The sequence below is a fragment of the Pelobates fuscus genome, chromosome 5 (genome assembly GCF_036172605.1).
Source record: "Pelobates fuscus isolate aPelFus1 chromosome 5, aPelFus1.pri, whole genome shotgun sequence".
Taxonomy (NCBI): Eukaryota; Metazoa; Chordata; class Amphibia; order Anura; family Pelobatidae; genus Pelobates; species Pelobates fuscus.
In genome coordinates this window covers 17,171,747-17,232,694 of record NC_086321.1, presented here as the reverse complement: position 1 = coordinate 17,232,694, position 60,948 = coordinate 17,171,747, and the positions used below count along the sequence as shown (strand labels likewise).

Sequence of the window (60,948 nt, the reverse complement as noted above, 5' to 3'; positions counted from 1 at the left end):
GGACGATGGAGTGCTTAATAATATTCTATTAGGTATGTCCAAACCCCCTCCCCCCAAAAAACTACGCCACATCATATATTTTATTTTAAAATGGTACATACCGAATAGAACTGAGCATTCCCACCTCACATATGTCCTTTCTTATTTTGCTAATTTAATTTTGAGGGTTATGGCACAAGTGAGTAGGAGGAGGGTATTTTTTTTCCACGTTTAAGGAAAATTGACGCACGGTATGATGCGTTTATGCAGATAACGCTAAATTTGTTACCATAAATCAAGAGACAAACTCCGTAAACCAGCAGTTTGGTGATCATGTATCCAATACAGCCTCACCTTCCAGCTCCCTCCTGACAGCGGTGAAGCCAGACATGCTGCTCTATAACATAAAGGTGCTTTAATCCACAGAATTAGTGGCTGGTGGACATGTTTATGACACCATTTTCTATGATTGCAGGAGCTAAGGTGTCACAGTGTCTATAAAAAAATAAAAATAAGAGAAATCTAGTCACAGTAAGACACCAGTCTCCCTTTTATTAGGATTATCCCAACTAGCAAAAAAAAAAACGTAATCTCAAAAAATATTAAGGCATATTAACTGTTTATTAAAAATACAAAACACACAACAATGAGTTAAATGACAGAATTGCATTATGATGTTGCGACACCATTTACATTAGATTTAATAGCATGGGCTCAGGATACACAGAACACATTAACACTTAGCAATATAACTCCGGATTACGGAAAATCTAGGCAACAAGTTTATTTTCAGGCATTTTATTGACCAGGGAATCGGGCTTCAAAGCACTTATGTTTCTGTTAGCGTGATGTCAGTTTCTGGCTAATGCGCAATCCACACTTAAAGGACTGCTTAATGAAATCTTCAATTCAAAATAACACTTCCATCTGTGAATGGCTCAGTGTAACTAAGGCACAAATGTCTCCTCTAAATGTCTTCCATGATGGACAGCTGGCCCCTTGGCTGGATTAAAAAGGTGACTGTTGGTAAGAATGCCAATCGTCTGAGCTGTCGTATGGCTGTGTACAGAACGCATGTTACAATGCCAGGAGAGTGTGTCCTGGCTGACGCATCATACAATGGGTAAACACAAAACATTTAAAAGGGCTGCTTCTGCTATACAGCTTCCTGTTTTCAGACTACATGCATCTGTATGGCTATTAGTAAACATTCCTTATTAATGTGATGTTCATCACACATGCTTACTAAAACAGAGATCATTTTTCACTGGGGTGAAGAAAAAACAAAAAGAAAAAAACAAATGTGACAAACAAGTATACACATAATATTTAAAACTGTTACAAAATATTTCATATAAAAAATTAGACATTTTAAATATTAAAACACAAGAATAAAAATATATAAAAATAACAATGTCACTCAAACAGAATACAGCTACTGCACACTATTAAGCAAGTCAATCTGTTTTACATTCCACATGTCTGAAGACAAGTAATGCAAGTATTTCAGGAAGTATTTACAATGAATTGGACTACAAGGCACATTAGTCAACAACCTTTATAGTGTGGATGCTGGTGGGATTAGCAGTGCTTCTTCCGCTGGTGGAGCTGGCACTTTGCACTGAGGGCCGTGGGTATTTTGCAGCAGTCGCTTGGGAGATAGTTTGCTTTAATAAAGAGAAAAAAAATGATAAGGGTTCATCTTAATGTAACATGAACAAAATGCTTTACCGATATTGGGCTTGTTTCCATCTTCCAGGTTTCAGGTAGTAATCGTTAAAATAGCTGTAGCTATAGTTAGTAGGAAACACAAGTTACACTCAATACATCCCATATTAAAAAAAAAAAAAAAATTAAATCTAAAAACATTTAAGCAACAAAAAACAACCTATATGCATCATGAATGTAGTTTTCAATAATTACCAGTGCAAGTTTACAAGTCAGGTAGATGAAAACGATAAAGGCAGCCTTATCAGATGATTTCAGGTGAAGCGCGCATGCACTGAGCAAACGTTTTAGAATTAGAAGAGCTACTAAAACAATAAAATGGAAAAGGCACCTATTTCCTAATTTACTTGCAATCTGCAAAATGGTAAATGCCAAGTTGTAGAAGGACTGGATGGAGGCAGACATGAATAATGTGCAGAAGTGAAAAGAGGTATCGACCATGAAAACATGGCTGTATTAACTGCAGACATCTACTGGCTGCCGATTTTAACAATGCTTAGAAGGAACACTATAGTGTCATGTATTCCTGACACTATAGGTGTAAAGCAAGGTTTAGCTGACCCCTGTTGGAGGAGTAAAGGGGAGTTAACTTGTCTTTATTACAGAACTGTGCAGGTCTCGTAGCGGCTGGACCCTCCCTCACCTGCTCTGCCTCCTTGGCTGAGATCATCAACTTTGAACCAATCCAGTGCTTTCCCATGAGGAATATTCAGTGCTTTAATGCAGAGTGTGGAGACACTGAACATTGTGCAGCACTGACCCATGAAGCACCTCTAGTGGCCTTCCGAGCGACTGCCACTGGAGGTGTCCATAAGGAGCAATGTAAACACCGCTTTCTCTCTAAAAACAAACCGTGTTTACATTGAAAATCCGACACCAGAACAACTACATTAAGCTGTAGCTCTTCTGGTGACCATAGTACAAAGGAACACAATTGGCATCAAAATCACCTCAATGGGTTACTTACCATTTAATGGAGATGATCGATCCCCGAAACTTTGCAGCGCAACCACCAATGACAATATGGTAGAGGAGCTATGATTCCACCTTGCACCATACCAAGGATTGGGGCAGTGATTGGTTGAAAGTGCTCAGCTGACGTTCTCAGCCAATCACTATGCACTACCCACGGTATGCATGAACAAAGTGTGAACACAATATTTAACATTTAGGAGTATCTGCTAATTGCTAGGCAAAGCGATTATCCTTTCTAGATTTTTCACAGTGTTCTGCAGTATTATCTGTGCCAACTCAAGTCATTGCTTTTTTTTTTTTTTTATAATTCTTTATTTAGGTTGTGCATGAGTTAACAAGCAGATTTGCACTGCCACGATAGCTAGTGTAGTCATTGCTTTTATATATTAAATTTCAAACATTTTAATTCCCTTTCCATTATAACCTTGTTTTTATATGAAGATATTCTATATAAAGCCTGGCTTGTGTGAGTATATATATCTACAAATCCTGGGTGTTCATACACCCAAAGCCTTATTCTTTTCCTTATTCTATCTAGCCAGGATTACTAAATGAACTGGCCCCACCAGGAGTGGGTGGGTAGTAGGGTCTACAGTGCTAAAAAGAATAAAAAGTAAAGACATTTGTCACTTTTTTTCCATCACAGTCAAATGATTACATGGAGGCCCTGGGACATTGTCTGCCGTCAAGCGGTTAACCATTAGTGGGTGAGGGATTTACTCCCTAAATCCATTCTAACCTGCTTTGAATCCTTGCTAAGCACATAGTAAGTTCCCTGCTTTATGCTTGTTATGTTCCAGTAATGTTCAACGGATGTTACAATATTCTGTATTTTATTTCTCTGAGATGCTCTCATCAAGACATTGTATTTTAATATGGCATCGATAGGAGCCACGTTGCGAAACATAGAATCCTAATTTAAATTTAATTTCATATCCAAGATTCAGCCATGTGTTAAGCCAGCAAGGTTTGGCATGAAGGCCTGGTATGACTGGAAGACACCAAATGCAGAAGTGGTCAAGTCCTTTTGTGGTTGTGGTGTATCTTTTTCGAGTGGACCTAGAGGCTTCAGTTTTGTTATTTCATGTTTTGAGTACATTGTGAAGGGCATACCTGAGTTACTGGATGATGTTTTTCAACTACAACAGAGGCCATGGGTGGGGAAACAGCCATAGACATCACACTACTTCCGGTCTTGCTAATCTTCTGTGCCAGATCTGACCGAGCTGTGACACGCGCCGTTATTGTCCTTCCAGCTTTCTGCTGACCCGAGGTAACGACCCTTGCTGGGGGCTAATAATATTAAACAAAAATCTCTAAAATTAGGTGGAAGAAGGTGTACCATTTCCGCAATTTGCATACCTCATAAAATTAATGTAAAAAAATAAAACATAAGCCATTTAAAACTTTTAACTCTGGAACTAAACAGCTCAGTTATTTCAGCCACTTGCTTGTCCTCCACTAGAAACAACAGGAGAGGTCCCCTTGCTATCACAAGGAAATGTTCCGCTTGCATAAAAAGGGCATACAGATGAACACCAACAACAAAATTATTGTGAGAAGTAGGATGAAGTGTAAATGTAGGAGGAAAAGCGTGTTTTCCTCCTGATTTAGTGTTCTTTAAACCAGTTATATATTTTAATACTGTGTACAGTTTTCATGTTTGTAAAAGTCACAAGATGGAAGTTATTTATAGATCGAAAAACAGAAAGTTTAATTAATAATGACATGTCCCAATGAATACATACCAGCTTTTGTGTTGATAATATACTGGATCCGGACGCTGTGGCAGACATTACAACTGGGGTGCATCCATCTTCCTTTGAATGGGAAGCACCTAATGGGACATAGTGGTGCCTATACTGGAAGGAAACAAAAACAAAAGAAATAAAAATGCCTGAAAATATCCAGGCGTGTTTCCCTAACCATTTTAAATAAAATGTGCTAAACAAATGGTCTCGGCAGCATTAACTCTTCGAGTTCGAGAGGTATTAACAAAAGCATTGCTGGTTTCTGGCATAGGGCAGTAAATATTGGTAAAACCAGCCAAACACCGGCTTATGAAATGCTTTCAATATACTCATTAGAACTCAAGGTTAGTAAAATTGTCAAAATAGGCCAAAACAAGGGGCGTTTCAGAAGATTGTTTGAGGCAGACCATTTGTTCAGACGATTGCTGATTTACTCTCAGTTAGTGAATTTCTGTGGCATCTGGCTAGTAGCAGTGATTTAACGTTCAGATCCAGACTGCACAACAAATCATGCCTGGAGACACGGTTTCATTGTCCAAGCAATCCTTGGGAATATTAATTTATTTATGTAACATTGTAGTACACTTGAAACCCAAACACATGTGACATCCGAGGCAACCCCATACCAGTCGCTTTGACAAACTGTGCGGTTTCTGGTGAGTGTACCATGGACTCACTAGACTAGGAGTGTCAGGAAATGATTAACACCTGGGTAGTAGCGTAGGACTGAAGATTTAGGTATATATTTTTTCTTTCTTAATTTTACTAATAAATAATGACTTGCCCTCTGTCCATCTTCGAGGTCTCAAATATTCTACTTTTCAAAAAAAGGCAGATGTTTAAGCATGTGTACAAAATGTGATAAGACAGTCTCTCTGGGAAGAGGATTCTATATATGCATTGTCCATGTCCACCACAAAATGCACGTCACTCTAGAATTAGAATTGAAGAGAGGAGATTTCACCTACTGCTGAGGCATGGTTTCGTTACAGGAAAAACAATAACTTTAAATTTATCGACATTACTTCTTATAAGCCACTTGGCGATTCAGTCCCATAATGTACCAAATCACTGTTTATTGAAGTAATATTGTGCTCACACTTTATTACTGCACCTAGCTTTGTGACATCTGCACGCACGGACACAGAATTGTCAATGTCTATTGCAGGATTATTACTCAACAGGTTGAAGAACCATGGACCCAGAACAGCCCCTTTAATCCCTGTAGTTGCTTGAACACAACTACTCACCACAGACAAAACCTGCATTTGCCAGTCATCCACAGCACACAGTATATTTCCTGCAGATATATAGATAATACACAAACGAGATGTGCTATGGATGTTGATATTAGGCATCTCCAATCTTCTACATTTACATATTTCTATATCTACATAACTAGAATCCTTATGCGGCAGAATAAACACTGTGTACAAATCAGGTCTGCTGACCTGTCTGACATATATAGTTTTGCTGTTAGTACATAGCTCTTACAATTTTCTCTGATGGAGGAGGGTGGAATGACAAAGGTGGGTCGTGCTGGGATGAAGCCATGTGAGCCGATGTTGTGGCCGGATGCTGCAATGTAACTGAAGGGCTAGAGCCAAATTCCTCTCTCCTCAGTATAGGATCTGCAAAATATAATGAAATCAGTATTTCATTAAAACACAGGACGCCCTGATCTGTTCATTTTCTAATATTCCATCTGACTAGAAGATAGAAGCAAATCGCAGTCATTTCAGAAAGTCATTCACAGACTGTTTTAAAGTGATCTTTCAATATGAAATACTCTCCCAGAAAATATAGGAGGGTTTTTTTTTTTTTAAACAATAGTGAAGAACTTAATTTACAAAGAGTTACTAGGCATTTAGCACTGGCAATTCTATTTATAAACAAAGATTCATTGAGGTGTCACTGGTCTGAAAATCTGTGTTTTTTACAGACTCAATACATTTTGTATTCTGTATTATGTTGACCCCTAGTGGCCACATGAGATCTGCAAGCTGACTGAAGTCCAGGCAAAATAATTCTGGTGGAAAATAAAATATCTGTGTTACAGCGTGGTAACGGAGGAATAAAAAGACGAATGCGCACAGGGCAATGTTTTAGTTAGCATGGGAGGTAAGTCAGAAAGATTTTAATAAACTTGTCGACCAGTTAATTATTAGAGGACCTCTCACGGGCGGCTCCTTTCCTATGGAATAGTCCGCCTACCGCCATCAGACTCTCCCCTAGTCTTCAATCATTTAAGAAGGGCCTTAAAAACCCATCTCTTCAGGAAAGCTTATGGCCTCCCAGAGTAACCTCTACCTCACATACCTTTCTCTTGCTCTCTCCTATAAGGCAGTGCTTTACTCTCTCCTCCAGCTCTGCTTCACTCCCACCTTATTTGATTGATATTTCCTGTCCCAACGTGTCTTATACCCCACCTCCTAAAGACTCTAAGCTCGTTTGAGCAGGGTCCTCTTCAACCTATCGTTCCTGTAAGTTTTCTTGTAATTGTCCTATTTGTAGTTAAATACCCCTCTCATATTATTGTAAAGCGCTACGGAATCTGTTGGCGCTATTTAAATGGCAATAATAATAATAATAAATCCATATCCGAATTAGCTTTAAGCAAACTCAAAAATGAACAACAATGTCAGAAAACTGACGTCTTATTTCAGTATTGAAATACAAGAAATTGTGCCATGGCGCTAACTAAAACAACTGTATCCAGAATCTAGAAAGAAGCTCAGTCCTGTCTCTGTATTAATGCTGACCTTGCATCGAGAGACAGAGAATGTGAGAGTGTCTGTGCCAGCATAACTGCACATTAAAAGGAGAACTCCAACGTAAAAACTTGTATTTCTATCAGAGCTACTTATTAAAGGGACACTAGTGTCACCAGAACCCCTACAGCTTAATATATATATATATATATTTATTATTATATCTCTCTTATGTAATGTTAATATAGCCTGTAGATTTTTCAGTGTAAAACACTGCCTAGTGTGTTTACATTGCTGGCTAGTATCACCTCTAGTGACAGTCACTCAAATGGCAACTTTTCACTGCAATCTAAGGGGGATATCTAAACAGCCACTCCATGACTATAATGCTAGGAATACAAACTATCCCTAACACAGTAGTGTTCTTTGAACTGCTTAGATGTAGGCACTTAACTAAACTTTTATCCTTGGCTAAGCTGGTCTCTCGGAAATCGTTGCTCCTCCTCTTGGTTAGATCATTAATGATGCTCTCAGCCAATCCAGTGTTTCGCTACAGAGAAGCATTGCAGAATGTACTCCGCAACCATTGGCACTCTGCACGATTCAGTATCTCCTTATAGTGAAACATTATCACAGTACATCTCTAAGGGGAGCCTTTGGTGTCTTCAAGGAGAAAAGGACACCAAACACTGACCATGTAAAGATTGCAGGACCGTACTACGAAGCACCTCTAGTGACCATATGAATGAGAGCCATTAAAGGTTGCCTTGGAGACAAATGTAAACACTACCGTTCCAAAGAAAAGGCAGTGGTTACAATTGTGGGACAAGTGTCACTTTAAACCAAATCCACTACTTTAAGCTGTAGTGGTTCTGGTGCTTAGAGTGTCCCTTTAATTAAAGTAGAAAATAAACTGGCTTCGTGCTGTGTCTTTTTTATGACAGATGCAATAACTTGCAGTACAAACCATGATCCATTTGGCTTTCTTTTCCTTGAAACATGCACATTGCCTCCATGTTCAATGCGCAGACGCCACGCATGAAAGCTTTCTTCATCGAACCCTCAAACTGCTCCCGCTCTCCATTAAGTCTCTGCACTTCTGCTCTGGCATCTTCTAGGGAAAGGTTTAGCTAAAAGTGATATTAATGTAAGTAAAACAAGAATTAACAGAGAAGAAAGCATCAAAAAATATTTTTATGCTCAGAAAAACTGAAGACCTTTATAGGGGTGTGTTCAGGACGATAAAAAACAGCCCACTGAGGTTTTCTTTTCTTAATCTGTATTTATATTCACTGAAATACAATGTTTAAAGGAACACAAAACTCAAGCTTGCTTTCAATAGAAATCTGTAATTTTATAAATAAACCCAGTTAAACCTCCCTGGCTGTCAGTCAGACAGCAGGCCTGTTTAATCTACTATGCAGTTTGTTTATAATAAAAATAAAAAAGTAGTGGCCTAGACTTCTATGTGTACATGTAGCTAAGGACCAGTTTCATTAGGCTAATTAGAAATATGTATATTACCTGTGTTATCCTGGATTCGTAATCGTTAGACAGATCCACACAAACTTCTTCTGCTCGTGCTCGACAAGCTTTTTCAACTTTATCCTTCCAGTTAGATCCACCAACAGAACGCCAAGCCCTCCACATGTTCTTCATTAGAGTGTTCTTAAAGTGTCTATCAGCCATACTACATGCATATTCCTGCAATAAGAAATTGTTATTATTAATGAAACATACAAATTAAAAGGTCACTTTAAGTACCATAATAACGTAATCTTACGGAAGTGATTATGGTGTAAATATCCTGTCTCTGCAGCCTCTCTTTTTAAAAGATGGTTGTCCCTGGACAAAAGATGGTTGTCCCTGGACTCCGGCTCTCTGTTGTGTTGGGGGCAACATGGGCAGAGGAGGCAGCTGGAGCTTCTGCAGAAAGGACAAGGACCTCATCCCCCTTGGCACTACTAGGGTTCACAAGACTCCCCACCGGTACCTGAAGCTGTGTTCTCTCAGGAGTTTGCTGATGGGCAGGAACCTGCACCTGGCCAGCAGGACTGAGAGGGGTAAGTCCGCGTAGACTGTAATCCTGCAGTTGTCTACCTGTACGCTGGGGTAATTTCTGGAACAGACCATAATGGCCGATTTTACTGCTTTGTCCCAGGTTACCGCAATGATGTCTCTGGGTGCATCCGCTGGGGTGCCTTCCTTATTCTGAAGACTGACACGAAGTGCGGAGAGTTTCCTGCTTCTCTGACCCGCATTGCCAGTGTCACCTTGTGGGTGAAATCCAGTAGTGATTCTGGGCTCACTGGACATTTTTCCAGCAGTGTCTTGCCTCCAGCGATGCTACCATACGGGAGAGGCTTTGGACCTGTTGTGTGAGGGCTACTACTTGGGAGTCCAGTCACTTTCCTCTCTGGATTCCACTTCCCAATCTGCTGCCGCAGCACACCAGTTTCAGTCTGCACCCTCCTTCCCCCCAGGTCTGCCTTCCATACTGCTCTTTGATTCTGGAGAAGTTATTTTTGATGTCCCCCTTCGTAGAGGGAGAAGTGTCTGAGTCCGAGTCTGCCCGTAGGTATAATAAACTGGCGGTTTGTGGCGATCTCTCGTCGTCCATGGAGTCGCTTGTGCCATGTGGCCTCCCCGGCGCCATTTGTTTTCGGGCCTGCAATCGGGCGAAGGATAGTCGGATGTTGGGTGATGTACACTCTCTGGGCGAGCGTTTTTTTTTATGTTAGCGCCCCATTGCACTTTGGGGGTATTAAGGAGTCTGTGGGTTCTTTTTTGAGGTTCTGTTTGCGGCAATAAGGCCTCTTTTTCGGTGTGTGGAGCCGGAGCACCACACATATACGTCTGCTCTGTGTCTCAGCTAGCCACGCTCCCTTGCCGATTTGTTATTTGTGTAGCCTCACAGTGTCTATAATACTATGTTACATGGAAGGAGTTAACCAATGAATCATGATAAAAACAAAATACATTTTACAGCAAAGTATTAATTGTGACTCAGGGTGCTGGTTTAAGTTTGTAATTACGTGTTATTGTACATTGTCTGACTGAGCTGTGCTGCTAATCTGTTCAGAAAACAAATTAGAGATTTCTTCTGTGCAAAACATTTATTTATAGACTGATGTAGAATAGATTAATGCAAAAATGTATTTCATTCCATCTGGGATTTAACTGTGGAGCCGTATTCGATAAGGTAAATCCAGGGTTAATCGATTCATTCGGTTGTGGATTAAAATGAATGTGATGTTTGATGGATCATTTCTAATAAGTAACAACATGCCTTGATAGACTGTGGGTCCAGCATACCCTGCTTTCAGACTTTACCTCTTGTCTGGCATCTGAATGCTGAAGTCTCCAGTGAGTGAATGTTCGCATTAATTCAAGCTTCTGTTTTTGCTTCTCTAAAGCACGTGTTAAGTTAGAAATCACCTTTTAATGTAAAGAAACACAATATTAGAATAATAAGGAACAGCCATAATAGTTATTATACGTAGTTAGTTTTTAAACTGTGAATGCCATAATACTGTTTACTTTGCTGCAATAATATACACATTTGTATTCAGTGATGTCTACCAACTAAAACAGTACCCCCAATGTACAGGTTTTATGGTGTTTTGGGAAGTTACAGGGTCAAATATAGCACGTTTCATTTTTCCGTTTATACATATTGAAATTAAAATGTAACGTTCATATTTGTTAGTGAATATTGCAAAAAACAAATATGAACGCTAATTTTTGTGACTAAGTGGCTACTAAAAAAAAAAAAAAAAAAACTGAACATACCCCATTTGCAATACCTTGGGTTGTGTACTTTTGAAAATGTGGGGTACATACGATCTCAAAGGCAATGTAACCAATCTGGCGAATGTCAATGTGAAAAAAACTAAAATGCAAGCCTTATATTTGACCCTGTAATTTTTGAAAACACTATAAAACCTGTACATGGGTTCACACACACAACTGTTATACTCTGGAGACTTCGCTGAACACAAATATTAGTGTTTCAAATCAGCAAAACGTATCACAACAATATTGTCAGAGAAAGTACCGTTTGTGTGTGAAAACTGCAAAAAATTGCACTTTTACTGATGTTATAATTGTTGTGATACACTTTACGATTTTGAAACACTAATATTTGTGTTCAGTGAAGACTCCGGAGTATAACATTACCCGTCATGTGCAGGTTTTATTGTGTCTTATAAAGTTACAGGGCTAAATATAGGGTTTGCGAACTAAATTCTCTGGACTTTCTGCATGGGTTGTTAGGCATGTCCCTCTAATAGAAATCAATAAAAAAATTACCAATTTATTTAAAAATATTACATAAATATATATGTAGACTCCAGGCACTGCACAAGCTGGCTATTCTAACTACATGATCGAGAGGACCCCGCAAATCACATGGCCCAGCAGTGCTGGATTGACTGGAGGGGGACTGTCTGGGCTCTCAGGCAGTCCCCAGGATTGTAGCCACTGGCGATGAATTGGCGCAGACCGGTAAGTCCCCTGGACAGCGAAGATGTTCTATGCCGCGTGGTTATGAAGCTTTGACTAACACTTTAACCCCTTAAGAACGCCCATAGAAGGGGTTAAAGTGTTAGTCTAAGCTTCATAACCACTACAGCCCTGGCCCGATTTCTTGGTAATTGGGCAAATTATTTTGCAACTTTTTGCCCTTTTACCTGTGTCTCGCTGTGTGCTGAGGGTCCTCAAGTGGGCAGTAACTACATCAATCTTCTGCAGCTCCTGCCAATCACTTTCAGCCAAAGGGGTTAAACTTTGTATCAGCAACATTTCATACTGAACCATTGCACATACAAACCCGATGCACCATGACCAATTCAAATCAGTAACGTAGTCATGGTATATTTTTAGATTAATGCTCCCCTGCCCCATAAAACTAAATAAATATAATAAATAAATTCATTTTTTCTTAAATAGGACAAGCCGCCCTCACTAATGAGCACTGAAGACATAATTAAGCATGCGCAGCAATTGCCATGATCCGCCAATATAATGCAATGTGCACCCCCTCCCCAGTATTAGTCTGATTCTCCTGGTGGCTCTCTGGCTAAAAGCCACTAGAAGTATATGGGCTGCAAAAATCAAACCGTGCAGTTGCTGAGAAACAAGGCTTCGGGGGCAGCATCCATGAACCAAAATCATTTCACCACGATTAGGTGATTTGGTGCTTAGACCGCCCCTTTAAGCTTTCCCTTTAAAGAATAATCTCATGTATTTGAGCAAATTGATTTGAAAAAAATATAAATAAATAAATAAGGTAAATGACTATACTAAAAGATAATTATAGATTGCATGAAAACGGCTCAGCGTTAATCAATCGGCCCAGCAGCCTTCCTACTGAAAACAGCGTTAACTGTGCCCACGCAGACAGCGGGAGCAATATGCAAATCCCATGGACTAATCTATTATGGAAATGTATCATAATTCCTCCACTTAACCCATTACATATGACAAATAGGGTTGTATGTTATGTGGGAACGGAGCTAATTTAGTGTACAGTAAATTATTTTAATTCATGCATTTATATATTACACTATAACCTTGTAAAGTTTTTATTGCCATGAGAACATGATCACACTATGTGATATCAAAAAAGCAAGAACTTAAACTACATCATAACAAGTGAAATAATGACCGGTCCGGAGCCAGTGCACCCTTAATAACGAGGTCTGCGCCCATTATTATACACGAGATCACTGATAATGTGTAGCGGACTCCGGGTAACCCGACTGGTTACCTCCGCTATTTTCCCCTCTCGGCCAACAGGAACCTGTTGTGTGATTACGCTCTTATCCCTCCAGTAACTAGACGAGACATAGTTCTGGGAGTCCTCTGGATTATTCAGACAAAACACACTCAATTTATACACAGCATGGGGTCTCCATACAGAAACATAGCAAGCCACTCCCTAGTGTCCCTGTGTCTGGGAGATAATTGAGTCTAAAAGGTAACTCAATTATCTCTTGTTACAGGGAAACATACAGAATATTCATACCCCTCCATTCATATCCCCCAAAAGTATCCCCAATATTAACAGAAACCCCTGGATAGCCCTGATCTGAGCGGCTAACCTGGCCAAATAACGCTCATATCTGTTCAGTAGAATAGAATCGCCACCAGGGTGAAGTTCTGATCGTTCTGGGGTTCCTGTGGGAACACCGTACAAGATATTCCCTTGCTTTCATGGAGAGAATGCTACCCCCAGTCGGTAGTTCATATCTCCTGAACGCTGTTCGTATAGCTGGTCGGGAAGTAGGACGGTATGCAGTACAATCTTTACTGGGGTTCGTGCGAGTGCAAAGCCGAAAAGAGTTCCAGCGGGACTCCCAGACCTGACATATCCCATATTTACTGGAGTAGACCATTTGTTGTGGCTATGCACACTGCATGCATCACATGGTTTCAGATCTCTTCCCAGACATGACATATCCCATATTTACTGGAGTAGACCATGTGTAAACTGAGAGCAGCCATGCAATTTTGGGGATAAAATACTGATCCAATAAATCCTTGCTTGGCAATGGTTTATAGGATAAAACTCTCTTCCGGGTGTGGGAGAGGTCTGCCAGTTGCACTGAAAATTTTAAAGAAAGTACTTTATTTTTACATTTTTTATTCAACACAAGGAATTATCTTTATAGAGCATAAAATAAATACATAAATGAATTACCACATATATTGCTTTTATATATTTTATTGTAAAATGTTACAGTTAAGATTACTGGCCCAATAAACTGTGCTTTAGAGGATTAAAGGGATTAAGTGCAGCTTAATAAATATCACGCTATAGCTAAACAAACCATCTCTAACATCAGCTGTGCATTTGTGTTAGAAACCGGTGTTCTTTCTGTTCTTGGCCCACCAGATGCCAACACTATCGTTCTGGCTTCAAGATCCCCTTTACCAAAAGCCTACCCCATCCATCTCCTTGTGACAAAGTAATTAAGGAGCGGAACGTCTACATTATTAAAAAAAAAATATATATATATATATATATATATATATATATATTTATATATTTATACAGGGTTTGGCCAAGAGAAATCGCCGTTAATGGGACACTCAAAAAACTAGAACCACAATTACTACCTTAAACGTAGTGGTTTTGGAACAAAAAAAACAGATCCCAGCCCCCTTCATGATGCAATGTCCTACTGTACAAGATAAACAGTGCATGTGAGGAGGATATATGAAACAAAACAAATAAAAAGGAAAACAATACAAAAAAATAAGAGCAAAACACAACCATAAGTACAAAGTGCATTGAAACGAGTGGGAGGCTGTAGTGTCCCCTTAATAATATAAACCCACTAACTGGAACCTAATCTACACTATTCAGGCATTGCACCCTAAGTTTAGTATCAAATAGATTGATATACACTTTAGTTCTTATAGGGGACCAGGGATTTCCCCCATCTCCATGAAGACAGTCCTTGTCTAAACATGCCAGCTGAATCAAGAAGAACCCCCATTAGAGGACATCCAAAACATGAACCCCTTAAGGACACATGATGGAAATATTCCGTCATGATTCCCTTTTATTCCAGAAGTTGTGTCTGTAGCGGAGAGCTGATTTCCCACAGCTGAACTACACTAATATATTAAGAGGATGCAGGAACAAGTAATAAATCCAAGCGAATATCCAGCACAGTCAGCAATAAAATCCAATAGTATCCCATCACCTTTTCCAATCACTGGACGACACACAGTATCAGAAGTAGAACTGAAGTTTAATGGCAACATTCCTGCTTTTATGAGATTTTCCCATTCACCATAATTAGTACAGTAACCAATCCCATAGATGTTACCTCCCACACATCTCCTCCCCTTAGATTAACAGTTAGCACAATTATACAATGCATACGTTTCCCCACTTCTTAGATGTACCCCAAATATGTGAGTTATGGGAAGGTAAAGATTTGACCGACTGCATGGGTAAGGTAGCCCAAAATAGTTCCATGAGATCTGGCCCTGTGGTCGGTCTCAGTTCGTGCCCTAAAAGTCCCGAAAGGCTATACCATCCATAGTTAAGTCGGTAACCGGATGAATCCCCTAGTTCGTGGGATTCATCTTACGGAACTACGGTTTCCATCAGTATTTTCTGAAGCCCTGGAGGTCTTAGCGGTGTTCGTTTAGTCAAGTGTCCGTTTTGAGTTCCAGAAACTCGACGACCAAACACCGCTGTTCGCGGGTTTAAGATGGCCGCCGCCACGTGTTCGGCTGCCGAAATGGCGGCCACCCAGGGAATGTAGCAGCGTGTTCGTACGTTCAAGGGAATTTAAAAATCATTCAGAGAGGTAAATTACATCCATTCTTCACATCATGGTGGTCCGTTTGTTCGTATGGTGAATTTAGTCGTTCACATGCAAGCTGGTATATCCTTATACCGAACAAAGTATGGCCACATAAAGTTGTATGTAATTCTGTATACTCCAGGCACAGGAAAAACTCTGAAGTGCCAACAATAAAAATCAATAGATGGGACAGACAAAGGGGTTCTGCTACAGTGTCCTTAAGGGGTTAATATCAATTGTGGTTTGACATTGGACCTATCACACTTTATAATTGGAAATGACTACATTTTTAAAGTATGTTTGTATATTGCACCAATAACTATTTCTCTGTCAGTTCCCCAATGGAAGATCAGTCATTGCCATAGACAGGAACTCACAATACATTCTGCCCACAGCCTACGCATTGTTCTTAAAAAGTGAGATATTCTGAGTTGCATATACCCATTGGGGGATTTAGTAGGGGCATTCTGCACAACATATGCTTTTTTTGTAGGCTATGAAATACATTACAACACATATATAGAAATACACAGGTATCAGTTTACACATACTATTTAAGGTGTTTCATGTTATTTGTCACAATACTGGGACAAAACATTAAGATTTTAAAGTATCACTCTCTTTCTCTTTTTTCTTCCACATTTCGGGGTATGCCAGTTTACTTCTATTTTTTACATGAAGTGAGATGGCCTGGATGATACAGTTCCATCAGCTTTGTTTGGATTCCTTACAAAGTCAGCTTTCGTGCTTCAATACTTATGAAATGAGAGCACTTAATTGGGTAATAACAAAGGCTCCAAACTCACCTGAAAACAAGCAAAAGCTAAATGGCCCTGTTTGCGGATGAGCACATGCTAACATTTGACTTTTTAATCCCCTGTTCTCTTCCAGACTGCTCAGCCTATAGGCATCTCACCTCTACAAAAATATAAAGTGTGCTGCTGCCTTGCTTTAGGTTCCACCTTTGAATTTTTGGCATGTTCCCAGCTTTTTTTCGTGGACACTATTTGGCTTGTTGGCTGAGGATCACTCTATAGTATTTTCACTTTTAGAATGTTTGCCATTAAGTATACACTCACCTCATCTTTTCGCTGTATGGAGGTTTCGTACGTTTGAAGTATCTCCTGAAGGTTGTCCAGCTGGTTGCTTAGCCGTGAGAGGTCTTCAGCGTGCTTCTCACTCTGCCTTTTCATTTCCAGTTTATGCTCCTCAATGATGGTGAGTCTCCATTTGCTTAGCTCAGCCATAACATTTATCTAAGAGCAAAGTAGTCATCGTGCATTAGTTTTACAAAAAAAATACTGTCATTTGGTAAAGTGAGACTCTGTGCGCTGTAAGCATGCTCCTACAAAATGCAGTACCATTTCTAAAAATTGCTAGAAGCAAAATACACACATCAATGAACCTCTGGCTTCTGTAAAGATTGAAGCTTCTGACTGGCAAGGTTCATTAAGTCTGAGCATCCATACTGATCACACAGTTATAGCCTTCCTGCAGAGATGGAGCCTCCTATTGTCCAGTCTCCTGCGGAATGATCATTGATTTTGTGGCATGGATGGTTTTGACTGGAGTGTGTCTCATTGCATATCAGATAAACAAAGGGGTGCTGGGGGAAGTAGATTTATAGTATGACTTTAATGTATTCACCCACAAATTTGTGGCTGACAAAGTTAAATTAAAGGAACACTCCAAGCACCATAACCACTCTGCAATGGCTATGATTCCACGAGTGCACTGGTGTTGTTTCAGTGTAATTTGTCAAACAATTTCAGCGCTGCACTGCATCTAAAGCACAGCTAATTGAGGAGTTGAAGAGTTGTTCTTTTGATCAAAAAACGGACATTTGTTTTCTCCAGCTTTGAATATATTAGAAGCAGTTCGGGAGTCTGGCAGAACCTAGGTAATCACACAAAGTCCCCAAGCGAGTATATTTGACTCTGCCTGGCAATATATAGAATTGACGTATGCCTAGTGAACAAAATTAATAAAATTATACATCATTGAACTAATCACAGCCAGAATACTAAAAGAATTACTGTGATCAAAAGGATAGTGTAAGCCTGCTGTCGTTGTTATAGTGCAAACGTTCCCCTTGCAGAATCCCCCTGTTCTGTGTCATACTGTTTCTAAGAGAATTGACACAAACTGTGGGTCCCCTGGGTATCTGTGGCCTGGTCCCTCACTGTCTATATCACTAATGTGGAGGCTAAAGAATGAGGGAGGAAGCAGTTCAGTAACGGCAATCTTTTACATTGTTAGACAAAAATGGGGAGCATCTATGCGTCAAAGCCACTACATTAAGAAGAAGTAAATTTGTTGCTCAATCAGTGAAATAAAATTACAGTACGTATGGAACAATTTTCATTTTTTCTGTCCTTTTAAAAAGGCAGTCTAAACACTGAATATGTAAAACAAACAACAAAGAAAATTGAAATAAATATCACGTGAGGAGCCTGTAAACCGGTTTTGTTCTCATACCTTAAGATTTCCACTCCATAGATCGAGCAAGTTCTCAACCCGTTTCATATTTTCGGGACAGACTGGCATCTGTGCTACTTGGGTCTGTCCAGTTTGGGAATGAGACGAGGTGGAGCTTGGAATGGATAGTTCATCGGAATGAATGGGAGAGAATGCCTCCATGCCGGACAGGATCCCTGTTTGAAGCGTTTGTTCTGAAGGGGAAAATAAGAAGAATTTATATTAATATATGAATTCTACAAATTTATAAATTGGTCACAAAACCTACCAATATAAATCAATATATGCCCAGTGTCAAAATTAAATCTGAGTAACACATTAATAAATATGGTGTTTTACATTACATTTTCTATATTCAATGATGGAGTTTAGTGGTATTTACAACAGGGTTTCCATAGAACTAAGGTGCCAGGCAAAATGTTCATCCTTTGAGTGTCAGATGTGTGCTTGATGTAATGGCAAAAAATGCGTAGGGCATGACCCGTGCTCAAAGGGTTAAAAGGCAAGATGCATTTTTAAAACAGCCATTTTCTTCCAGGGTTATTTACTAAAGTGAGAATTCACAGTGAATTTTGAATTTAGGGCCACAGTAGGTGAACGGAAAGCAAAGCAAAGTGAACTTGGAGAATTATTTACACTTTTGCCCCCTTCCCCTCCCCAATACATTTGTAATTCACCTTGAATTCTCACTTAAGTGAATAATCCTATGAGAAAGAACCAATATATAGTCATTATAACATCAAAACACTCAATTAGCAGATTCATTTGTTGTTGCTCTGTCAATAACCTGCTAGAGCTTGCAACCTCGTGTGTGTGATTACAGTTCTATTAGTGAACCAAGAGATAAGAACTTCTAAAGCACATTGTGATGTAAGATCGGATTGAAAATGAAACTACTTGCAGCCAGGATAACTGTGACTAGGGCTGGATGAACAGAAAGAAAAGTAATTTAACTCCCAAGTATTGAGACTGCAGCTGTATGATTGATATACACAGAGACTGCTTCATTATAGTGTCCCTTTAAACATTAAAAACATAACTATCAAAACAAAACTCAGCTGTTGGAAATAAACAATGAGGCATATAGTTTATAGTATTTAACCGTTGGGATTGTCTGCTGTTGGGGTCCTTGGCTGAGAGGCTTCGTCTTCTGAAACCGTTTTAGGTTCCTTTTCCGAGGACTCTCTGATATGTTCAGTTGCTGAGGAGTTATTTGCTACAGAGAAATCAAAAGCAGAATTTAAATAAAACAATACAACATGGAGATAACAAAAAAATAGCAAGTGTTAGACATAGTTTGAAACTGTGGACAATCTCTGGGGCTATTCCATTCTACAGGGACTGTTCCTCAAGTGAACATAATAAAGAACTACCGGAACACCATAGCGTTCGTAATACAGACCTGTTTTCAAAAACACAATAGGGCTGCTGTCTCTCGTTCCCTGTGCCATAACAATTAGTGAAATAAAACCTTTTTTCCTTTTTCCAATGCCAAAGTTCCCTCTGTGCTGCTCATCTTTCTGCTTCCCGCAGCATCATGGAGGAGGCATGGCCAGCGCCTGTAGTGGCAGTCAGTAAGAGGTGGATTTAACCCTGCTATGCAAACATTGCACTTTCTAAAAGGACAGGAACACTGCACCCGGACAACTTCATTGAGATGAAATGATATGAGTGACGATAGTGTCCCTTTAAAGAAGCACCAATGTAGTGGTTTTGGTGCAGAGATGCGGCCTTTTGACTGGCAACATGAGAAACAGCAGTGCTTACATTTTGCCTAAACCATGCCACTGTACTGAAAGCCACTAGTGGAGCATCCTCACTGAAGACCCTCAATTTTTAAACATCTTCATGTTTAGTGCCAACACACACAGCATGATTCACCCAAAGGATTCAATGCTTCTAATGGAGACACTAGGAACACTATCGGGTCAGGAACACAAACATGTATTCCTGATCCTTTAGTGTTAAAACCACCATTTAGGTGGCTTGCCCCCCTCAGAAGGGGTTAAAACCTTATTTCCAGCACAGCGCAAGCCTGCTGGTACTGGCCCGCCCCCGATCCGGCTCCTTAGTGACATTATCAGAATAATAAAGGTAGGGTTATTTATGTTTATCAGAGGTTGCAATGATGAGGCCTTTTCTAGTGACTGGGCAGTAATGGCTGCAGAATGTGGCCGTTTTGACTGGATATTGCCCACGTCCTTGTATATTCCCATCTAAAATAAATTAACGTGTGAAAGGAAAAAAGTGCATTGCAAAAAACTCATTGCTTTGAATTAGTAAATAAAGAATATATTATCATATAGAAATTATCATGACATACTCTGTATTGCTCTAAAAAACAAAACAAAAAAAAAAACAACTTAGAAGACACTGGTTGGCTGATAGACCTCAGCAAGTTCCTGGTTGAAGAATATATCCTGGGGCAAGGAACAGGAGGATTGTAGAACCCTGACACATTCTGAAGCACAGCATTTTCTATGCATTATTGTTAAGCAAAAACAGGGGGTGTAAATCAATCTAGTAGTGAACTTTATTAGGAGATTTATCTGATATAAAACACCAACTTCCTGTAGTAACAAAAGTAAACACATAAACACATAAAGTAAACACATAAAGTGTTATGTATATCTACATTTCTCAAAACATCCTTTTTCATACAAAGGCACTAAAAAAAAAAAAGAAAAAAAAATATAACTTTACTGTAAAGCACATATCTCTGGATCTCTATAAGGAGAGAGTGGTTAAAGTTAATCATGCAGTGAGTTTAAATATATCGATTAGATACCTGACCAGAAAGGTGTATTGTAGATCTAGCAATACATTCATGCATACCTACTGCCAGACTTCGTTAGATTTTTACCTGAAATTTGCTTGTGTACAGTTTCCCTCTGCCTTGAAATCCTGTCACTTGTAGTTTGTTCAGCATTCACCTGATGGTCCCTTAGGAAATATGGCTCAAACTTTGGAGTTACCACGGCGTAACGAAGAAGCTCATCATATTCATCCTGTCATTCAAGTCAGAATAAAAGAGAGACTGCTTAGCCATGTAACTCGACAAGCAACTTGATGTTTTTTCCAGAAAAACACAAAAAGCAAAAGCAATTCTAAATAATCTTAAACTGCAGCAGCGGTTAAAATAACAGGGTTAATAAGTGTAGGTATCTATGGAAAATAGATCCAAATTTGTTCTTTTGGTTTTGTGATCACTGATTATAAATATTCTACATATAGCCAGCAGTTGTTAGCAGCTTCTATTGAAGCCTTTCCAGGAGCTGTCACTCAAACTCCACTGTCCCAGACATAAGTAATGTCCAAGGCACAAGACCCTGAGAGTGATAGCAACAAAGGTCATTGGTGCCTTTGCTGCGAAACCCTCCAAGTATGGGGGCGGTAAGAGGAGTACCTTTCCCTAGGGGCTGTCAGCCCAGGATGGCTCATCTGCGGTAGAGTAAAGGGGGAACTTTTGGAGTTGCCAAGCATGGGGTCCCGAGGATGTTGTCTTTGATACGGACGCTCTTCAACCAGCAAGTAAGATGAAGGTGGTTGTGGTGTGCGGTCATATTTAGTCAGGATATCATTCGATTGCTGGCATGATTCCGTGCCATCTGGCCACACAACCATCTTGCAACGTGTGCCGCGGAATGCTGGTACAGGCCTTGACAAATAAGAGCAGCAGCCTTCTTAGTACCAGGATAACCCCTACATGACCGAAGGGATGGAAGTCCTTCAGCGACACTTTACAATTAAAAAGGTCGACAAACAGGTGAGAAATTGGTAATTTCCCTCATCCGGCCCGCAGGAGGCTCCAACAGCAGAGTGCTAAGAGCAAATCAGCCCAACAATCTTGCATCAAATGGCAGATATGTATAAATGGTTTCTTTGTAGGTAGGTGTTAAGACCTGCAGTAGTTATGGTACTGCGGTCTTCTATCCCTTTCCCAACAGCTGAGCCTAAGTGATTATAGCTACAGCAGGGAATAGTAGAGATGAATGCAGGTTCTAAGATGATTCTCCCCAGCAAATAGAATATTCTCCAAACATGAGCCTAGACTTCATGAAGGGTGTAACAGGAATGATGTTTATTGAAAACAGGCTGGCTTTTATGAGAAATCCTCCTGCAAGAGGACCTCCCACAGCAAACAAATACATTAACCAATCATTATGCAGTTTTACACTAATAAACGCCTTCCCTCTGCCTGGGAGATATTGAGATAAGTTAAGGAATAAATCAATTATCTCCAGGCAAAGGGCACACATTTTCCCCAAAAGTTAGAACACCCCTTTACCCACAAAATACATATCCCCCGATAGCCCCGATCTGGGGGACAAACATATCCAAATTTCACTCAGATCGGTTCAAGGGTTCTTAAAAAGTGTGTAAGTCATGTTTTACCGACCACACACAAGGCTCCTGCCCAAAACAGTTCCACGAATTCAGCGTGTGCGGTCGGTCAATTAGGAAAAAGGCAAAAAAGGAACAAAATACCAAATAGATCCTCCTGGCTCATAGTAGCGATTGTTCCCCTTGTCTTCACGAACATAACTACCGAATGCCGCTTTTATGGCTGTTCGGTAAGTGGGAGAAGCCGGCGTTCGGTAGTTTCAGCGGTGGTTCGTGAGGTCGAGTGTCCGATTTTAGTTCAAGACACTCGACGACCAAGTCCCGCTGACTCCCCTCGTGCGAACAAGATGGGCGAACAAGATTGTGACCATCCAGTGTTGCACTGCCCTCGGAATGGACCAATTTTAAACATTTTGTAGAAAACTTAATATATATAAATAAAAAAGAGAAATCTGAATATATTTTGTTTGCTGAAGTCTCCAGGAATTGCAGATTCAAACCAAGAAAGAAGCTGAACACCCTCAGCCTATACATTAACTCTCCATTTCCTTTAATGGTAGCACTGAGCAGATCCCATTAAACCACTTCCCAGCAAGGGCTTATCAGATACAGAAGCCAGGCTTTCCGTCCACATGAACAAGACTACTCCTGTACTCAGGCCAATGTAGAAGCACGAGTAAGCTGTTAAACCATTTAGGAACAGTTTGACTGCTTACTTTGGGAGGATGCTGCTTTAGTGGTTATGGTGCTTGGCTGTGTTACTTGAAAGGCGAGTCAGAGTGTGTAAAATGTACCCGTCTTGTGCTTTGCTGGGGTAATATAGGAATTCATTGACAGATGCACATTATAAGATGCAAGTGTAATTTCCACATCATCTGGGAGCTTACATGCACATCTTACCAGCCATGGGGGTCTCCATGACCCCTTATTTAGGTTAACTATAAGAATCACATATCTCTGAAATGTTGGTACAATATCTCAACATCACGATCCCATTATTTTTTTTGTTTCTCCAACACATACTGCACTGAGAATCTCCCAAATATGCTTGAGCCACCTGTTTAGGACAGGGCTTGACAAATTCCAGATACCAGAATAAAATTCCTAGTCGCCATGGTGACCTGGGTGTTTGTCCGCCTGTTCAGCCCTCCTGCTGAGGACGACGGCTGTGAGCAATGGAGGTGGCCAGCTGAGGGAAAAAGGAGCCGGGCTGCATTGGAAGCGGGCGGCGAGGGCACTGTAGTATTCCTGCTCTGCTCCCTCGTATGCCCTGTAGTTGATGCTGGGATATGACGCCACTGCAGCCCAGCTTCATTAAACAGTGCACAAGGCAACAGAGTAAGAAGATTACAAAGCATCCCAGCTGGACCCGAGGTAAAGGGTCCACTTCAGCACTCCCAGAAAGTGTGGTATACGAGTGTCAGTGTGTGAGAGGATGTCAGTAAGTATGTGTTAGGTGACCGGCATCCCTCCAATTGCATGGGAAAGTTGTTTTTACTCACCTTTTTTCTGTGCTGGTCTTGCATTGGCCATTGCATGGGAAGGCTATTGCGCATGAGCATCAAAACGCTGTGCTGCGCCAGTCAGCATCTCCATGGGGAACGTTCAGCGCCTCCATCAATAAAGCAAAGACACTGAATGTAGATGTGTGCAGCACTGGACTGAGTGACTGCCACTAGAGGTGTTACTAGGCAGCAATGTAAAACACTGCCTTTTGCCTATTCTCTTAAAAGGCAGTGTTTACAGTGAAAAGCGTGCATGGTCAGGCTATAGACACCAGAACCACAACATTAAGCTGCAGTGGTTCTTGTGGCTATAGTTTCCTTTTAGGAATTCAATTTTTGTTGTTGAAAATAAAAGCTTTGATACATCCCTATTGCCAAGATAATGAAAGGACAATAACTGTCAGCGATTTCATTACACATCACTTCCAACAGATGAAACACACAATATAGTGAGAACACTCTGAATGGTGAACACAAAGTTAGAATTCCAATACTAAAACCTATGGCAAAAAAAAATGAAAAATGTATATGTGCAAGCTTTGCAGTACCATAAAAATGTAAATGATAAAATATGAAGATTGGATTAGTGTTAGAAATTCAGCTTTAGAGTGTCTTGCATCCTACCTGAAGATCTGAAGATACTGAACTGCCATGGTCTGAATCTTTGGGATTGACTGGACTACTAGAGCTCTCCTCATCTGAAGACATCTGCACAAAAACATTGCACTTGGTAAAACTTTACAAAAACAAAAACAAACCGTATCCTATCCTATATACTGAGCTTTAAATACATATATTTATTATGCATTCTTTATGATCTTAATAGACACAGTATCATTACTACTTTCTAGAATTACATTTTAGGGACATCTTTAACCCGTTAACGCCGTTACGGCGTTCCATGCCGTCCCCATTATAATGGGCTTTAAAGCCGTTGCGGCGGCATGGAACGCCGTAACGGCTTTGAGCCCCAGGAGGTAAGTTATACTCACCTCCGCCGCGATCCTCTTCTGGGGGGCTGCCTGACAGCCCAGGCAGCCCTCCCACGGCAAATGAGGCCCCCGGGGGCCATGTGATCGCTCTCAAAGAGCGATCACATGGCCCCCTATAGCTGGCTATGGATCTGCCTGCAGGGGGACTGTCTAAAATATCAGACAGTCCCCCTGCTGGTAAGAAAGTATAAAAAAATAAATTAAACATGTTAAAAAATAAATTGAAAATATTTTTATATATATATAATATGTATATATATTATATATATAATATATATACATATTATATATATGTAACGTCATACAAAGTGTATTTTAATACTAATATAAGTACATATATTAGCATTAAAATACACTTAGAATGATGTTACATATATATAATATGTATATATATATAATAGATGTACATATATATATTATATATATATACGTATAATTGAAATAATAAATAAATAAAATAATAAAATAAATAAATAAAATATTGAAACAAAATTTAATATAAATTATATATTCATATGTAATTTCATTCTAACTGTATTTTGTTATTAATATATATATATTGGTAACAAAATACACTTAGAATGGCATTCTATATATATCTATCTATATATAAAATACAAATAACCGCAAATATATATATATATAGATAAATACATATAATTACATAAAAAATTACATTAGTATACACGTAGAATTTAAATACATATATATGTATATATATTAAAATTCTACATGTATATTTAAATAATCTTTTAACATAATTATGTGATTTGATTAATTAAAATTTGATTGACATGCCTGACAACACAGGGAGAAAGTGCAGAGAATTTAATTTGCAAGCACTATATTTGACCCTGTAATACTCCACGACACCATAAAACCTGTACATAGGGGGTACTGTTTTACTCGGGAGACTTCGCTGAACTCAAATATTAGTGTTTCAAACTGGTAAATTGTATTACAACGATGATATTTTAAGTAAAAGTGACGTTTTTTGCATTTTTTACAAACAAACGGCACTTTTATGGACTATATTATTGTTGTAATCTGTTTTACCGTTTTAAAACACTAATATTTGTGTTTAGTGAAGTCTCCCGAGAATAACAGTACCCCCCATGTACAGGTTTTATGGTGTTTTGGAAAGTTAGAGAGTCACATATAAGGCTTGCGTTTCATTTTTTTCACATTGAAATTTGCTAGATTGGTTATGTTGCCTTTGAGAGCGTATGGTAGCCCAGGAATGAGAATTACCCCCATGATGGCATACCATTTGCAAAAGTAGACAACCCGAGGTATTGCAAGTGGGGTATGTCCAGTCTTTCTTAGTAGCCACTTAGTCACAAACACTGGCCAAATATTCGTTTTTTGCTTTTTTCACACAAAAACAAATATGAACGCTAACTTTGGCCAGTGTTTGTGACTAAGTGGCTACTAACAAAGACTAAACATACCCCACTTTCAATACCTTGGCTTGTCTACTTTTTCAAATGGTATGCCATTATGGGGGTAATTCTCATTCCTGGGCTACCACACCGTCTCAAAGGTAACATTACTAATCTGGCAAATTTCAATTTGAAAATGGAACGTTCTATATTTGACCCTGTAACTTTCCAAAACAACATAAAACCTGTTAATGGGGGGTACTGTTGTACTCGTGAGACATCGCTGATTACAAATATGTGCATTTTGTTGCAGTAAAACCTAACAGTATTATGACATTTACAGCTAAAATGTGAGGCGGAACTACACATTTTTAAAAAATAAATAAATTTCTCACAGTTTTTTTTATTTTATTCATAATAAATTATATTCCATATATGAATAGTTAATGGTAAATTAAAGCCCTGTTTCTCCTGAACAAAATGATATATAATAAGTGTGGGTGCATATAATATGAAAGAGGGGAACTACGGGTGAACAGACATATAGCGCAAATTCCAGTTTTTGTTTACGTTTTGTTTTGATCAGAACGTGCACTATTGACTCCGTCCTGAAGGGGTTAAGTACATTTTACATGTTGTTCTGAAATGAATGGGTGTCTGTGATATGAACCTTGCAATGTAGCGGAACATTCCAAGCACAATAACCACAGCACACTGTAGAGGTTATGGTGTCAGGAATGCACAGGTGCCGTGTAAGAAATTGGCACTTTATTTAAAATAAACTAGCGCTCTGCACTATATTGTCTAGATTTGTTTTTAGCATAACGTAACCCCCAACACCAGTGATGTCGGTTTATTGGAAGAACTTTCTAGTTGGAATTTGCAAGGTTTCATTAAATGCTACATTATGACCTATGCTTTGGGAGTGCAATTAGCAGTACTTAACCCCTTAAGGACACAGCTTCAAAAACTGGACTTACCCTTAAGGACACAAGCATTTTTTGCATTTTTTGCTGTTTGTGTTCAACCTCTGTTTGCATTTTTCTTATTTATTACACCAACACATGTTATATATCGTTTTTTAAAGGACAAAACGGGCTTTAATCTGATGTGACATATACATATATAAATTCTTATTTATTATTAAAAAAAATCCAAAAAAATGAAAAAAAAATAAATAAATTGTTTTTTTTCCACAGTTTAGGCAATAATAACGTGTGTATAATAAGTGCAGCTTGGGGGCGTGGCCTGGACGCAGAGCCGAGCGGGTGCAGGACAAAGCTGCTCCCGCTCTAAACAACGAATCTGTCCGGTAAAATGCCGAAAATCACTCTCAAAACCCGACAAATGGGCCACCTACAGACGGCTGCTGATGAGGGCTACGCATTGGTACCACACAACAGGTACCGATTGCAGAACACCCGGCAAAGCGACCCGAGGCCTACAAGCATGGCCGGCGGGGAGGAGGCGGCCGCTCCTCCGTCGTCAGCGACGGCTTCCAGACAGAGCCTGATCCCACGTTCCCCCCCTATGGACCGGTGGGGGTTATCCCGGTCCCAGCTCACCATTACCTGCTGCCAAACGACGACGGGGCAACCCGAAAACGACAGCCACTCTGTGCAGCTGCTGCCAAGATGGCGGACTCCACATGGACCCTCACCACATGGGACCTAATGGAGCCGCTGGAGGTCCGCATCGACAAGCTGTTCACAGCCTTCTGGGCGAGGCTTGAGAACAAACCACGAAACGTGCAACCATCACCTGCCCCACCGCACTCTCCCCACCACGCACCAAGCCTGTTCTGCCGGACAGCTCCCGAGTCACACACCGACAAGTGGCAGAGAAGACGGGTGAAGCCAAACACGCACTCTAAACCACCTCACCACGGCGGTGGAGTCTCTACCAGGCCCAAAGATGTGCCTCAAGGCCCAATGCTCGACCAACGACAGAGACGCGGCCCTGAAGGCCGCCCACGATGCCTTCCCAGGCTGAAGACCACATGGAGTCACACTCCAAAACACCGACCACACCGTCGGAGGCTCACCCGCCGCTGGCGGCGGCAGAACACCAGAGCCCCACATGACGCCCGCAGAAGGGATGACTCGGCCTCCTTGAGTAACCGTGTCAGTGGACCACAGGTGAGAGCCTTCACGGAGGCCTGGGGCTGGCAGTCGGCTGCCATCGGCCTACACCGAGCCGCACCCCCATGGATCTTACAAGCTGCTGGGGCCATCTTTCCCACTCCTCAGACGTGCGCGGCTGCACTACCCAGCAGAGGTATAGGCTGAACTAACCTCCCTAGCAGACAGTCTCACTACCACCACACTTGGCTATGGACTGTTGGGACATTACCTGCTCGGCCACACGACCTCTCTTTGCTGGACTTTTATTTGTAACTTCACCTCCAAGTTAAATGTTAGTTCCCTTGTTTCCATAGGTCATACATACATACATATACACCGGCTAGGCCACGCATAATGTAGTACACCCTCACACGCATAGATGAGATTAGAGGATTGCAATATACCTGCTTGACTCACTAAACAGTGTATGAGTGTAAGCCCCAACACGAAGATTGACCACCAACATACACGGTACATGTATCTTTAAAGACGTTGCTAACTTCTGTCTCCCACCAAACCTTACACATGCTGAGCGATCTAGACACAACGATTAATGTTCGAAGCTATTGTAAACACAAGATTTCCTGCTGATTGTGACTAACCATAATGTTCATACTCTATGTGTACCTCAATAACTTAAAGCTTGCCTATAGATCCCACGGCCATACTACTGCATGCCAAACGAGGTCATCGGCGTTACTAATCTTATACCTGCATTTATTTCAAGTCATATGTTACCTTACACAGCTATTTAGATAAAGCGACTTACTACAACACACAATAAAGCAGTCCAGCACAGGGGAAAACGTTACACTACTATACCCGCCCTAACTAACTACTCTAGCAGGCTATGTCCCGTAAGCAATGATCATTAGCATGTTCTAATTTTTATGTTGTTCTCCAAGCTTATATAAATCTGTTTACATGACGTTCTAAAAAACAAAAATATGGCAGTCTTTCTTGAAGGTGCATTGCCCACCACCTTGTTATCACCAACTTGTGTTACCCTACAATGCCTCCTCTTTCTCTTCTGTACCCCATAACGCATGTGCCATAATAAAAGAAAGATTTACAAAATAATAAGTGCAGCTTAAGGAAAGTAATTTAAAAAACAAACATTCAATTAGTTGTTCTGATTTTCAGAGTACATAATATGTCTAGGATTTCAGCTTATTTTGAAAGTTACAGGTCACAAAATACAAGGAGTAAAAACTTTTTTTAATGTGGAGCAATTTTAGAATTTGGCATGTTTGTCTTGTAAGCTTAATAGCCATCACAGAAAGCAAAATTGCTGCACAAAAGTATATATTTATATAAAGCACACATCACAGGCTATTTACCAAAGGGTATTCTGACACTTTTTACGTAGCCATTTCGCTGCCAATCTCTGCTAAATCGTGTAGTAAAATTGTGTTTTTTTCAGATTTCTAACATACACACATAAAAAAAGGATTTTTAATGTGTATTTCATAAAGTTGATATATACTACTGCTGTAGAAAACCCCATATTGTTTTCAGCCATATCAACAGAGTAAAATGATACCCCCAATCTATGTCCTTGCCACTATCCTGTGAAGTTATAGTGCCATAAAAGAGACCTGACCATTTCAGTTTTCACAGTGATAATTTTGATAGATGAATTTGATGGAGCAAGTCTCATTTTGGGGCATTGTAGCAGTTTAACTGTTGAATTTATCCCTCAATGACCTACCATTGGTGAAAGTAGACACTACAGTGTATCTCATATGGTATATATTGTGCCTTAGCGTGATGCCATTTTTTCACCAGTTTATGTCAAACTTTGTGGTAAAATATTTTTCTTTGCATTTTTTACATACACATTAAATTTTTTGGGGTCATTTTTCAAGTCTGGTATGTGCCACTGTGATCAAAACCCCATAATTATGCTCAGCAAACTCTTCTGAATAAAACAATACCCCCAATGTATGTCTTTGACACTATCCTGTGAAGCTACAGTGCCTTAAACGAGTCCTGACCATTACAGTTTTTACAATTAGAATTTTGATAAATGGATTTGGTGTGTCTATATCACATTTTAGGTCATTGTAGCAGTTTGACAGTTAAAATTACTCCATAAATGCATACCATTTGTGAAAGTAGACACCTCGGGCTGTGTCATATGGTATATTTTGAGCTTTATTATACAGTTATGTTAGCACCAATTACTTTCAAATGTTATCATATTGTTTTATTTTTGCATTTTTATACACACACATGTTGTATTTTAGTAGTTAATTTCGGAAACTTGATATATGTTACTGTAAATTAAATCACGAAATTATTCTCAGCTATATTTCCTGAGTACAAAATTACCCCCTTTGTACACCTTAGCCAGGTTTTTGTGAAAAAATACAGGGCTAAAATCATACCCGGCCCAATACAGGTTTTTTTAAATGGCAAATTGACGAATGGTCATGGTTTCATTTTGGGGCATTTTAGTCGCTCATATATTTAAATAACGCCACCAATGCATACCATTTACAAAAGTGGACAACATGGGGACCCTCATATAAAATATTAGAAGCTTTATTGAAGTGACATTTTGTTACCATTTTGTTTCAAAGTTTGTGGTATTCATTTTTATTTTAACATTTTTACATACACATAGTATTTCTGATGATTATTTTTTAAATATCCTGTTTCCCACTGTCATAAAATTATCTTAGCTGTACTCAGCAACATCTTCTCAGTACAAATATACCCCATATGCATATCTTTGGAAAGTAGCGATCTTAATATTAATCTAAATCTCTAATCCCAAACCAAGCCCTAATTCTAAACCAAATCCTAATCCCAAATCTAACCCTCAATCTAATAATAAACCATTACCACTATCCTAACCCATAACGTAATCCCACGTGTAACCTTAATTATAACCTTAAACCTAATCTCAATCCTACCTTCAGCAATAGTGTTAACATGATTCCCCCTGCTGGTGTCAGCCGAGGAATTCCATTGCTATATTCAGCAAGGGATGCCCGTGCTGACCCTAATCCTAATCTGAACCATAATCTGAATCCTAATCTGAAACATAATCCCAATACTACAATTAATTATAAACCTAATCTCAAACATAAACTTAATAATAAACCCAGTAATAAACCTGATAATAAATCTAGTATTTATGCTAAACCGAATAATAATCCTCAATTGTAATCCTTAATTTAATCTTAATCCCAAAGGTTTCCCTCTACTAATATCAGTGCTGATATTAGTAAAGGGATTTTAAACTAAAACACAGTGGTATGTTGCTGCCATCTACTGGCTATTTTCAGTATTGCAGTCTCCCATCTCTTACATTGAAGACATTATTCCAAATGCAATGCGATCTGTGCTGGGCAACTAAAAATGCCCAGCACTGATCAGAATGGCATTTGGGCATAGAGGGTGATCCTCCAGGGTTTGTTCAGACCCTGGGGGTCTCCCAAGCACCAGATCACTTGAGAGAATGACTGTAGCTGAGCTTGATCGCTCAGCTGCAGTGTTCTTTGTGGATTTAAATGGCTACATGCAGTGCTAACTTTCAGCACTGCATGCAGCTCATCAAAAAGTCTGGGGCCACTAAAAATGGCCCCAACTGACAGAGGGAACCCCCAGGTTTCTAATGATACCTGGGTTTCCTAGTGTGAGCAGGGATTTAACCCTGCTCACACTACATTGCCGTCTATGGGGATTTAAATCCCCATTAAAAGAGCTGCATGCCGATCTCATTTTGAGCTCTGCATGCAGCTCATCAAAAAACCTGGGGCCACTAAAAATGGCCCCAACTGACAGAGGGGACCCCCAGGTTTCTAATGATACCTGGGTTTCCTGGTGTGAGCAGGGATTTAACCCTGCTTACACCACAATCTAGATATAGGCATTTAAATGCCTATTTAAGCAGATACATGCCGCGCTGACTTCCAGCACTGCATGTAACTCATCAAAAAGGCTGGGGGTCACTAAAAATGTCCCCAGCTGATAGAAGGGAGCCCCAGGTTTCCATTGATACCTGGAACTCCCTTGTGTTAGCAGGGATTTAACCCTGATCACACCAAATTGTAATAGTGGGGATTTAAATCCCCATTTAAATGCTTGTTTGCAGCGCTCACTTTGAGCTCTGCAAACAGAGCAGTCAGTCAGTCTGGGGACACTAATTCTGGCCCCAGGTGAGAGAGGGGAGCCCCAGGAATCAAATGATACCTGGGGCTCATAGTTACCAGCAAGGTAATAGACCCTGCTGGAAAAATACTGCATGACGGAAATGTTCCGTCATGCGTCCTTAAGGGTAGGACCAGCATGACGGAAAATTTCCGTCATGCGTCCTTAAGGGGGTTAAGCATCAATGGTTACAATATTACCCTATGTTGTTATTTTTGCTTCTCAGAGATTGGCTTTATCTCACTTTTCTCTTTATAGTGTTAAAGGGACACTATAGTCACTCAAAACAAATACAGCTTAAAGTAGTTCTGGTGAGTATAGTCAGTCACCGCATGCGTTTTATGTAAACACTGCCTTTTCAGAGAATAGGCTGAAAAGGCAGAGAAAAGGCAGTGTTTACATTGCCACCTAGGGACACCTCCAGTAGTCACTTCTCAGATAGTCACTGGGGGTGCTTCCTGGGGCAGTGCTGCACAGTGTCTCCACCCTCTGCATGGAGACACTGAACTTTCCTCATAGAGATGCATTAATTCAATGCATCTCTATGAGGAGGTGCTGATTGCCCAAGCCGACGTTTGGCCCCGCACCCTGTCCCACCTCTTTGCCGATTTCAGCCAGAGGAAAAACACACACACACACACACAGCTCAAAAAAATAAAGGGAACACTTAAACAACACAATGTAACTCCAAGTCAATCACACTTCTGTGAAATCAAACACTTAGGAAGCAACACTGAGTGACAATCAATTTCACATTCTGTAGGCAATCACCAAGACACCCCCAATAAAGGAGGGGTTCTGCAGGTGGTGACGACAGACCACTTCTCAGTTCCTATGCTTCCTGGCTGATGTTTTGGTCACTTTTGAATGCTGGCGGTGCTTTTACTCTAGTGGTAGCATGAGACGGAGTCTACAACCCACACAAGTGGCTCAGGTAGTACAGCTCATCCAGGATGGCAAGAAGGTTTGCTGTGTCTGTCAGCGTAGTGTCCAGAGCATGGAGGCACTACCAGGAGGCAGGCCAGTACATCAGGAGACGTGGAGGAGGCTGTAGGAGGGCAACAACCCAGCAGCAGGACCGCTACCTCCGCCTTTGTGCAAGGAGGAACAGGAGGAGCACTGCCAGAGCCCTGCAAAATGACCGCCAGCAGGCCACAAATGTGTATGTGCCTGCTCAAACTGTCAGAAACAGACTCCATGAGGGTGGTATGAGGGCCAGAGGTCCACAGGTGGGGGTTTTGCTTACAGCCCAACACCGTGCAGGATGTTTGGCATTTGCCAGAGAACACCAAGATTGGCAAATTCGCCACTGGCGCCATGTGCTCTTCACAGATGAAAGCAGGTTCACACTGAGAACATGTGACAGACGTGAGAGTCTGGAGACGCCGTGGAGAACATTCTGCTGCCTGCAACATCCTCCAGCATGACCGGTTTGGCAGTGGGTCAGTAATGGTGTGGGGTGGCATTTCTTTGGGGGGCCGCACAGCCCTCCATGTGCTCGCCAGAGGTACAGAGATGAGATCCTCAGACCCCTTGTGAGACCATATGCTGGTGCGGTTGGCCCTGGGTTCCTGCTAATGCAAGACAATGCTAGACCTCATGTGGCTGGAGTGTGTCAGCAGTTCCTGCAAGACGAAGGCATTGATGCTATGGACTGGCCCGCCCGTTCCCCAGACCCGAATCCAATCGAGCACATCATGTCTCGCTCCATCCACCAACGTCATGTTGCACCACAGACTGTCCAGGAGTCGGCAGATGCTTTAGTCCAGGTCTGGGAGGAGATCCCTCAGGAGACCATCCGCCACCTCATCAGGAGCATGCACAGGCGTTGTAGGGAGGTCATACAGGCACTTGGAGGCCACACACACTACTGAGCCTAATTTTGACTTGTTTTAAGGACATTACATCAAAGTTGGATCAGCCTGTAGTGTGTTTTTCCACTTTAATTTTGATTGTGACTCCAAACCCTGACCTCCATGGGTTGAAAAATGTGATTTTTGTTGTCAGCACATTCAACTATGTAAAGAAGAAAGTATTTCAGAAGAATATTTAATTCATTCAGATCTAGGATGTGTTTTTGTGTTCCCTTTATTTCTTTTGAATATATATTCAAAAAAGGGGCATCCCTCCAATGGCCATTGGAGCAACTAAATGACCTCCATTTGTCTAAATATACATAGGGATTAAGGAAAAAGCGCAAGTAACATTTTCTTTTCTTTGGTTTTTACTACATATTGGGGCTGATGTGTGTTGTAGTCCTTGCTGCTTTAGCGCAGGACTTCTCTTTTTGTATTTGTATTTACTTTGTATCACACAGCCTGGTTACAATGCTGCTACCCATCCCATGTGTTCCCTATTAAGGGTTAATAAGTAAAGGGGTGTATATAAAAAATACCCCTTTCTGTCTCATTAGAGATATCTTTGCCAGAAGCTCAAGGAAGCAGGCTGAAGGGTCAGTGTTAGGAGCCGCTTAGGGGGGGTCTGCCTTGACGTTGGCAGGCGGGCATCCCTCCAATGGCCATTGGAGCAACTAAATGACCTCCATTTGTCTAAATATACATAGGGATTAAGGAAAAAGCGCAAGTAACATTCTCTTTTCTTTGGTTTTTACTACATATTGGGGCTGATGTGTGTTGTAGTCCTTGCTGCTTTAGCGCAGGACTTCTCTTTTTGTATATATATATATATATATATATATATATTTATTTATTATTGCCATTTATATAGCGCCAACAGATTCCGTAGCGCTTTACAATATTATGAGAGGGGGATTTAACTATAAATAGGACAATTACAAATAAACTTACAGGAACAATAGGTTGAAGAGGACCCTGCTCAAACGAGCTTACATTCTATAGGAGGTGGGGTGTAAAACACATTAGGACAGGAATTTACAATCAAATAAGGTGGGCTGCCCTTTAGGAGAGGGCAAGAGACAGGTATGTGAGGTAAGGGTTAGTCTTGGAGGCCATAAGCTTTCCTAAAGAGATGGGTTTTAAGGCACTTCTTAAAAGATGCAAGACTAGGGGAGAGTCTGATGGCGGTAGGCAGGCTATTCAATAGGAAGGGAGCCGCCCGCGAGAAGTCCTGCAAGCGCGAGTTGGCCGTACGAGTGCGGACAACGGACAGGAGGTGGTCACGGGCAGAACGGAGAGACCGAGAAGGGACATACCTATGGATAGATATAGATAGATATATATATATATATATATATATATATATATATATATATATAGTGTTCAAGTAGAGATTGTAGCCGTATTAGTCCAGTGATGTAGATGTTAAAAACAGATAAAATTTGTATCTTGTAATACCTTTTTTTATTGTACTAAAATAATTTTTAATGACATGCTTTCGGGATAACCTCCCTTTCTCAAGTCTGAAGCAATTCTGTTAGTCCAATAAAAAAGGTATTACAAGATACGAATTTCATCAGTTTTTTACATCTACTTCACTTAACTAATACGGCTAATTATATATATATATATATATATATATATATATTAGTTTTTTTTTGTTAGAATTGGGACTAATCACACATCAGACTTCAAAATATCACACCACAGATTTTTATTTTTTTTAAATGATAGAATTTGTATAAGTAACTTATGATGTGAGAATGTCCTACACAACCGTGTACTAACAGGTGAGACAGATTACAGAAATAAAATGGCTGACAGTAAACTGACAGTGGACATGATTTAATAAAAAAAACAAAACAAAAAAACAAATACAAAAACCCAACTAAAACAAAACCTTCGAGGCCTTGCATAATTTTCTTTTTTAGGGATCTCTGTGATCCACCACAAATAAAGAGGAGGTGGAGGATAATACTGCAATCACATAACTTTTCTGTGGGTTCGAGACAATTGCACATGGGTTTAAATAAATAGCCCGAGCACCATAACCACTACATCCCGCTGCAGTGTTTTTTTTGTTTTTTTTGCACAGGGTTCTCGGTGCCCTTTCAAAGCCAAGTAGCTAAAGCCTTTGCCAACAGGGCTAATTTACCTTTGGTCCACCAGGTGCCGGTCACAGACGTTTCTGTAACTGGAGCTCCTGCTAGAGGTTTCTATATTGTGTGCTGCCTGTTCATTGGCCAAGAGCGTCAGCTGAACATGCTTAGCCAATGAGCCAAGCCCTGCACTGCAGCTTCCAGCTCCAGAAAAAGCTGTAATCAGCACCAAGCAGACCACAGGTAAGTTGTCAAACCATTTGCTAACAGTTTGACAACATACCTTTAGAGGGCACCAATGCCATTCTGGCACCATAACTACTACAGCACATATTAGGGAAGCCAATCATACATGCAAACATTTTTAATCTAGTGCCAGTTGGCAGGTAGCTCACCGTGGCCTATTTGCTTGGGAGTTCAGTTCTTTGCAAGAAAAAGTTCATAACTGATATTCCATTATCTGGAATATCCCGTTATACAATCTTACAGCAATTTTACATGTTTTCATACATAAGGGTTATTAAATATTGAAATTTATAGGTAACAGTCAAATCTGTATTCAGACTCTCTTTGGTTAATACTCCTATTAAATGTGATGCTATAGCTCATATTAACATTTTTATACACGTCTCTGCTTCAGAGTACAGAGCACACTGTGATTGACAATGTCATGTCCCCGTATGCTTCCTTTCAGCTTTATTTAAAACAAACTGACAGGCTGCCATTAATTTTTTTTTAAATCTCTTGGATTAAACACACACACAAAAAAAAATAAACCCTTTAAATCTGCCATGGATCACTCATCACAAAGGAAGAGAGTTTTAGATGTGTTCACCTTGTGTGTATGGCACATGAATGCAGAATGCACTTTCCTTCTCCCTAAGATTGAGGATCACTGCTCATAGTATGGCTACTATCAGCTTACTGAGATCTTCCACTCATTATGACATAAAGGGATCTGTGGCTACGGATAAACTACATATGCTACTTACCCAGGGCCGCCATCAGGGGGTGACAACCATGACGGTTGTCACGGGCCCGGCGGCCCTGGGTAAGTAGCATATGTAGTTTATCCCTAGCCACAGATCCCTTTATGTCATAATATCGCTATGTGTGCAGCCGCGGGCCCCCAGCTCCCTGTTACCGCAGAGGGGGCCCAGGCAGCACACAGCCTCTTCTCTTCTCTCTTCTAACTCTTGCGAGACCCGGTTGCCATGGCAACGCTCCACGGGTCTCGCAAGAGTTATTGGAAGATAGGAGAAGCTGTGTGCTGCCTGGGCCCCCTCTGCGGTAACAGGGAGCCGAGGGGCCCCCCCATCGGACCACCAGGGATGGAATCTCCCCCCTCCCTAGACAAAGGTAAGAGGGAGGGGGGAGAAACATTCTATTAACCCCTTCCGTCACTCAGGGGATTGCCATAACGACGATTGCGGCGATCGCGGGGTTAATGGTGCTCCGGTCTGCCTCTGTATTAGAGGCAGACCGGGAGCACCGGATCGGGCTGTCCCAGCACATGTGCCCGCTCTGACAGCATGTCAGAGCGAGCACATGTGCTGTGTATACTTACCTTCCGCCTCCCTGCACTTCCGGGTTCACTGTGAAGTGCAGGGAGACGGATCATCAGTGATCCTGCCCCCTGTCAAAAAATAAATAAAGTTAAATTAAAATCCCAGCCCCCTTTACCCATTAAAAAAAAAAAAAAATAACCCCTTCCCTGCCAATTGATCACTGACTACAGTGATCAATTGACAGGGATTAAATTTTACTATGATCTGATTTTTTTTTTAACCCCTGAGGGTTAATTTTTTTTTTTTTAACCCTCAGCGTGAAATAATGGGGGCATGTTAAGGCACAATATGCACCTTATGAGATACCCTGGAGTGTCTACTTTTACAAATGGTAGGCCTTTGTGGGTTTTTTTAACAGTCAAACTGCTATAATACCCCAAATGGAAGCATAGGCTCATTAAATCCGGCTCTCAAAATTCGATTGTGAATGCTGAAAAGGACAGGTCTCCTATATGGCACCGTAGCGTCACAAAATAGTGCCAAAGACATACAATGGGGGTTTCATTTTACTCAGCAGATGTAACTGAATACAAAATAAAACTTTGTACAGGAATAGCACACACCAACTTTACAAAATACACATGAGAAGTTCTTTGTTATAAGTTTGTGTGCCAAAAAACCCCCAAAATAAAATTTTACTCCAATATTTAGCAGAGGTTGGTGGTAAAATGGCTACGTAGAAAGTGTCAAAAAAACCTTAGGTAAATAGCCTGTGGTGTCTACTTTATATAAATATATACTTTTGTGTGGCAATTTTGTTTTCTTTTATGGCTATTAAGCTTACAAGACAAACATACCAAATTCTAATATCGCTCCACATTAAAAGTTTATTTTACTCCTTGTGCTTTGTGACCTGTAACTACCAAAAAAAACTGAAAATCCCAGACACATTATATATTCTGTAAATCAGAACAACTAAATGATTTTTTTTTTAATCTCATCTGAGACAGGTCTGATATGTCTGCTACAGAAAATGCTGCAGTGTTCATATTATCACCACCATTTAAATAGCGCCAACCTTTTCTACAGCCCTTTACAACTATAAAATGGGTTTACTTCACAATAAGTAAATGACAGCCAAACATTATTCTGACGGACACATAGAGCTGAACAGGGTCCTCCTCAAACAATTGTCACTTCCCGCACATTGTGTACCATTAAAAGGGCCGAAGTTGAAGAAGTAATTTACATTATTGAGAAGTGTTTATTGCTTAGAGCCTCCTCATTACGGAGAATAAGCCATCATGGCAGAGATTTGCTGCTAAAAACAACCACTATAATTCAAGCAATCAAGAAACCTGGAACTTTAAGTAGTTATTATTTATAAAGCGCCAACAAATTCCACAGGGCTTTACAATTGGTGAACTAAAGGACAAATATTTGTAACCAGACGAAAAGCACAGGAACATAGGGTGTTGAGGGCCTGGATGAAACAAGCGTACATTCTAGAGGGAGTCGGGTAAAGTGACACAAGAGATAAGGGTAAGATGTATTTCATGTATGGAGAAAAAGTAGGTTACAAGAAAAGGTTACAGTGAAAGGGTAGTTTATTGGATGACACAGTTGCAGGAGTTTAATTGATATGCTTTCCTAAAGAAGTGAGTGAGTTTTTAATGAGGTTTTGAAGGAACGGAGACTGGGTGAGAGTCTAATGGAGAAGGGAAGGGAGTACCAAAGGAACAGCACAGCCCTAGAGAAGTCTTGAAGGTGGTGTCAGAAGTCTGAGACAATAGACGCAGATCTTTGGCCGAACGTAGGGGCCTGGTATGGGCATTCTTGTGTATTTGTAAGGATAGGTAGGTAGAAGCAGCATTATGTAGAGATATTCAAGCAGGCCCCATCATTTTAAAATGAGCCCTCAATCTTACCCTCAATCTTACGGGGGAAGCCGGCACAATGACTGACAGAAGGTGAGGCATGGGAGGTGTGGGTGGACAAGAAGATAAGTCTTGCGGCTGGATTTAATATAAACTATAACGGGGCCAGCTGGGAACGTGTAAGACCACTAAGAAGCATATTGATGTAGTCAAGGAAAGAGATGATTAGCAGTATGGAATAGCACCTTGGCCCCATCCAACAAAGGGGCGGATGAGAGTTATGTTTTTTTAAGATGGAATCGGCAGGATTTAATAAGTGATTGGACTTGAATGGTGAAAGAGAGGTTGGAGTCAAAGATCACCTAGACAGCGAGCCTGCCAGAGCTGACAGTAGTGCATTGACTTGGAGGGAAATAGCAGAGAGGCTGTTATGAGTCAAGAAGAACGGCGAGAGATCACAAGAAGACAGATAGATTTCAGTGTCATTCGCATCGAAGTGTAGAAACCAAAAGAGCTAATGCATTTACAAAAGGGAAGATGTTGGAGATCAGTAAGGAACCATGCACAGAACCTTGAGGAACACCGACAGAGAAAGGTTGTGGAGAAGAGGAAGAGCCAGAAAAAGAAACACAGAAAGAGTGCTGGGAGAGGCAGGAGGAGAACCAGTAGAGAGCCGAGTCTCATAGACAAACATTATGGAGGATGAGAAGATTGATCAACAGTGTCGAAGACAGCAGAAAGGTCAAGGAGAATTATGAGAGAGTAACGACCGCTGCATTTAGCAGCAATTAAATCACTGGATACTTGTATAACAAGGGATGCGTTGATGTTAATGTTTTGAGCTTGCACCATTGTTTATGTATTGACCTGCTACTCTAGCTTTGTTGACATTTTTTGAGAGAGACGAGTTTTGAACTGTGCGTGCAGGAGTCAAGGCTCTAAAATACTGCCTCATTCACTAAACAGTGAACTCAGCTGTGTGTATTCTAATAGTGGCCGCTGTATTGCTGCAATCAGTTTAAAGAGCAGTTTAATTCATCCTATTTGATGATGGGAGCTCCTTTTTAGACATAAACCAATTATATCATATTCACCTACTGTACAGGGAATTTAAAGGACCACTCTAGGCACCCAGACCACTTCAGCTTAATGAAGTGGTTTGGGTGCCAGGTCCCTCTAGGATTAACCCTTTTTTTATTTTTATAAACATAGCAGTTTCAGAGAAACTGCTATCTTTATAATAGGGTTAATCCCGCCTCCAAGTTCGCTAGTGGCTGTCTCACTGACAGCCGCTAGAAGCGCTTGCGTGATTCTCACTGTGAAAATCACAGTGAGAGCACGCAAACGTCCATAGGAAAGCATGCGCACTCAGCCGAAAGGGAGGATCGGAGGCGGAGAGCTCCCCGCCCGGCGCTGGAATAAAGGTAAGTTTTAACCCTTTCCTCATCCCAGAGCCCGGCGGGAGGGGGTCCCTGAGGGTGGGGGCACCCTCAGGGCACTAAAGTGCCAGGAAAACAAGTATGTTTTCCTGGCACTATAGTGGTCCTTTAAGGATAAGATCTGTACTCACGTACCAACCTTAAAAGTGTGCATGCAGCTACAATGAAACTCAACAGTGTTTATGGGGACGTATTTAAATGGCATATATAAATAAATAAAATTGTTTTGCCAGTATTTTGTTTAATGCTTTGAAAACATTTCCAAATATCAAGTATTCAATCCGATCAGCCTCTCATCTACTGGCACAAAGAATGGAGAAGCATAAAGGCTTCTACACTTTAAAAAAAAAAAAAAAAAGAAAAAAAAAAAAAGCAATCAATAAATGAGGTGGGATAGAAGAGCAGGATGAAAATAAAGAATACCACATAACATGTTAAATATTCTAAATTACATAAAATGCTAAACATTAGTATAAGTTATATTGGGGTCTTTTGTTTCACAATCTGCCTGTTCAGTGTTAGCTGGTTATCTGGGGGATGGGGGGGGGGGGTCGGTGTTAGCTGGTTATCTGGGGGATGGGGGGGGGGGTCGGTGTTAGCTGGTTATCTGCGGGATGGGGGTCAGTGTTAGCTGGTTATCTGCGGGATGGGGGTCAGTGTTAGCTGGTTATCTGGGGGATGGGGGGGGGTCGGTGTTAGCTGGTTATCTGGGGGATGGGGGGGGGTCGGTGTTAGCTGGTTATCTGGGGGATGGGGGGGGGGTCGGTGTTAGCTGGTTATCTGGGGGATGGGGGGGGGGGTCGGTGTTAGCTGGTTATCTGGGGGATGGGGGGGGTCGGTCGGTGTTAGCTGGTTATCTGGGGGATGGGGGGGGTCGGTCGGTGTTAGCTGGTTATCTGGGGGATGGGGGGGGTCGGTCGGTGTTAGCTGGTTATCTGGGGGATGGGGGGGTCGGTGTTAGCTGGTTATCTGGGGGATGGGGGGGTCGGTGTTAGCTGGTTATCTGGGGGATGGGGGGGGTCGGTGTTAGCTGGTTATCTGGGGGATGGGGGGGGTCGGTGTTAGCTGGTTATCTGGGGGATGGGGGGGTCGGTGTTAGCTGGTTATCTGGGGGATGGGGGGGTCGGTGTTAGCTGGTTATCTGGGGGATGGGGGGGTCGGTGTTAGCTGGTTATCTGGGGGATGGGGGGGTCGGTGTTAGCTGGTTATCTGGGGGATGGTCGGTGTTAGCTGGTTATCTGGGGGATGGTCGGTGTTAGCTGGTTATCTGGGGGATGGGGGGGTCGGTGTTAGCTGGTTATCTGGGGGATGGGGGGGTCGGTGTTAGCTGGTTATCTGGGGGATGGGGGGGTCGGTGTTAGCTGGTTATCTGGGGGATGGGGGGGTCGGTGTTAGCTGGTTATCTGGGGGATGGGGGGGTCGGTGTTAGCTGGTTATCTGGGGGATGGGGGGGTCGGTGTTAGCTGGTTATCTGGGGGATGGTCGGTGTTAGCTGGTTATCTGGGGGATGGGGGGGTCGGTGTTAGCTGGTTATCTGGGGGATGGGGGGGTCGGTGTTAGCTGGTTATCTGGGGGATGGTCGGTGTTAGCTGGTTATCTGGGGGATGGGGGGGTCGGTGTTAGCTGGTTATCTGGGGGATGGGGGGGTCGGTGTTAGCTGGTTATCTGGGGGGATGGCGGTCGGTGTTAGCTGGTTATCTGGGGGGATGGCGGACGGTGTTAGCTGGTTATCTGGGGGATGGTCGGTGTTAGCTGGTTATCTGGGGGATGGGGGGGTCGGTGTTAGCTGGTTATCTGGGGGGATGGCGGTCGGTGTTAGCTGGTTATCTGGGGGGATGGCGGACGGTGTTAGCTGGTTATCTGGGGGTCGGTGTTAGCTGGTTATCTGGGGGTCGGTGTTAGCTGGTTATCTGGGGGTCGGTGTTAGCTGGTTATCTGGGGGTCGGTGTTAGCTGGTTATCTGGGGGTCGGTGTTAGCTGGTTATCTGGGGGTCGGTGTTAGCTGGTTATCTGGGGGTCGGTGTTAGCTGGTTATCTGGGGGTCGGTGTTAGCTGGTTATCTGGGGGTCGGTGTTAGCTGGTTATCTGGGGGTCGGTGTTAGCTGGTTATCTGGGGGTCGGTGTTAGCTGGTTATCTGGGGGTCGGTGTTAGCTGGTTATCTGGGGGTCGGTGTTAGCTGGTTATCTGGGGGTCGGTGTTAGCTGGTTATCTGGGGGGGGGTCGGTGTTAGCTGGATATCTGGGGGATGGGGGGGTCGGTGTTAGCTGGATATCTGGGGGGGGGTCGGTGTTAGCTGGATATCTGGGGGATGGGGGGGTCGGTGTTAGCTGGATATCTGGGGGATGGCGGTCGGTGTTAGCTGGTTATCTGGGGGATGGCGGACGGTGTTAGCTGGTTATCTGGGGGATGGCGGACGGTGTTAGCTGGTTATCTGGGGGATGGCGGACGGTGTTAGCTGGTTATCTGGGGGATGGGGGTCGGTGTTAGCTGGTTATCTGGGGGATGGCGGACGGTGTTAGCTGGTTATCTGGGGGATGGCGGTCGGTGTTAGCTGGTTATCTGGGGGATGGCGGTCGGTGTTAGCTGGTTATCTGGGGGGATGGCGGACGGTGTTAGCTGGTTATCTGGGGGATGGCGGTCGGTGTTAGCTGGTTATCTGGGGGATGGCGGACGGTGTTAGCTGGTTATCTGGGGGGATGGCGGACGGTGTTAGCTGGTTATCTGGGGGATGGCGGTCGGTGTTAGCTGGTTATCTGGGGGATGGCGGTCGGTGTTAGCTGGTTATCTGGGGGATGGCGGACGGTGTTAGCTGGTTATCTGGGGGATGGCGGTCGGTGTTAGTTGGTTATCTGGGGGGATGGCGGACGGTGTTAGCTGGTTATCTGGGGGATGGCGGTCGGTGTTAGCTGGTTATCTGGGGGATGGCGGACGGTGTTAGCTGGTTATCTGGGGGATGGCGGACGGTGTTACCTGTTTTGCTGGTTATTTGGTTATTTCGGTGACAGATTCCCCGTCCAGCTGACACGCAGAGTTTCAAACAGGTCACCCTAGAAGCGAGCTCCGGATTGGGCGGTGTCGGTGCAAGCTGCGCGCTGATTGGTTGGAGATTTGCTGCTTCCGCCTCACTTCCTGTAACTGCTGCTCTCGCTAACGCCAGGCTGCGGTTTCTATAGCAACAACACGCTTACCATAGAGATACAGTCTGTGTCTGGGACCGGGAAAACCGCGCCTGGGGCGGGCGGCACGGCGGGAGCAGCGGGCAGCCATGGGAGGGGGGACACTGCTAGTATTAGGGACAGGGGGCAGCCATGGGAGCGGGGACACTGCTAGTATTAGGGACAGGGGGCAGCCATGGGAGGGGGGGACGGGGACACTGCTAGTATTAGGGACAGAGGGCAGCCATGGGAGGGGGGACACTGCTAGTATTAGGGACAGGGGGCAGCCATGGGAGGGGGGACACTGCTAGTATTAGGGACAGGGGGCAGCCATGGGAGGGGGGACACTGCTAGTATTAGGGACAGAAGGCATCCATGGGAGGGGGGACACTGCTAGTATTAGGGACAGAAGGCATCCATGGGAGGGGGGACACTGCTAGTATTAGGGACAGAAGGCATCCATGGGAGGGGGGACACTGCTAGTATTAGGGACAGGGGGCAGCCATGGGAGGGGGGACACTGCTAGTATTAGGGACAGGGGGCAGCCATGGGAGGGGGGACACTGCTAGTATTAGGGACAGGGGGCAGCCATGGGAGAGGGGCCACTGCTAGTATTAGGGACAGAGGGCAGCCATGGGAGCGGGGACACTGCTAGTATTAGGGACAGGGGGCAGCCATGGGAGGGGGGGACGGGGACACTGCTAGTACTAGGGACAGGGGGCAGCCATGGGAGGGGGGACACTGCTAGTATTAGGGACAGGGGGCAGCCATGGGAGCGGGGACACTGCTAGTATTAGGGACAGGGGGCAGCCATGGGAGGGGGGGACGGGGACACTGCTAGTATTAGGGACAGAGGGCAGCCATGGGAGGGGGGACACTGCTAGTATTAGGGACAGGGGGCAGCCATGGGAGGGGGGACACTGCTAGTATTAGGGACAGGGGGCAGCCATGGGAGGGGGGGGGGACACTGCTAGTATTAGGGACAGAGGGCAGCCATGGGAGGGGGGACACTGCTAGTATTAGGGACAGGGGGCAGCCATGGGAGGGGGGACACTGCTAGTATTAGGGACAGAGGGCAGCCATGGGAGGGGGGACACTGCTAGTATTAGGGACAGAGGGCAGCCATGGGAGGGGGGACACTGCTAGTATTAGGGACAGAGGGCAGCCATGGGAGGGGGGACACTGCTAGTATTAGGGACAGAGGGCAGCCATGGGAGGGGGGCCACTGCTAGTATTAAGGACAGAGGGCAGCCATGGGAGGGGGGGGGGACACTGCTAGTATTAGGGACAGAGGGCAGCCATGGGAGGGGGGACACTGCTAGTATTAGGGGCAGAGGGCAGCCATGGGAGGGGGGACACTGCTAGTATTAGGGACAGGGGGCAGCCATGGGAGGGGGGACACTGCTAGTATGAGGGACAGAGGGCAGCCATGGGAGCGGGGACACTGCTAGTATTAGGGACAGAGGGCAGCCATGGGAGCGGGGACACTGCTAGTATTAGGGACAGAGGGCAGCCATGGGAGGGGAGACACTGCTAGTATTAGGGACAGAGGGCAGCCATGGGAGGGGTGACACTGCTAGTATTAGGGACAGAGGGCAGCCATGGGAGGGGGGACACTGCTAGTATTAGGGACAGAGGGCAGCCATGGGAGGGGGGACACTGCTAGTATTAGGGACAGAGGGCAGCCATGGGAGGGGGGACACTGCTAGTATTAGGGACAGAGGGCAGCCATGGGAGGGGGGACACTGCTAGTATTAGGGACAGAGGGCAGCCATGGGAGGGGGGACACTGCTAGTATTAGGGACAGAGGGCAGCCATGGGAGGGGGGGGGGGGACACTGCTAGTATTAGGGACAGAGGGCAGCCATGGGAGGGGGGACACTGCTAGTATGAGGGACAGAGGGCAGCCATGGGAGCGGGGACACTGCTAGTATTAGGGACAGAGGGCAGCCATGGGAGCGGGGACACTGCTAGTATTAGGGACAGAGGGCAGCCATGGGAGGGGGGGGGGGACACTGCTAGTATTAGGGGCAGAGGGCAGCCATGGGAGGGGGGGACACTGCTAGTATTAGGGACAGAGGGCAGCCATGGGAGGGGGGACACTGCTAGTATTAGGGACAGGGGGCACCCATGGGAGGGGGGGACGGGGACACTGCTAGTATTAGGGACAGAGGGCAGCCATGGGAGGGGGGACACTGCTAGTATTAGGGACAGGGGGCAGCCATGGGAGCGGGGGCACTGCTAGTATTAGGGACAGAGGGCAGCCATGGGAGGGGGGACACTGCTAGTATTAGGGACAGAGGGCAGCCATGGGAGGGGGGACACTGCTAGTATTAGGGACAGAGGGCAGCCATGGGAGGGGGGACACTGCTAGTATTAGGGACAGAGGGCAGCCATGGGAGGGGGGACACTGCTAGTATTAGGGACAGAGGGCAGCCATGGGAGGGGGGACACTGCTAGTATTAAGGACAGAGGGCAGCCATGGGAGGGGGGGGACACTGCTAGTATTAGGGACAGAGGGCAGCCATGGGAGGGGGGACACTGCTAGTATGAGGGACAGAGGGCAGCCATGGGAGCGGGGACACTGCTAGTATTAGGGACAGAGGGCAGCCATGGGAGCGGGGACACTGCTAGTATTAGGGACAGAGGGCAGCCATGGGAGGGGGGACACTGCTAGTATTAGGGACAGAGGGCAGCCATGGGAGGGGTGACACTGCTAGTATTAGGGACAGAGGGCAGCCATGGGAGGGGGGACACTGCTAGTATTAGGGACAGAGGGCAGCCATGGGAGGGGTGACACTGCTAGTATTAGGGACAGAGGGCAGCCATGGGAGGGGGGACACTGCTAGTATTAGGGACAGAGGGCAGCCATGGGAGGGGGGACACTGCTAGTATTAGGGACAGAGGGCAGCCATGGGAGGGGGGACACTGCTAGTATTAGGGACAGAGGGCAGCCATGGGAGGGGGGGGGGGACACTGCTAGTATTAGGGACAGAGGGCAGCCATGGGAGGGGGGACACTGCTAGTATGAGGGACAGAGGGCAGCCATGGGAGCGGGGACACTGCTAGTATTAGGGACAGAGGGCAGCCATGGGAGCGGGGACACTGCTAGTATTAGGGACAGAGGGCAGCCATGGGAGGGGGGGGGGGGTGACACTGCTAGTATTAGGGACAGAGGGCAGCCATGGGAGGGGGGACACTGCTAGTATTAGGGACAGAGGGCAGCCATGGGAGGGGGGACACTGCTAGTATTAGGGACAGACGGCAGCCATGGGAGGGGGGACACTGCTAGTATTAGGGACAGAGGGCAGCCATGGGAGGTGGGGGGGACACTGCTAGTATTAGGGACAGAGGGCAGCCATGGGAGGGGGGACACTGCTAGTATGAGGGACAGAGGGCAGCCATGGGAGCGGGGACACTGCTAGTATTAGGGACAGAGGGCAGCCATGGGAGCGGGGACACTGCTAGTATTAGGGACAGAGGGCAGCCATGGGAGGGGGGGGGACACTGCTAGTATTAGGGGCAGAGGGCAGCCATGGGAGGGGGGAACACTGCTAGTATTAGGGACAGAGGGCAGCCATGGGAGGGGGGACACTGCTAGTATTAGGGACAGGGGGCAGCCATGGGCTCGGGGACACTGCTAGTATTAGGGACAGAGGGCAGCCATGGGAGGGGGGACACTGCTAGTATTAGGGACAGAGGGCAGCCATGGGAGGGGGGACACTGCTAGTATTAGGGACAGGGGGCAGCCATGGGCGCGGGGACACTGCTAGTATTAGGGACAGAGGGCACTGCTAGTATTAGGGACAGAGGGCAGCCATGGGAGGGGGGACACTGCTAGTATTAGGGACAGGGGGCAGCCATGGGCGTGGGGACACTGCTAGTATTAGGGACAGAGGGCAGCCATGGGAGGGGGGACACTGCTAGTATTAGGGACAGAGGGCAGCCATGGGAGGGGGGACACTGCTAGTATTAGGGACAGGGGGCAGCCATGGGCGCGGGGACACTGCTAGTATTAGGGACAGAGGGCAGCCATGGGAGGGGGGACACTGCTAGTATTAAGGACAGAGGGCAGCCATCGGAGGGGGGACACTGCTAGTATTAGGGACAGAGGGCAGCCATGGGAGCGGGGACACTGCTAGTATTAGGGACAGAGGGCAGCCATGGGAGGGGGGACACTGCTAGTATTAGGGGCAGAGGGCAGCCATGGGAGGGGGGACACTGCTAGTATGAGGGACAGAGGGCAGCCATGGGAGCGGGGACACTGCTAGTATTAGGGACAGGGGGCAGCCATGGGCGCGGGGACACTGCTAGTATTAGGGACAGAGGGCAGCCATGGGAGGGGGGACACTGCTAGTATTAGGGACAGGGGGCAGCCATGGGCGCGGGGACACTGCTAGTATTAGGGACAGAGGGCAGCCATGGGCGCGGGGACACTGCTAGTATGAGGGACAGAGGGCAGCCATGGGAGGGGGGACACTGCTAGTATGAGGGACAGAGGGCAGCCATGGGAGGGGGGACACTGCTAGTATTGGGGACAGAGGGCAGCCATGGGAGGGGGGACACTGCTAGTATTAGGGACAGAGGGCAGCCATGGGAGGGGGGACACTGCTAGTATGAGGGACAGAGGGCAGCCATGGGAGCGGGGACACTGCTAGTATTAGGGACAGAGGGCAGCCATGGGAGCGGGGACACTGCTAGTATTAGGGACAGAGGGCAGCCATGGGAGCGGGGACACTGCTAGTATGAGGGACAGAGGGCAGCCATGGGAGGGGGGACACTGCTAGTATTAGGGACAGAGGGCAGCCATGGGAGCGGGGACACTGCTAGTATTAGGGACAGAGGGCAGCCATGGGCGCGGGGACACTGCTAGTATGAGGGACAGAGGGCAGCCATGGGAGGGGGGACACTGCTAGTATGAGGGACAGAGGGCAGCCATGGGAGGGGGGACACTGCTAGTATTAGGGACAGAGGGCAGCCATGGGAGGGGGGACACTGCTAGTATGAGGGACAGAGGGCAGCCATGGGAGCGGGGACACTGCTAGTATTAGTGACAGAGGGCAGCCATGGGAGCGGGGACACTGCTAGTATTAGGGACAGAGGGCAGCCATGGGAGCGGGGACACTGCTAGTATGAGGGACAGAGGGCAGCCATGGGAGGGGGGGCACTGCTAGTATTAGGGACAGAGGGCAGCCATGAGAGGGGGGACACTGCTAGTATGAGGGACAGAGGGCAGCCATGGGAGCGGGGACACTGCTAGTATTGGGGACAGAGGGCAGCCATGGGAGGGGGGACACTGCTAGTATTGGGGACAGAGGGCAGCCATGGGAGGGGGGACACTGCTAATATTAGGGGCAGAGGGCAGCCATGGGAGGGGGGACACTGCTAGTATTAGGGACAGAGGGCAGCCATGGGAGCGGGGACACTGCTAGTATTAGGGACAGAGGGCAGCCGAGGGGGGGGGGACACTGCTAGTATTAGGGGCAGAGGGCAGCCATGGGAGGGGGGGACACTGCTAGTATTAGGGCCAGAGGGCAGCCATGGGAGGGGGGGGGGACACTGCTAGTATTAGGGACAGAGGGCAGCCATGGGAGGGGGGGGGACACTGCTAGTATTAGGGGCAGAGGGCAGCCATGGGAGCGGGGACACTGCTAGTATTAGGGGCAGAGGGCAGCCATGGGAGGGGGGACACTGCTAGTATTAGGGACAGAGGGCAGCCATGGGAGCGGGGAGACACACTGCTAGTATTAGGGACAGAGGGCGGCCATGGGAGGGGGGGGGGCACTGCTAGTATTAGGGACAGAGGGCAGCCATGGGAGGGGGGGACACTGCTAGTATTAGGGACAGAGGGCGGCCATGGGGGGGGGGACACTGCTGGTATTGGGGACAGAGGGCAGCCATGGGAGGGGGGGGACACTGCTGGTTTTAGGGACAGAGGGCAGCCATGGGAGGGGGGACACGGCTGGTATTAGGGACAGAGGGCAGCCATGGGAGGGGGGGACACTGCTAGTAGTAGGGACAGAGGGCAGCCATGGGGGGGGGGGGGGACACTGCTGGTATTAGGGACAGAGGGCAGCCATGGGAGGGGGGGACTACACTGCTAGTATTAGGGACAGAAGGAAGCCATGGGGGGGGGACACTGCTAGTTTTAGGGGACAGAGGGCAGCCATGGGAGGGGGGGACACTGCTAGTATTAGGGACAGAGGGCAGCCATGGGAGCGGGGACACTGCTAGTATTAGGGACAGAGGGCAGCCATGGGAGGGGGGACACTGCTAGTATTAGGGGCAGAGGGCAGCCATGGGAGGGGGGGACACTGCTAGTATTAGGGACAGAGGGCAGCCATGGGAGGGGTGACACTGCTAGTATTATGGACAGAGGGCAGCCATGGGAGGGGGGACACTGCTAGTATTAGGGACAGGGGGCAGCCATGGGAGCGGGGACACTGCTAGTATTAGGGACAGAGGGCAGCCATGGGAGGGGGGAACACTGCTAGTATTAGGGACAGAGGGCAGCCATGGGAGGGGGGACACTGCTAGTATTAGGGACAGAGGGCAGCCATGGGAGCGGGGACACTGCTAGTATTAGGGACAGAGGGCAGCCATGGGAGCGGGGACACTGCTAGTATTAGGGACAGAGGGCAGCCATGGGAGCAGGGACACTGCTAGTATTGGGGACAGAGGGCTGCCATGGGAGGGGGAGACACACTGCTAGTATTAGGGACAGAGGGCGGCCATGGGAGGGGGGGGGGCACTGCTAGTATTAGGGACAGAGGGCAGCCATGGGAGGGGGGGACACTGTTGGTATTAGGGACAGAGGGCAGCCATGGGAGGGGGGACACTGCTAGTATTAGGGACAGAGGGCAGCCATGGGGGGGGACACTGCTGGTATTAGGGACAGAGGGCAGCCATGGGAGGGGGGACACTGCTAGTATTAGGGACAGAGGGCAGCCATGGGAGGGGGGGACACTGCTGGTTTTAGGGACAGAGGGCAGCCATGGGAGGGGGGACACGGCTGGTATTAGGGACAGAGGGCAGCCATGGGAGGGGGGGACACTGCTAGTATTAGGGACGGGCAGCCATGGGGGGGGGACACTGCTGGTATTAGGGACAGAGGGCAGCCATGGGAGGGGGGGACACTGCTGGTTTTAGGGACAGAGGGCAGCCATGGGAGGGGGGGACACGGCTGGTATTAGGGACAGAGGGCAGCCGTGGGGGGGGGGCACTGCTAGTATTTGGGGCAGAGGGCTGCCATGGGAGGGGGAGACACACTGCTAGTATTAGGGACAGAGGGAGGCCATGAGAGGGGGGGGGGCACTGCTAGTATCAGGGACAGAGGACAGCCATGGAAGGGGGGGGCACTGCTAGTATCAGGGACAGAGGACAGCCATGGAAGGGGGGGGACACTGCTAGTATTAGGGACAGAAAGCAGCCATGGGAGGGGGGGGGCACTGCCAGTATTAGGGACAGAGGGCAGCCATGGGAGGGGGGACACTGCCAGTATTAGGGACAGAAGGCATCCATGGGTGGGGGGGACTACACTGCTAGTATTAGGGACAGAGGGAAGCCATGGGGGGGACACTGCTAGTATTAGGGACAGAGGGCAGCCATGGGAGGGGGGAACACTGCTAGTATTGGGGGCAGAGGGCAGCCATGGGAGGGGGGACACAGCTGGTATTGGGGACAGAGGGCAGCCATGGGAGGGGGGGGGGCACTGCTGGTATTGGGGACAGATGGACGCCATGGAGGGGGGACACTGCTAGTATTGGGGACAGAGGGCAGCCATGGAAGTGGGGGGCACTGCAGGTATGGGGGGGGGGGCAGAGGGCACCCATGGGAGGGGTGGCACTGCTAGTATTGGGGCCAGAGGGCAGCCATGGGAGGGGGGGGGGGTCACTGCTAGTATTAGGGACAGAGGGCAGCCATGGGAGGGGGGACACTGCTAGTATTAGGGGCAGAGGGCAGCCATGGGAGGGGGGACACTGCTAGTATTAGGGACAGAGGGCAGCCATGGGAGCGGGGAGACACACTGCTAGTATTAGGGACAGAGGGCGGCCATGGGAGGGGGGGGGACACTGCTAGTATTAGGGACAGAGGGCAGCCATGGGAGGGGGGGACACTGTTGGTATTAGGGACAGAGGGCAGCCATGGGAGGGGGGGACACTGCTAGTATTAGGGACAGAGGGCGGCCATGGGGGGGGGGGGACACTGCTGGTATTGGGGACAGAGGGCAGCCATGGGAGGGGGGGACAATGCTGGTTTTAGGGACAGAGGGCAGCCATGGGAGGGGGGACACGGCTGGTATTAGGGACAGAGGGCAGCCATGGGAGGGGGGGACACTGCTAGTATTAGGGACAGAGGGCAGCCATGGGAGGGGGGGACTACACTGCTAGTATTAGGGACAGAGGGAAGCCATGGGGGGGGGACACTGCTAGTATTAGGGGACAGAGGGCAGCCATGGGAGGGGGGGACACTGCTAGTATTAGGGACAGAGGGCAGCCATGGGAGCGGGGACACTGCTAGTATTAGGGACAGAGGGCAGCCATGGGAGGGGGGACACTGCTAGTATTAGGGGCAGAGGGCAGCCATGGGAGGGGGGACACTGCTAGTATTAGGGACAGAGGGCAGCCATGGGAGGGGGGGACACTGCTGGTTTTAGGGACAGAGGGCAGCCATGGGAGGGGGGACACGGCTGGTATTAGGGACAGAGGGCAGCCATGGGAGGGGGGGACACTGCTAGTATTAGGGACGGGCAGCCATGGGGGGGGACACTGCTGGTATTAGGGACAGAGGGCAGCCATGGGAGGGGGGGACACTGCTGGTTTTAGGGACAGAGGGCAGCCATGGGAGGGGGGGACACGGCTGGTATTAGGGACAGAGGGAAGCCGTGGGGGGGGGGAGACACACTGCTAGTATTAGGGACAGAGGGAGGCCATGAGAGGGGGGGGCACTGCTAGTATCAGGGACAGAGGACAGCCATGGAAGGGGGGGCACTGCTAGTATCAGGGACAGAGGACAGCCATGGAAGGGGGGGGACACTGCTAGTATTAGGGACAGAGGGCAGCCATGGGAGCGGGGACACTGCTAGTATTAGGGACAGAGGGCAGCCATGGGAGGGGGGACACTGCTAGTATTAGGGACAGAGGGCAGCCATGGGAGGGGTGACACTGCTAGTATTATGGACAGAGGGCAGCCATGGGAGGGGGGACACTGCTAGTATTAGGGACAGAGGGCAGCCATGGGAGGGGTGACACTGCTAGTATTATGGACAGAGGGCAGCCATGGGAGGGGGGACACTGCTAGTATTAGGGACAGAGGGCAGCCATGGGAGCGGGGACACTGCTAGTATTAGGGACAGAGGGCAGCCATGGGAGGGGGGAACACTGCTAGTATTAGGGGCAGAGGGCAGCCATGGGAGGGGGGACACTGCTAGTATTAGGGACAGAGGGCAGCCATGGGAGGGGTGACACTGCTAGTATTAGGGGCAGAGGGCAGCCATGGGAGGGGGGACACTGCTAGTATTAGGGACAGAGGGCAGCCATGGGAGGGGTGACACTGCTAGTATTATGGACAGAGGGCAGCCATGGGAGGGGGGACACTGCTAGTATTAGGGACAGAGGGCAGCCATGGGAGCGGGGACACTGCTAGTATTAGGGACAGAGGGCAGCCATGGGAGGGGGGAACACTGCTAGTATTAGGGACAGAGGGCAGCCATGGGAGGGGGGACACTGCTAGTATTAGGGACAGAGGGCAGCCATGGGAGCGGGGACACTGCTAGTATTAGGGACAGAGGGCAGCCATGGGAGCGGGGACACTGCTAGTATTAGGGACAGAGGGCAGCCATGGGAGCAGGGACACTGCTAGTATTGGGGACAGAGGGCTGCCATGGGAGGGGGAGACACACTGCTAGTATTAGGGACAGAGGGCGGCCATGGGAGGGGGGGGGGGGCACTGCTAGTATTAGGGACAGAGGGCAGCCATGGGAGGGGGGGACTACACTGCTAGTATTAGGGACAGAGGGAAGCCATGGGAGGGGGGACACTGCTAGTATTAGGGACAGAGGGCAGCCATGGGGGGGGACACTGCTGGTATTAGGGACAGAGGGCAGCCATGGGAGGGGGGACACTGCTAGTATTAGGGACAGAGGGCAGCCATGGGAGGGGGGGACACTGCTGGTTTTAGGGACAGAGGGCAGCCATGGGAGGGGGGACACGGCTGGTATTAGGGACAGAGGGCAGCCATGGGAGGGGGGGACACTGCTAGTATTAGGGACGGGCAGCCATGGGGGGGGACACTGCTGGTATTAGGGACAGAGGGCAGCCATGGGAGGGGGGGACACTGCTGGTTTTAGGGACAGAGGGCAGCCATGGGAGGGGGGGACACGGCTGGTATTGGGGACAGAGGGCAGCCGTGGGGGGGGGACTGCTAGTATTTGGGGCAGAGGGCTGCCATGGGAGGGGGAGACACACTGCTAGTATTAGGGACAGAGGGAGGCCATGAGAGGGGGGGGGGGGCACTGCTAGTATCAGGGACAGAGGACAGCCATGGAAGGGGGGGGCACTGCTAGTATCAGGGACAGAGGACAGCCATGGAAGGGGGGGGACACTGCTAGTATTAGGGACAGAAGGCAGCCATGGGAGCGGGGGGGGGGCACTGCCAGTATTAGGGACAGAGGGCAGCCATGGGAGGGGGGACACTGCCAGTATTAGGGACAGAAGGCATCCATGGGTGGGGGGGACTACACTGCTAGTATTAGGGACAGAGGGAAGCCATGGGGGGGGCACTGCTAGTATTAGGGACAGAGGGCAGCCATGGGAGGGGGGAACACTGCTAGTATTGGGGGCAGAGGGCAGCCATGGGAGGGGGGACACAGCTGGTATTGGGGACAGAGGGCAGCCATGGGAGGGGGGGGGGCACTGCTGGTATTGGGGACAGATGGACGCCATGGAGGGGGGACACTGCTAGTATTGGGGACAGAGGGCAGCCATGGAAGTGGGGGGCACTGCAGGTATTGGGGGGGGCAGGGCAGAGGGCACCCATGGGAGGGGTGGCACTGCTAGTATTGGGGGCAGATGACTGCCATGGGAGGGGGGACAGTGGTTCACACTGCTAGTATTGGGGACAGAGGGCAGCCATGGGAGGGGGGGGCACTGATAGTACTGGGGGCAGAGGGCAGCCATGGAAGGGTGGGACACTGTTGGTATTGGGGACAGAGGGCAGCCATGGGGGGGGGGGCTAAACTGTTAGTATTGGTGGCAGAGGGCATCCATGGGGCGGGGGGGGGGGCATGGTAGGGTCAGGGGGGACACTGCTAGTAATAGGGATAGAGGGCAGCCATGGGAGGGGGGGCACTGCTGGTGTTGGGGGCAGAGTGCAGCCATGGGAGGTGGTGTTAGGGTCTGGGGCGACACTGCTAGTAATAGGGATAGAGGGCAGCCATGGGAGGGGGTGGTAGGGTCTGGGGACACACTGCTAGTAGTAGAGGGCAGCCATGGGAGTGGGTGGTAGTGTCTGGGGGGGGGGGGGGGGCACTGCTAGTATTAGGGACAGAGGGCAGCCATGGGGACATACCCTATTGTTCAAGGGACTTCCACTGCTTGATAGGATACAGTCATCGGTTTAAATTGCAGTCATAGTCTATCATGCACAGAGCTGGGCTTTGGGTGTTGCACAAAAACACAATGGAAAAAAAAATGTACAACTGCACCCAAAGAACTTTGGTACCATCACTACTATAGTAAAATATGAAATATAATATATTATCTATCTTCTTCTGGCAGATTTGGTAGCAATTGTTTCTATTTATAAAATTCTGAACAATATGTTCCATCACTTCACCTATCAGTCACTTATTGCAATACAGAGCTGTGCCAATGGTTTCCAACTTACTGACGGGACAGCAGGAAATTCCAGTTGGTTCTCCTGCTCAGCTTGACTACATCTAAAGTGCACACATCTCTTGCTTTGCCCGATGAATATAGAAATTAAGTAACAAACAGGACTGGTCAGACACCAATCTTTTGGCTACTTCTTTGGGACATATTAACAATCGTGGTCAGTCATGTGGGAGAGGCAGGAAGAATGCACTACAATGGTGTAACACCCATTAACCTGACAGCTGTGGTATAAGCTAAAGAGAAGGTAAATAGTTAATTAACAATATCCTAAAGCAACTATATATATATGAGTTATCTTAATTAATATCTCCTTATGCAATTAAATATATCAATTATCTTAATTAAGATCTCCTATAGGAATTAAATATATTATTTATCTTTTAATCTTTATGATAAAGATATATTCTTTGCAGCTTCTCTTTAACCCGTTCATGACATTAGGACTTGTCATTACATCCTGGAAAGTAGGCATGTGCATGGGGAAAATTCTCGGTTTGGCATTCCACAATTCGGGACTTCGGCAATTCGCGACTTCGGCAGTTTGGTTTTGCACTTCGGCAACTTTAGAATTTCGGAACTTCGGGACTTGCAGCCGCTTAGTAGATAACTCCCTAATTCCCACGGTATTAGGGAGTTTTCTACCAAAAGGCTGAAAGACCTAAATTGGTCTTTCAGACAAATTTACTAATACTAAGTAAATATAACTTAATATTAGTAAATTTTGCCCCTACTCGCTATACTGCGATTAAAAAATAGTGACAATAGGTCCCCCCCCCCTTATTCCCGCTCACGGGTAGGGGCCCTAAATTATAATAAGGGGGTGGACCTAATGTCCTTACCCCTGGCCCCCACCCCTGAGCGGTGGGTGGGGGCCCTAAATACTAATAAGGGGGGCACCTAATGTCCTCCCCCCTGGCCCCCACCCCAGAGCGGTGGGTGAGGGCCTAAATAACAATTCTTTGGAATTTTATAACGCTGTGTAATTTGACTCATAACTCTCTGATTGGTTACTTTCAATCCACCAATCACAGTGTTGTTATGAGTCAAATTACACAGCGGGGGGGAAATTCCAAAGAACTTTCCCATGCTGTGAAAAATGACACAGAGCACTCTGATTTGTGGATTTCAAGCCAACCAATCAGAGTGCTGTGACAGGTAAATGTAGAGACTTACCTGTCAGTCTCTTCATTTACCTGTCAGAGCACTCTGATTGGATGGTTTAAACCCACCAATCAGTGTTCTTAGCCTAATTGCAGGGTGGGACAAGGCTTTATAAGCCTTCCCCCGCCCTGCAGAGCTCAGTCTGCGTGGAGCCCTCCATGGGTGAAGATGGATTATTTTTTATTTTTTTCAGTGCGTCGGTTATTATGGATATTTTATTTGCCCTTTTTTTAGGGCTGAAAAAAGAAGATTTTAGAAGAAAGAAAACATCAAATAGTAAGTTTTATTTTTATTTATTTTACAGGTACTTGGTTAATGGTCCCCCCTCATTATTTTTAGGGTGAGGGGGCCAGGTAGGGGTTAGGTTTTTTTTGGGAGGGGGGTGACTAGGGGTTTAGGGACCCCTAGTCACCTTGGGGGGGGGGGGTACATTTTTATTTAGGGCCCACACCTGCCGCTCAGGGGTGGGGGCCAGGGGGGAGGACATTAGTTCCCCCCCTTATTGTTATTTAGGGCCCCCACCCACCACTCAGGGGTGAGGGCCAGGGGGAGGACACTAGGTGCCCCCCCCTTATTCTAATTTAGGGCCCCCACCCACCGTTCAGGGGTGGGGTCCAGGGGGGGAGGACATAGGTCCCCCCTTATTAGTATTTAGGGTCCCCACCCACCGCTCAGGGGTGGGGGCCAGGGGGAGGACATTGGGTGCCCCCTCTTATTCTAATTTAGGGCCCCCACCCACTGTTCAGGGGTGGGGGCTCGGGTGGGAGGACATTAGGGGCCCCTTATTAGTATTTAGGGGCCCCACCCACCACTCAGGGGTGGGGGCCAAGGGGGAGGACATTAGGTCCCCCCCTTATTCTAATTTACCGCCCCCACCCACCGCTCAGGGGTGGGGGCCTGGGTAGAAGGACACTAGGTGGGTGGGAGGACATTAGTATTTAGGGCCCCCACCCACCGCTCATTTATATATAATAAATAAATATATAAATACGTTAAAAAAATAAATTAAAAAATAATTAAAAAATAATTTAAAAAAAATAGATAAAAAATATATAAACATGCGTAATTTCGTTCTAACTGTATTTTAAAATTAATATATATATATTGATATCAAAATACATGTAGAACGAAATAATATATATATCTATATACATAAGTATATACGTATATATCACTATGTATATACCTATATATAAATAAAAATAATTAAAAAAAATTATATACATATATATGCACACATATATATATACACACATATATATATATAATAATTCTACGCATATATTTATGTAATAATTTTACATAATTAGGTCATTTTATTAATTACAATTTGCAGGACCTGCCTGCCAACCCAGGCCAAAAGTTCAGGGAATTACATTGTCTAGCACTATATTTAACTCTGTAACTTTCCAAGACACCATGAAACCTGTACATGGGGGGTACTGTTTTACTCGGAAGACTTCGCTGAACACAAATATTAGTGTTTCAAAACAGTAAAATATATTACAACGACGATATCGTCAGTGACAGTGACATTTTTTGCATTTTTCACACACAAATGGCACTTACACTGACGATATAATTGTTGTGATACGTTTTACTGTTTTGAAACACTAATATTTGTGTTCAGCGAAGTCTCCTGAGTATAACAGTACCCCTCATGTACAGGTTTTATGGTGTTTTCAAAAGTTACAGAGTCAAATATAAGGTTTGCGTTTCAGTTTTTTCACATTAAAATTCGCCAGGTTGCCTTTGAGACCGTATGGTAGCCCAGGAATGAAAATTATCCCCATGATGGCATACCATTTGCAATAGTAGACAACCCAGGGTATTGCAAATAGGGTATGTTCAGTTTTTTTAGTAGCCACTTAGTCACAAACACTGGCCAAAATTTGCGTTCAAATTAGTTTTTTGCATTTTCAAATATTAACACTAACTTTGGCCAGTGTTTGTGACCAAGTGGCTACTAAAAAAGACTGGACATACTCAATTTGCAATACCTTAGGTTGTCTACTTTTGCAAATGGTATGCCATCATGGGGGTTATTCTTATTTCTGGGCTACCATATGGTCTCAAAGGCAACGTAACCAATCTGGCGAATTTCAATGTAAAAAAACTGAAATATGTAACACGCTATATTTGACCCTGTAACTTCCCAAAACACCATAAAACCTGTACATAGGGGGTACTGTTTTACACGCGAGACATCGCTGAATACAAATATGTGTATTGTATTGCAGTAAAAGCAAACAGTATTATGACATCACAGTTAGAATGTCACGTAGAACTAAAAAAAATTAAAAAATTCTTATTTTCTCCCATTTTTTAAATATTTTTTTCATATTAAATTATGTTCCATACCTAAATATTTGATGTTAAACGAAAGCCCCGTTTCCCCTGAATAAAATGATATATAATAATGGGGGGTGCATTTAATATGAAAGAGGTGAATTATGGTTGGACAGACATATAGCGCAAATGCCAGGTTTTGTTTACGTTTTTTTGGATCACAACTTGTACATTTGGCTGCGGTCTTAAGGGGTTAAAGGGCTAGTTATAAATAGCAATTTGTAACACTGACGTGTCTGATTAAAAAACAAGGTAAATTAAAGGCGTTTGCAAGGACTGTTTTGGCCAACCATCTTAATGGCTCCCTGAGCCTTTGTAACTTTGGGACCCAAACTGACACGACATTTTATGGCCTGCCTAAACATGTATGCACTAATGAGGCTTGTCATACCAACATCTGTCCTTGATGAGAGAGGGTTTCCTTTGGGCTCATCTATCATTGTTTTCCACTTCCTATGATATGATGATCTTTTGTGATCATGCTCTGTTTTTGCATTAAAGGAGCAGTATAGCATTAGGAATGCACAAGAAGGGCTAAAAAAAACGTTTTTCACTTACCGCTATCCAGCACTAAGTTCCGAGGCATTGAATTAATCACCTCTACCAGAACCGTCAAGCCAAAGGAATCCCCTATGGGGCATTTGAAGACGCTGGACAACTTCACAGAATGTGTGAGGACATTTAACGTTTGTTTCACTGAGTTAAACTCCGTGAGAATGCAGAAAGTGCCTCTAGTCGCTGCAGTTTCAATTGCAAGGTTGAGGGAGTGGAATGGAATGCGATAAAGTGGTTTGGGTGCCTATAGTGTCCTTTTAAGCGTGTTCATATAATTCCTGTCCTACTGGCTGTTCGTGATGTCCTTATTGACATATGCCATATTTTGTTATTGTTCTGTTATAAGGTAACCCTTTTTATGTTATTGTTAGTGATTCTATATTCCGTTTTGTTACTGGCAATTTTGTTGTTAAATCTAGCCACGCATAAAGGTTAACCGTATCCCCTACTTGTCACATTATGATAGTGTTGATCACAAGAGAAATTACTTTTTTAAACAAACGAGTTTGCATCCTCCCAGCTGTCAACCAGTTAGCTGGTGGGGGCTCTACCAGCTTGGTTTGTGTTAGGGCACAAACCTGAAGCCTACGCTTGGCAGA

At 45.4% G+C, this 60,948-nt stretch overlaps 1 protein-coding gene across 1 annotated transcript; it reads right to left on the bottom strand.

The window, feature by feature from the left end:
• Window positions 1-599: 599 nt before the first annotated feature.
• Window positions 600-56,412, bottom strand: POC5 (POC5 centriolar protein). The gene is made up of 13 exons (XM_063453612.1): window positions 56,385-56,412; window positions 24,423-24,506; window positions 20,813-20,957; window positions 19,052-19,165; window positions 17,950-18,125; window positions 16,551-16,727; window positions 10,478-10,582; window positions 8,669-8,848; window positions 8,112-8,274; window positions 5,928-6,064; window positions 4,431-4,544; window positions 3,796-3,975; window positions 600-1,646 (listed from the first exon to the last, which is right to left on the bottom strand). Exons 2-13 carry the CDS (start codon window positions 24,504-24,506, stop codon window positions 1,524-1,526), a joined length of 1,698 nt encoding a protein of 565 aa, XP_063309682.1. The 5' UTR covers window positions 56,385-56,412; the 3' UTR covers window positions 600-1,523.
• Between the last annotated feature and the right edge of the window lie 4,536 nt (window positions 56,413-60,948).

Excerpts from the sequence above, each read along its gene's own strand:
- POC5 (XM_063453612.1), bottom strand. The coding sequence starts at position 24,506 with ATGTCTTCAGATGAGGAGAGCTCTAGTAGTCCAGTCAATCCCAAAGAT. Across the intron at positions 6,065-8,111 it reads AGAAAGCCAAATGGATCATG|ATCCTATACTGAGGAGAGAG; the intron begins GTTTGTACTGCA and ends TATATTTTGCAG. Across the intron at positions 4,545-5,927 it reads CTCCTCCATCAGAGAAAATT|TATAGGCACCACTATGTCCC; the intron begins GTAAGAGCTATG and ends GTTTCCTTCCAG.